Raw genomic sequence first — 59,609 nt, 5'->3', positions numbered from 1 at the left:
AAAATTGCTTGCCGTAGAACCGGGATAGGGTTTCTATTACGTAATGCGTGAGCAGCGTGACCGACGGACAGATTATTGCGTGACCGACATGACCGACAAAAATTCCTGTTATCCTGAACATAGAGGACCTTCGCTTCGCTTCGGTCGATCAAAATCATTCGAAAACCGATCGCAGACCACAAGAAATGCGAAGCCGTAATATAATAAGCCATCATCGTCGTCTCTAAACTTCCGTGCCAAGTGGCACGTTCTCCGCACTGGGACGCCAACAGCCGCGCCATATGCATGCCGCATGCACCGGTTCCCACCGAATGATTACCTGCTTCTTTATCCAGATTCCCAATTACTGTAACGGCATCCCAATAACAGACTTCTCAGCTAGTCGGTCCTCCAGGATGTCGGTCTCATCGCGTGCCTTCGCGGCTGCTGATGGTGGGCGTATGTCCTCCATGGGAGATGGGTGCATCCAGGCGCAAAAAGCTCTACGACCATATTCCTCAAATCAAGCAACGGCACCTACACGCGGTAAATGTCTTTCCAAGATGCTGGAGAACTTCCTGCAGGTGTTTGTAGTCCTTCTTCGCCATCTTTGTCGGACCATCTACTACGTACGTAATGACCTGCTCCCAACGTAATGGTCCGAAAAGGTCATGCTGGTCTCCGCTTGAAGTTGTACCGCATTTAAACCATATCCAATAATTATGTGGCAATATACAGCGCGTAGCCGGACATGGTCACATGCCCCGTCCCCCATAACCATTCTACGTTTCTTCAAGTCGTAAAATATAGCAGTAACCGGAAGTAATCGTAAACAGAACTAGATCGAAGGCAGTTGGGTGAAACATGTGGGTACAGTACTTTAAATATTAGCAAGTTTTTGAGTGTGGTTGAATTGTTAAAGTACAGCTTTACACTTGCACATCTGTGGTTTCTCTGAATTCTATAATATTCTGAGTAAGTTTTATTGTAGTTTTATTAAACAGAACGAACAGGTGAGGAATTTGTGTTTCAGTATTAATTTGGCTGTACTACGAAGTACGATTCGCCCGCAGGTACAGTCTGTACAGATATGCTGACCGTTTTAGTACCGAATTAAATGACCTAAAGAATAGGGATCTTCTGAAAGGCTTATCGGGTTGAGCGTTTTTATTAAAATCAAGTTATTTGTATGTTTATTATATGTCTATGGGAGATGTAGGAAATTGTTCTCATTCGGTGTCCTATCTGTAACTGTACAGATCCTGGCACAAAATTATGTATATTAATACATTCTTACAAATAGCAGCAAATTGGTAAAGAAAGAAAGCTAAGCCTCCGAAGAAGACTGCACACAAGGGGACACAACGAATCCATTTTTTGGCCTTTCTTTTGAAATGCTATGAACAAATCCATGTGACTTTAAATTTGTAAAACGCCGAGGAGGAGAATTAAGTACTGCCGACAACAATAAACAGTGAAACGGCAAAACTCCAATCCCACGCAGCTATCGGCTTTGCTGGTACCTTTCAATTATCTGTAATAGGTATGTATATATGTACCGGAATAATTGCTACTGTTGCGTGGAGCACTGGTTTATTTTTGCCTTAGTAATATCTCCATTGGACATATTACGAAGACGAAACTAAACCAAATGTTGCAACATTTGGCGCTGATCATCACAATGGTGGATATCGCAACAGCTCGAGTTTACTTCTCCGGTCGCATCGGCCAGCCATCCGGACGTATACCAAGCAGTGTAACTGAACGATGGCCGACATGGAAAAGCCGCGCGAAATCACCGGGCGTCGGCATGCACCAAGGCCCGAAACCATGCTGCGGCTGGCTTCGGATAGCGGAGAGGGAGCTGAATATCACTGATCATGATCATCACCGACTGACACACCGCAGACGCTTCTAGGTTGCGTCCGTTCCCCGTGCGTCGGTGCCGCCACCGTCGCCGGAAGTCACTTGCGGCATCGCGTCCGGAAACCATCTTTTTTCCTTAGATTACCTGGTGAAAATGTCCCCGCCGTGCATGCAGTGCGAGCACGTCTGGACACCAGGCAAATCATAAGACGAGGAGAATAAAAAACGAATGGAATGGGTACAATATTGGGTAGATCCTGTTTGTAACTTTGTATTCATTGGCCACCAACACGTTGACGACGTAAATAAGCTAGAACCAACACGCGGATCGTTTCCACTTCCGGAGGATTCTCCGTTTGATCCGCAACATTATTATAAGTTGTAGCTCAGTCTAGTCCTGTACAGAAAAAATATAAAAACACACAAGTTACCTAGATGCTTGCAAATATTACGTGTACCATGCAGCCGAATAGTTAGTTACATATGGGCCTAAGGTTTCCTCACAGCAAAATCTGTGATATTTTGCAGCGGTTGCAATTAATTTTTATAGTACACAAAACTAACGTAATCGCTACAATTGCAGTAACTGCTAACAGGCAAATAAATTTTAAATAGTTGAATAGAATAAACACTGAAACACACGTCCACAGCGGCACAGTCCACACTGGTATGAAACAAAAACAAAAATTAATAACAAAAAACCGATTCGTATTAATTAGATAAACAGTATAACACACGCTTTATGCTAAATTAATTACAGTCTTTAAATCCAGCAGTCCAAATCTACGGCAGTTACAATTCAGGGTAATATGTACGACTCGGACAGTGTAAGTAGTACCTGTACAACCGGAATCAAACTCCAAGTTCCAACCAAACTGTACAGCCGTAATCAGTCACAACTGACACACAATCAGTCACACAGTAATATCCTGCTGTGATCGGAACGCGCAGGTTACGAGTGCGCAACGTTGGGTATCTGGGTTCACCATTTACCCAGTCTCGCTCTAGCATGGCTCCCAGCCTCCCACCATCGCCTGGAACTGTGAAAAGCTCATAACAATTATCTCGTAATTTTCAGTTTTCTTCACGCAGCACAATAAACAGGTCTTGCCTGTAATTACATTACACAATTTACACTGGACCTTGGGGCATAAAAATATTATTATTTGCCATGCTTGTACACTTACAGTACCTGTAGCTCCTCGTCGATCGGATCGTTCTCCAATCCATCAGTCACTCCGATCCCGCTTCTGAACAGCTCCAAGGAAATGATGAAGGCGCTACGAATCCATAGTGGCGCTAGCGTTTAACGAATATCAGAAACAGGCAATGAGATTTAGATATGTACAAATCCAGCAAAATACGTATTGTATTTTCTAAAGTTTAAGCAATAATTTTAGCATTTTAGGTAAAGTTGTACAGTGAGTAAGCACTGCTGTACTGTACATTACGCCTTTGGGGATGTCGTTGCGTCCAGCCGCTTCGGGGCGCGGCTGCAAAACAATTGCACGGAAGTGCGCAGTGCACAGTCACGTATCTCTATGGCTGCATCTAGTCTGACTGCAGCTTGCAAATACTTTCTGACGTACTTGCTTTACCGTCGAAGGAAGGTCTTGATAAATTTTCTTACCTTTTTCCTTTTTATCAGAGTTTAGTCATACAGATTACAGAAACTGGGATAGTGTTTTACTGATTTTCAAGATCGATCGGTTCTATTCCAGTGTATTACTCCTCGGGTTTTCACAAGTTAAGCCGTTAAGGGTAATTTTGTATTAACTAAGTGCTCGATGTCTGATGAGCGACTGAGCGTGGGCAGAGTTGTTGTGGAGAGACGTCAGCAGCGCTCATTGTCAGCCAATATGCAGTCTATGCGTACTCTATCCTATTGCAGCGTTCCTGGCTCTGTATCGTGAGCTGTTGAGTGTTGCTTTATTATTCACCGAGCTTTATCCCATTGCTATACCAGAACGGCATGTGATCTTGCTGCCGTGTTGACCTAATTATCTGAGCGAGCGGGAAACCTAGTGTTGCATTCAGTGATTGCTGCTCTAGCCTCCGCTGCGTGCTCTCCCTTCGTCTCGCCAGTGGGCCAATGCCGAGCAAATCCCACCCCAGCCACAAGGGGGGCTCCAGTCCCTTCGCGCAGATGCACCTGCGCGAAGTCCCCGCCGCCTCAGTGTCCAGCGAACGCATGCTGGCCACGCGCGGCAGCAGCGCAACGACGGCCTTCATGGTGTCCGCGGGCTACGACGGCGTCAGCAGCGGCCACGTGCAGGCCCCCCACGGGGGTCCCCTCAGTCAGGCGCACCATGGCCACGCGCACGCCTCCCCCGCGCAGCACCACCCCTTCCAGCCCCAGCACGCCCCGCCGCACTCCGGCTTCCAGTACGCCGTGGACGGCTACGGCGTGCTCCAGGGGGGCCCTGGCAGCCACCCCCTGAACCCCATGCTGCAGCTGGAGCAGCGCGGCGCCCCCCACGACGCCGGCGCCAAGGGCAACGGCTACTACGCGCACTACAGCGACGCGCACGACCACGCCATCGCCTCCGTGTCCGACATCGAGGCCGAGATCATGAACGCCGCGCCCCTCACCGAGAAGGGCAACAGTCGGGGCGGCAGTCTCAACGGGGAGTCGGACAGCGTGATGGGCAAGAACCTCAAGGGCACTCCCCTGCGGAGGCCCACGACGGCGCTGCAGCACTCGCCGGCCGTCGGCGCTGACGACAAATCGCGGCAGGGCGCCGCCAACGGATGGGACGTCCTGGAAATAACTGGTCAGTCATTTCGCTTTCACACAGAGTTACCCTTGAATAATCACCACTTTTCAGCTGCTTTGCAATGACTTTTTAAGCGGAAAGCTATTCATATAATATTTTAGAAAACAATTTCGTTTTAGGCGCTCAAATGGTTTGAAAAATGGATCTTGAAAGCTTCGTTTAATTCCGTGATTTGTTTCGCTTGACATTATTTCAGTCAGCATTTATTATACTGTACATTTGTACTTATAAATTAAGTTAGAATGGATTTAACGCATGTATTGAATTATCAGCGTGTTTGAATTTGGCCTGATATGGATTTGATGTTTGAAATGGAAATCTAACCTTTTTTTAAAAATTTTAATTTTTTTGAGTGACGAAAATTTACGGTTTCTTTCGGTGGTGGGAACAGCAAGAGCTTTTGTTGTTTATTGTATTTATGGTCAGGTGTCATCCTTCATGATCTGTTTGATATGCGTCCTTAACTGCGTGGTCGTTAGGTGGCGTGAGGAACATGAGCGCCAATCTGTGCGCCATGAGCCACTTGGGCGCGCTGTACATGGCCAACAACCAGATCTCCCGCATTCCGCCCAACATCGTCAACCTCAAGAATCTGACCATTCTCGATCTCTCCGGCAACCGTCTGAGAATCATTCCGCCCGAGCTGGGCCTCCTCATGCAGCTGCGCCACCTGTACCTGCAGCAGAACTTCCTGCGGACGCTGCCCTTCGAACTGGGACGCCTGTACAAACTCAGCACACTTGGTCAGTGAATTCCACTTTACTGCCTACTGGTAACTCGATCATTAACGGTATCGAGTCTCGGCGTTATTATTTGTAATTAAAAACTAAATTGACTTTCAGTCAATGAGTTTGCGAGAATTTCTAGAAAAGGAAATGTTTGAGAATTATGCTGTCATTGCAGCGCTGGATGGGAATCCGCTGATGAACGAGATCTTCGAGGTGTACAACAACTACGGCGTGGAGAAGTTCCTGGCCTTCCTCCTCGACCAGCTGATGGACTCGCCCCCTCCGCCGCACCGCACGCGCGTCCCGGTCTTCCAGCCGCTGGCCGGGCCGGCGGTGGCGCCGCTGTCGCGCATCCCCGTCTCCGTCGTGTGCTACAACGTCCTCTGCGGGCAGTACTGCTCGCGGGCGCAGTACGGCTACTGCCCCACCTGGGCCCTCGACTGGGACTACCGCCGCAAGGGCATCATGGCCGAGATCCGCAAGCACCAGGCCGACCTGCTCTGTCTGCAGGAGGTCGAGACCGAGCAGTACTACTCCTTCTTCGTCCCGGAGCTGCGCACCGACGGCTTCGAGGGCTGCTTCGTGCCCAAGTCGCGCAGCAAGACCATGCACGGCCTGGAGCGCAGCCACGTCGACGGCTGCGCCATCTTCTACAACGTCAACAAGTTCGAGTTCGTCGAGGAGTACGCGGTGGAGTTCTCGCACCTGGCCATGTCCTACGCGCACAGCGACGGCTGCGTCACGGAAGGTGAGTCGCTGCCCGCTTCCCTCGGGGGTGTGTGTTGTGAACGCCTTGTCATTTGTCCCTTTTGCAGCGTCGGAGAACATGCTGAACCGAGTGATGCCCAAGGACAACGTCGGCCTGGTGGCGCTGCTGCGCTTCCACCCGACCGTGCTGCCCGCCCAGTTCGGCCGGCAGCCCTACCTGCTGGTCGTCAACGCGCACATGCACTGGGACCCCGAGTACTCGGACGTCAAGCTCATCCAGGCCATCATGCTGTCGTCGCGCCTGCGCGACATCGCCAACGACATCTCGGTGCGCTACTACGGCTGCAGCACGCCCGACCCGCAGGCCGTGCCCATCGTCTTCACCGGCGACATGAACTCGCTGCAGGACTCTGGGGTCTACGAGTTCTTCATGAAGGGCCGCGTGCCCTACGCGCACAAGGACTTCCGCGGCATCCGCTACAAGCAGTGCATCGCGCGCTACTCGGCGGCCGACAAGGAGAAGGAGTACCTGTCGCACGGCCTGGTGCTGGGCGACGCCTACGCCACGGTGCAGCTCAACTACACCAACTACACGCTGGACTTCAAGGGCGTCATCGACTACGTCATGTACAGCAAGAACCACTTCAACTGCCTGAACGTGCTGCGCCCGCTGGACAAGGAGTGGCTGGAGAGCAACCGCATCGTCGGCTTCCCGCACCCCCACATCCCCTCCGACCACATCCCGCTCTTCGCCGAGTTCGAGCTCTTCGGCCAGTCCGTGCTGGAGGTGGAGCGCGTGCCGGCCGTGGTCATGGGCGGCGACTACGCGGAGGCCGAGTACGCGGAGGCCCCGGCGGAGAGCAGCTACCAGAAGCGCTCCGGCTTCTGAGCGGCACTCACTGTCATTCATCCCGTCATCCATCTCCTGTCGCAGCTCAGTCGTGATGGCTGCGGCGCCCGGCCACCTGCGCGCCGCAGCGGATTGATTCTGTGGATTCTCATTGGACTAGTATTACACTATTCTGTTCGTCGGCCAGTTGACCTGTCGCGCATCCGGCTCATCTCTTGTGGCGCCCCTTCATTCCCGCCGGCCCCGCCCCGCCCCTCTCCGGGAATGGCCGACCGGGGCGTCTCTCAATATATTGCTTTTTGTTTTCGCCGGTATTTGCAGTTCTCTTCTTTGCAGTTTTTGTCTGTCGTTTGAAGCCTGCGCGTTTCCGCACAGCATGTGGGTGCAGAAACGAATGAAGTGCAATGCTAGTGTGCAACTGTAATTAATTTTGTGTAGGGCGCTCTGTGTTGGCGTTGTGGCCTGAGCGCCCGCTAATGAATGCCCGCGCGTGGGCGGTTTAATCTTCATTCGATTGGGTCTCGTCTGTTGAGTTTTTGCGTACTGTACTACTCTTGTTACAGCCACGCTAATTTTTTGTTATGGCTTTTATTTTCTTCCTCGCTGACTTGCCGTTGCCCGCCTGTATCATCATTCATACGAACTACAATAATTATCTAATAAATTTGACCAGTTTGACGCAGATGATGTCCCTACAGGTAACAGGAGGACTTACTAAGTTAATAGTTAAATCCACCATTTGATTGGTTATGATACTTCGATAGTTAAAGTACTTAAATAGCTAAATACACAACTTAATCGGTTATTATGCATGGTAAAAACTAAAATTCCGCGATCGACAAAGCAAGAGTAATGGTGTGGTGCTACAAAACTCAAGGCAAACATGAAAGAAATGAAAGTTTTCCCGGTGTTATGTACAGAGAAAAGAAATGTATGAAGAAATAGATACTTTTTTAGCCTGGTAATAAAAAGCGTTGCTTCGTCAAAGTCGACATCTCGTGAGGCTAAAGAAGAAAGCTGCAAATGATAAAAAATGGAAGAGCGGTAATCAGAAGAAAGCAACAGTTATCATATAATCATAATAACAACTAACAAATACAGTACATCTGGCATTATTATTAAAGATTTGATTAAACGAAAAGGTGCTGCTACTTCTAAAAATATTATTTTATTTCCGACTTCACAAAATTATAAGTCACAGTCGAGCGTAAACTCTTGGTCTAGAACAGAGACCATCTTATTTGATGGTGGTGAGTCTGCTGACAATGCGGCACATTAAAAAGCGGTTGCTACACAATCGCCACGCGCAGCGGAAACTGGACGTTCTTTGATACCGGCGCGTGCAGTGTTCGCAGCCGACGCCGAAGAATGTCGTCTTGAGATGCTGGTGAAAACGATCCGCTGATGGCAAACAATGCTGTGTCCGTTTGATGGCCACGTAATTGTCAATTATGTCAGTAATTAGCGTTAGTTAGATTTAGCCAGTCATATATAAGCCAGACTATCGCCGGTCCGTTAATCAGTACTATACCGATATATTCCTTCCTTATTTGCTGCCTTCACACGGAATACCAGCATCATCAATCATGTCCTCACTGCGCTATTTGCACATTTCCATGGCACTGTGGGCGTTACTGCTGATTGTGCCGCTGCCGACGGTGCTGGGCCAGTCCAACTCGACCTCGTCCGGAAGTAGCCTGAGTAAGAACGCACAGCTGCTGCATTGTGAGCTTGACGTGTGACCTTCTGTCTTTTGCAGGCGCCTTGTTGCCATGTAAGCCAACAGAATGACCAGTGCATCGGGATGTCATTAAGGATTAAACAGTACGTGATAAATAACCTGGTTGTTTTTCTCCCATAGTGCTCCTGCTGATGATGAGCCAGCAAGGCCAGGTGCCGTTGCCCACCGGCGGGGGCGGCGGCTTCATCCCGGTGGGCGGCGGTGGACGCGCCGGGTCATCCAGTGAAGAGGGCCGACGCGGCGGTGGCGGCGGCGGATTTGTGCCGATTCCCTCGGCGGGACTGCCGCCGGGCGGCGGTTTCGGAGGCGGAGGATTCGGAGGCGGAAGCGGTCTGGGCTTTGGGCTGGGCGCGCTGCTAGGTAGGCGAAAGCGTCAATTGGAGGAGCAGCTGGGACAGCTGACGCAACGACTGCCCACTGCTGCTGCTGCAGGCAGCCTCCTGGCGCCGGCCGCTCCCGTATCCGGCGGAAGTGGAGGAGGTCCGGCGGCGGCTGGTGACAACGCGGGAGAACTGCTGCCCGACTTCCTGGCGGTGCCGCGCCTCAGTCTGGAGCGGATGCGCTCCCTGCAGCTCAGTGCGGCGCCCGACAACTGGAGGGATCTGGCGGCGCTCCTGCAGAACGACGAGGACTTCCGCCGGCTACTGCGGGCGGCCACCAACGCCACTGACAAGGTGCCGGATTCCGCGGAAACCAGCACCGCGGCGGAACACACGACCGCCGCTGCCGGCGGCCACGACAGCGTCAACGGCACCATGGCAAGCAGCTGTCTTCCAAGCGACAACACGTGCTCGCCGTGAGCCTACTTCAGGCTTTTAATACATTTCTTTTTCTACTTAATTTTGTGCAATTTTATACGTCTGAATAATCTAGTTGTCAGATTGATAGCGTCCAATATCATAATTGCGTGGGGCACCAATGAATTGCGCACCTTGAGACAATTTTAACCCGGCCATAAACAACGTTCAACGCAATCATTTTATGAACTTCTGGAAGAAGAAACCTAATAATTATTGTGTTGCTGGTCTCAATGATGGTTAACCACTTCTCAAATATGCACATATTGATATCTGTAGTAGGTTCATTCAGTGGAACTGGGAGTTGGGAAATACGGCTCATATCTGCATAAACACAATATTTTTATGTGCTAAGCGGCAGTTGGTTAGTGTGATCTTTCCAGCAAACATCGACTCCGCGGTTTGTTAGTTACGCTGCCGATTTAGCGGGCGGAATTAGCAGGTTTACATGTCACGGCTGCTGGCTAAGCGCGTACAATCAGCATTGCCGGCAGCCGTAATCAGCCTGCGCCGTAGACAGGCGATATGTATAGAATGATATCCATGTCCAAATTGGGAAGTGCGTGCGTCAGCAGTCGGGTCGGACTGGTTTTTACTGGTTTGGCCGGGCCGGGCCTGCCATGACGGCCGACAGGCCACAGGCTGCCGCTGTCGCTTGTTGTCATCTACGCACGTATACGCGTAACGCTACAGTACACAGTCGCAGGCGAGGCAGCTGTTTTATATCGCCAAATTAGTGAATTTATTTTGGGCCGTACACTGTATCTTGGCGCAATGCCCTGCAGCTAATTAAATTAGCCTAGCTGTTTCCACAAGAAATACTCTGCAACGCCGCTAATTAGACACAACGGAGGTAGAAGGGAAAGTTCAGGTAGCCGGAAGTCTGCTGCTGTCATGCAGTGGACCATGAGTCAGCCTGTTGCTAATGAATGGAAGCTGCGACGCCAACCGGAAATCGAGCCGATTACATCTGCCGGTGCTGCAGTGGCAGTTAGCTGACTCTTGCGCCGATGAGTGAGTCTGCAACAAATACAACTGCGCCTGCCGGTGTGCGGATTATTTTGCCAAACCAAAATAATCTGTTGCCTTAGTGGCTTAGCGTTAGCTGGTTGGTTAGTTAACTAACGCAAGCGATGCCAGAATGAGAAACAGTGCCGCACCGTACGGAGATTCTCGTCATCGGGGATTCGCTGTACATGTTCATGATTCACTTGGCCTCTCCCTAATTTCTTCCGAACGTGAGTCGCTGCTGGCTGGCGTGGGGGCGGGCCGGAAATCAGCGTTGCCCGGTCGCGCTTATCGTTCACCGCTCCGCAGCAAAGACGCGCCGTGCCTGTGCAGCACCACAGCATCATACTCGCCACTCGAAGCCTCTGTAACCTTATCCACCTTTCCGGCAGTTGATCGCCGAACGTTGGATCTGCTGCACTTTCCGGGTCACAGTCGAAGTGAATTCCTTTGTATAAGGATTGCTGCTTATCTGCATTCTTTTACTTATCTGTCCGTCTTACGATGGCTAACAGCGGACCAACCTACGGGATGAGCGCGGCAGTGGCGCGAAAGGTCAGTCAGCGCTCAACCGGTCGGATACTATATCATATAGATATTCCTTTACTTAGGTGATCGATACGGGCTTATGATTTTCTACAAGTACTTGTACTATGCGTATTAATACGATATCTGCAGTATAACTAGATAGCGCGATTATAATGACCGAGTGAACTGCGGCGGTCCAGAGTCATTAAGTACTTATCGACATATTATAGGATCACGATGGTTGTACGGAGCGAAACACCACGTGGTACCGTTTGATTTATTTTCAATTTCATAAACATTAAGTACAAAATTAATTTTGCTTTAACAGATTTTTTTAATTTAGTTTTTGTTGTACCTATCATTATGGCTGTACAGCATAAATATTGTATATTGTGTATGCTTGGATTTATTTGCTCAAATGTTGCGCCTGCGCAGTTTTACACTAATTACAATTATAATTATAATTTAAGCATTGAGACATCGAACATCCCTTGCCTATAATTATATTTTCGTGTGAGAAGAGCACCTGGTGCTGTAATGCAGGCATAAGAATTATTTCATACGATATAGCAATTGCATCGTCTGAATACGCTAAATTTTTTACAGAACTGGTAAAAACACTGTATGTACCATTGTTTATCAGAGTTCGTGCTTTAATTAATCACGGCCAACCGCATTGGCGTGATATGAGGGGCTTAGCTGGGAGCGGAATAGCGTTTCGGCAAGTGTGGGAAGAAAAACAAGACGATCTTGCGAAGCTAGCGGGGAGACAGACAGTAAATAAAAAAACAGCAGAACGACTGAGATATCCACACACAACGCGGTCATTAAAGGAGGATGACGACGACGACCAGCGGCTAAAAATAGCTGACGTTGTGGCGATGATCGCGCACCCACTCGCAGTAATCGCGATGGCAGCTGCAAGCTGCATGATTTTGCATCTGACGACCGACTGTGTAGCGGTGCCGGCATTTGCCCAACCTTATCGTCGACCTTACTACGTCTTGGCGCTTCACTTAGACTGCGCTTGCTCCACTGTTCGACGTTTATACCAGCCGAAAGGTTCTTCCGGAGAGAATTATTAAAGACAGGAATGATACTCTCTATGTTGCTCATAACTGCCTTCGAGATAAACTTTATGGCGATTGCAGTGGCTCCTACACTTTACGGTGGCATATCGTCACATCGTATCTTCCGTTGGCATGATACGTTTTTCCGGCTTTTTATATTACAGGCTGTATATTTGTACGTACAAGCAGCGCAAACCGCGCACCCTAATACTGATAGGAAAACCAAAGGATCACCGCAGTGCGGCCATGGGAAACCCCTAAAAACAAAAACCTCTAACAAACCTCTAATAATTTTCTAGAACAAGGCGTCGGGTTTAATCTTTTCCCTAATTACTATCCTAGCTGCGTTTATTACAAGCTGCAGTTCATATGAATTAGTATTCACTCAGCCAAGCTGCTCCGAGTTGTAGAATACGGCACTACCCAGTAGTACTTACTTTTTCACTACAGTACTTCGTATACATAAATAGAACGTGGTGAAACGCAGACGAGAGCCGATTGCCGGATCAGTAGTTTTTCGTAATTAATAAAACGTGAATCAAATTGTAATCTCCTCCAATGTTAATTTGTGCCGGGATTGCTCATATCTGCAAAATTGTAACGCGCTGGAGGCCTGTATTATTAAGTAGTAACGTAATATTAATTCTGATTTCTGAACAATAAAGCCAGGTCTGATAGGGGAAGTGCAAAAGCCAGATGTGCAAGAGTATTGTGCCGGTGTGGATGCAGAGTAGAGTTACAGTGTCTGCAGGAAGTACGTACACAATACCTAAAATTAAATTAATGATACTTAGTAAGTGCGTATGTATATGTTGTTATATCTATATATATTCACATAATTATACTGTACTTACGCACGTACTGACGCACACTACGATATGTTGAGACTTGAGAGCATAATAATAAACTGTAGCAGTTGAAGTTGATTGGTTTGTTGGTGCATCCGTAGCTGCAAGGGAAGCGCGACACGGACCAGGAGGCGGCGGCGCTGCAGTGGATCTACGCCATTCTGGGCGAGCGCCCGCCCAACACGCCCTACGAGGACCTGCTGCGCGACGGACAGGTGCTGTGCAGGTACGCTGACCAGCTGCACTGTAGCACTTTATGTCATTCGAAATATATACCGCCGTGACCTTACCAGCATATATATCAATCGGCCGTGTTCACTCCGTTACAACTAACAGGTTCGCCAACAAGATCCAGCCGGGCGTGGTGCCGCGCATCAACAGCGGGCCGGGCCAGTTCAAGCTGATGGAGAACATTGCCGCCTTCCAGCAGGCATGCAAGGCGCTGGGCGTGCGCGAGAGCGACGTCTTCCAGACTGTGGACTTGTGGGAGCGCCGCAATCTCAGCCAGGTCACCAACTGTCTCTCGGCGCTGGGCAGCGTGGTAAGTGAAGTAGCGTGTCACGTGTGTAAATATCCGGTAGTCTCAGACGTTGGGGCCTTTTTGATTTAACACGCTCTCTCTGGCGCTACCCTGCAGCTGCAGAAGACGCACCCCCATCTGCCCATGTTCGGACCACGCATTTCCGAGGCGGCGCCGCGCGAGTTCACCGATGAGCAAATGCGCGCCGGCGACAGTTACATTAGCCTCCAGTATGGCACAAACCAGGGTACGTGTTACTGCACCCAGTAATTCCCCTTGTATTGTTTAGTATCGTGAAATTCCTTTTTATTCGGCTTTCGGCATCGCAAAATATGCAGGCTTACCTTTTCGCATTTCTGTCGTAGGAGCCAACCAGAGCGGTCAGAACTTTGGCAACACTCGCCACATGTAAGATAGGGCAGAAAGATCCATGCAGTTCAACGCCCGCTTCAGTCACCTGCATTAAGCACGGGCCGGGTGCTTTGCCTGTACACGGCACTACAACTGCCGCCGTTGTGAGCTCCTCTTCCGTCGTGCTCTTTATCGACTGCTTGCTTTACTGTGCTTTTTCATAGCCTATCTACGTGTTTACTTCTTCTGGTTACAGTCTTCTATTTTCCTGTATCACAGAGCATGTTTCGTCTAGAATTTCTTGTTTGCGACCTGGTTGATATTATTGTGAAGTGTGCGGCCGGTCCCTTTCTGCCGCCGCCGCTTTTCTGTAAGCACTACATCCAGTTGCGTCATTATACTCAGTTTGTGCAGCTACATATCTACGCCAACGGCAGCTGCATTCGTGGATCTGTTGGTTTTTTATGTGTCTAATTACTTGTTGCATTTAGTATCGGGATTCGCATATAAAATCACAAACTGCAGTGCTGACCTTTCACAGCTTAACCCTCCGTACTAGTGCGGCAATACCTACTGGGCGCTGCTCCAAAGTGCTCCGAATACACTTCAAATACCAAGCATGCAGTCTGTCTGGGAAGGCTAGTTCTCGGGTAACAAGCGAAGCGTAAGCAGTGTAAAGGCAGACCGGAAGTGCAACCAAAATAGTGATCGTCGAATACCTGACGATATTAATTTTTATACACGGGAACTGAAGGTCCCCGGCCTTCTGCCTGTATGTTAGCAGACTTCTCCAATTTACCAGGTCGACATTTAAATATCGGACCGTCACCATTCTTCGTTGTGCTTGTTTTCTGTTCTTATGTCAATTTAATTTCCGGCCCTCACTAGGCTGAGATACATGAAACGGTGATGGCTAACGTGCGCGCGGGTTCACCATGATCATTGGGAAGCTACAGGTAGTGCGGTACTTACCGGTACTGTGTACAATACAGCTGTAACACACGCAGCTGCTGTAAATTACAGTAAGTACTTAATTATTGCAAAACTAAGGGTGGATAGAATACTGAAAACCGAATACTTACAATGAAAAGTCCTGGAGCAAGATCAATAAGAAAGCAAGGTCAGAGAAAGGTCACCATGCTGCGCGTCATAGTTTGCGCCGGGTTCTATATGAATTGGAAACCAATTAGGGAGTCGCTGCTTCAACACACCAGTTCCTGCTGTGGCTAACTCAAGCGCAAAAATGATTAACACAATGAAGCAATTAATAACGCAGGAGTTACAAGGAATGTCGCACACCGCAAGAAGTTTCTGCGCCATTTATCTGTAATAAAATACCGGGGACCAAAAGAGTTGGCTTTGGGCCACACCAATTGCCATTCCGGCAGGAGTATCCTGTACGCGTACGGGAAGGAATCCCGGTCGTGGGAGTGAAGAAAAAGCCGTTGTGTAAATTGCTGGCGAGAAAGTCGACGACGCACAATGGTTGCAAAAGCCTTTCTATACGGGCATCAGCGTAGGCATATTTACCAGTACGTAGCTGCATATCAATGGAATTATGCGGGAAGATGCAGGTGGACATGCATCATTGGCAACAGGCTACGGCATTAGCGCCGGAAATGCTACAAATCCCGGTTCTCGAAGGAGGCGATTCCATATACTCTGCAGATAATATATTACAGTAATAAAGTGTCAAGTATTTAATTTCCAGCTTATTAAGCACGAGTAAATGGACCAGCTTTGATTCCTTTTGCCCCAGCGAATCCGCAAGTTGCTCACTTGTTCTTCCGAAGACCAAAATAATATGCTCGGAACAATAAACGATATGACTACATCGACGAGAATCAATGTTCTTACGGTCAACCGGTGGTTTCTCTTATATACACGGAGGAGGGCGCACCTGAAAGTTATACTTATTCACAACAAAATCTATTTCTCTCAGTTACATGAACTTAAAATTACTTGCGCACATCAGCGTCTGCCTGCAATGCAAGTTATTATAAAACTTATTTATAATTGTGGTTTCCAACATTTTCGGAAAGACCGTATTTTGCCAGTAATTTAGAGCTATCTAACAATGTAAATTATCAAACTAGAATTATTTTCCTGATTCACACAGCAAATATGCAATGCCTTAGACTGGGTCCTAATAATCGAATGCAAGGCTAGGCTGGCTATCTTATACTCTTGAAAATTTGCAGCTGTTGCGTTAAGTACGAGTTTCAGTTCAGTTTTAGTGCCGGTGATTATGAGTTAGTTTATTTTAGCGTTTTCAGCACAAGCAATCGCTGCCCATCGAAAACTACAGACAGCTCAATACTGAAAAATAGAAATTAATAAAATAGTAGAAACATATGACGCAAAGAGCGTATAGAGGCTGTATCTGGTAGGAACGGTTGGTAAAATGGTGATAAATGACTGTAAATATACGGTAAATGACTGGTAAAATGTTCTAATGTTTTACAACAGTTCTTGAGGCAACGTGCAACTGCTCCCTGATTCACGGAGGTTCCGGTTGCACAAGATAATAAAATTTACCTAAATTTGCTTTGTATTCCGGTATCACGGGAACGTATATCTATAGAAGTACAGACATAGTATTGACTGATGACTGTTGTGTCGCGATGAAAATTTAATAAAGAAGATTAATATATTCCACTGGAATATATATACTTATACATACTCGAACATCTGTAAATATGTGCCTATATTGTCCGGTATCACTGGAACTTAAGGCTTGTAAATAAGGGCTTACAATTCTTACTTACATGATAAATTACTGTATTATTATGTAGTAATTGTATCGCCGGTTAGGAAATGCGATGTTTTTTTTATTTTGAGAGAATTTGCACATCGATGATTCGTTGATACCTAAGGATGCCAGCCGGAGGAGGCAGGCAGCACCGCGGAGAGAAGCAACTGTCGGTCCACCACCGTCTAGAGGACTCTCCAGTACACTAACGGAACTCAAAATCAGCCGGGCGAGTCGGAATCAGAGTGCATATTCAAGAGCAAGGTGTGCCCGGGGGACTTTGCAGTCATATTCACGCTTGTTGCGCAGCCATATTGCACCGGCCCACTTACACAAATACACATACAATCGCGTTCGCATTGATTTTGACGATAGATATACGGCCGAATATCGATTGGCAGCCCATATCTGTACAGCACTCACAATCTCACATACCTCCGTATCTCGGCATACCTACGCGACTGCACTATATCGACTATACGAGCACCGTAATGCTGATTATTATTATTGATGTTTAATGGCATCGTGTTAGTAGCCGCTTGACTACTGCCGGTGTACATGTACTGTACAATACCAACCGGAATTTAATGCATGTCCCAAGCCGGTCTCGTACAGCACCTACGCTGGAGGCTTGGACGGTGTCGGCTCGGCTGTACATTCTCACGCATGCGATACTAGTAATAACAATGTCATAGCGCAGTACTAGTACGTACTACTTTAAAGTTGAATATTTAACCACGAAGAGGTGGTACTGTATATTAAGCCATAAGCAACACGTAAGTACTACATAGCATTTGCCGAATGTTAAAATTGTAATGGCATTGCGTCTGCTCGTATATACGTGTACGGTACATAAATATGTACACGTAGTGGATACATAGAGTAGCTACAGCACGTTGGTTAAGCTTAACTGCGTAATTGCGCCAAATATAGGTAAGCAGTACTGGCAGCACATGTTTGACTGCTCCGCCACTTCAACTCACGTTATGTTAGGTATCCGATGCGGTCCGATCCGAATCGCATCTGGACAACAACAGCAGCATTGCACAATTTATCACAAGTACTTACACGAATGCCAGCATGTGCAGCACTGCACGCCACCATATCTGCAGCGACATTTTGAATCTGTAACAACTATTCGGCTGTTTTCACGTAAGATTCCGGTGGCAGATTGACGATAACGGAGGCGCACTGACATTTTTTAACTAACTGTCATTGGCCTGATTACTTCCGCTCGGCACTTGTGCTCTTATTTACCACTGCGCTTCCGTGGTGACAGGATATACGCCGTCTAAATCTGCCCTCATCCAGGCTTTTTTTATTATTTTGCACCAAAACTGGATTAAGAGAACGTGTATAGCCATCCCGTGCACTTCAAGGTATGTCCCTGCAATTTCCTTCGTTTATTTAACTGAGGAATACGCGTTTTCTATCGGGCATCTCAGAACAGACATTAATTTTAACACCACTAGCTGGGCTTGATGGGCTCGTGTATGTAGGGCGTATACTATATAGGTGCTTGGGGTAATTGGCTGCGGTAGTATAATACATCGTTGTATACTGCAGCGGGCGTCAATTATTTTATTTTCTGCTGTTGTTGATGTGATAAATCAAAATGATATCTGCACAAATAGTCGTAGTATCAAACGCACGATTTCCGTCGGCTGCGTTGATATTGGCCACCGCCCAGTGATGCAGCAGGCCAACGCCTTCCTGTGGCGGCTGGTGTAGCGGCCAGGGTTGGCCAGAGTGACTCACGTGCATTTGAAGGTGGGCAGTGTGCACATCAGTTCACCCGGTTTACCGCGATAGGATTGCGATGGGAAAACCTATCAGTATTAACCTGATGTTCTGCAATGTCCGACTCGGACACTTCCCGCTGCGCCACAGCAACAGTGAGTCAGACTAGCGACAAGGTTTAATTTACCGCTGACGAGCAAAGTGCTGGCTGGTTAGAGCCGGCGTGATGTGTATTACGTCGGCGACCACAGCATCCGTACCTGGAGTGGACTACATAAGTTGCGGTTGGCGTTGCGTGTGTGAAACCATCATTATTCTGTTCTGCCGAGTCGGCAGTTTGAGTCAGCTCAGCCGGGCGCGTTATTGCACTGAAGGCGCCGCAGTAATCGCTGCATTCCGCTCTTGCAGTCAGTAATCAATCTTCCGGCGTTTTACGACCCGATATAGAAGCATCGCGTAATATACAGTACGACAGGGACAAGAAACGACCGGCTGCGTTGTTGCGCTCACTCTCACGACCCACATCGTCTTCCATTGTTCTGCTCGAGTTACTCAGGCGACGTGCTAACTCACTACTCCGCGAACAGCTGCATGGCGGCAGTTGGCTAGAATATGAAATACTCGTGATATCTGAGAAGTTTGACTGGACAATGTCCACCGGGCTGCCAGCAAAGGTCACGCTGCCGCTAGCTTCTCGGGTCTCTAACGACGGCCGGAAATTTGTACTGTATGTGTAGCGAAGGAAAGCAGTTAGGCTTTCGGCAGACCATTAAAAAGCCGGGACATTAACTAATGGCAAACTGTCGCCTCGGACGAACTGTTATGCTTGGCAGATTGACACTGCGTAGGAAAACAGATTATCCTGGCAAAACACTAATCAAGCACAGTCCGCGTTCAGCAGTGGAAGCGGTTAGCGGGCGGACCGAAATTAAACAGGCAGTGCCAGCTGAATGAAGTCTTCACGTGGCGCCCCGTTATAATGCGCTAATCGCTTGAGTGATTTTCTTCCAGCTCCTTTAGGCTCGACGAGCGTTTCCAGCGGGCTGAGGGTATGTCTGGATCGGTACTGGATCCATACTCCATGCAATTCCTAATTCGAAGCGATGCAGCGTAGCAGAGCATTTTGTTATGGAAGCACCGGAAACACGGACTGGAGTGACCATTCCGTAGTTGCGTTGAAAATGAAGAAACAAGGCTTCGCGGCGGGACTGCCGGCAGTGTGGCGTAACCGGAAGCTGCAGAGTTTTCAAGCGGAATAGTTGGGTCTGTGATGACTGATGCGCTTTTGCTCCCTGTCAGCTCCCTCCCGGCAAACTGGCATCTGCATTCTGCCTGGTGCTTGCCGGGCCAACTCCCCGGCGCTGATGATGATGATGATTTTATCTGCGGCTTCTGTAAACACTGTCGGTTGCAGTGCGCCGCCTGCCAGTTGAGTTGCCGCTGCAATATTAATGCCGGCCAAAAATAGACCGTCGTCCGTCGTTGCTGGCTGCTGCAGCGCCAGCGCTGACGTAACCGCACAACACCAGTTTAATGCGGCAGTCCGCGTATTTTTAGACAACAAGCCCGCGTTGTGCCCGTGTTGTCGTGGTCATGCCGGGTTTACGCGGCACTAACGTTGGCCTGTGTACTTGTTTATGTGGCACCGGCAATCAGTCGGAAGCTGCGGAGATTGATCGTTTGAAAGCAAACCAACGCATTTTTGTCTAGCTGGCATAATGTAATTACAGTGCTTACAGAAAAATTAATCTGCGCACAAGAACTTAATTGGTCAGCTCACGGTCACTAGCTGATATATCTCTGTGTGAACTATGTACATTTGCAACTCTTGCAATTAACCCCGACTCGTCTGCGAGTATGCTGTTGTTTTAAAACGTTTCCACGGTTCTTTCATGCTCGGCGCAAGATTGCCGGCAGAATTTGTGAATTCTGGGACAAAATTCGGAGTGAAATTTAATGAAAGGTTATGTTAGGCTTCGGCCACAAATAACTATAGATATAAGTGCTGGCACCAACTGCCGGAATATAATCCCCAGTCTTTAAGAGCAGTTCAGTGCTGAATGGCAAATGAGTGTAGTGATTCGAAGTTACTAGTTGCACATCCGGGATTGGCGCTGTTTCACGTTGATTCAGTTGATTCAGTCGCGGCGGATGTACGTTCTCACGGTACACTGTGCGTGGGACGCTGCGCACAGCGTGCAGTATGAAGGTAGTACGCAGAAGAAAAACATTAGGCAGGGTCGGTGCTGATCGACTGCAGAAGGATGCGAATTCTCGGCCGCTATAGCTCGAGCACTCCGCTGCTCTTTGGGTGGCACGGGCATTCGGGCATGTAGCGCTAGCGTTATGTGTGTCGTAATGGCTGCAGCTGTTGACTGTTGTGGCGCTGCTGATGCCGGTTCCAGTGCTTTTGCCGTTGCCGATGCGGAATACGCGAGGCAGTGCAGTGTGTTGACAAGCCTGGCAGTGTTTTTCTTAACAACTGCGCCTTTATCCGTGTTCCGAGCGAGCAGCGCCTAACTTGGATGTGATGTAGGAAGCGCGAGACCTAGATTAGACGGATAGATAGATACATTGCTCACGAGAAGGACACATATTCTGCCAGCTATTAGATAAGACGTGTGGCCTCTCTTTTGCAGTTGTGACGAACTCCTCCGACATGTCCTGGATCGGCTGACCATGTCGGGACCCCGCCACCGCCGGCCTTTCCCTGACGACCAATAAACGACACGCGCTTCCCTGCTGTCTGCGCGGCCAGTATTCATCCTCTTCCTGCCGTTTGATTCCACTGAATTCTCCGGCGGACGTCTGCGTGTAGTGGAGACCAAGAACTGAATAATCGCCGCAACACTGAGACGATCCTCGTGCCATCGTCATCCATCGCAGCTAGAAGATGGCGGGCACACAACGCATCATGCAGTTGACGGTGAAGATGCGCCGACCCAACGACTCCGTCAAGTGGGGCTTCCGCATTTCCGGCGGCGTCGACTACAGCGAGCAGCTCAAAATCACCAAAATTGTAAGTCGCTCTCGCGGCACATATTTTATGTATAGACAGTAATCAAATGTTTGTATATGCCCAGCTGCTGCAATGTAATTATTATAACATATCCAACTGCCCGGTACACTGCATCGAGCGTACTTGTTCCCATCTCGCAGAAAGCGGCGCCAAGTAGAACAAAGAGCTTGGTTCGTGCTGAAAATAATACTCATAATTCGGTATTGTTCAATCCGTGCACGGGCGAGCATATAACACAGTTTTGCGAAAACCCCAATAGCCGATAAACTAACATAGACTGCTTATCCAAATTAAATAGGTTTTTAGTTTTTACTGTATCTGGCTACTACAGATATAACGCTACAGATATAACGCTAAATCCACGGCTGGCACACGCCGCCACACTCTCCCATTCTTCCATACAATTTACGTAGAAACAAAACTTTTCATGTTGCGCTCGTAGTTGCACGTACTGTATCTGTACATACGTAAGTAAGTGATTATTGATGCTGTTTGGTAGTTGCGGCGGAAGTATATTTGTCTAAATTGACGCAACGTCAAGTAAGATTTAGCGCTGCGCAAAGATTATTTTGTGTGACATCTCTCATTTCCGATGCCTACCCGTAGAGTAACAGTTAACTGCCAGTGCCGGCATCGGTCGCAGACGCAGCAGCGAGGCTGAGCAGACCAGCCTGCTAATTACTGAATAAATCATGCTAGCGGACTATTACGTATTACATAATGAAGCGCCACGTACGTAAGCGGCTTTCTTCCAATTAGTACTGTAACTCTGTACGTGATCAGTGCGAGAGAGGAAGCGTTCGTGGACGTCATGTTAGCATGCAATAAGCGATCGCCCGGCGCCGGTCCGTCAAGCGGCGGGATGAGCAGTGTGCAATCCGCACGTGGACCGCAGATTTTTACCGCCGGCAGGAAACAGGTCCCTGGCGGAAGCCAGAGCGGCATCGTAGTCGTACACGAACGCCGACTAGCGGTTGCCCGTTGCTTTACATGTATTTATCGCCTTAAATGCAATACGCGAAACACGAATGTGCTACTTGTACCATATCCCATAGTTTAATATGAAGAATCTGACACAGGTTGGCAAACGTATGCGCTAATTGTGGCTGTGACAAGACCAGTCATCGGCGGTCTGTTGGAGTTAAGGTCAACGAGAACTTGGGAGGCGATATCGCGCAGTTAGGGTAAAGAAGAGGGGAGCAATGCAAACGTTGCGGCGTATTAAACTTAGTGCCAGAAAAAAGCGAATCATAAAAGTGTATAATACCTCTTCTGACAGCACATACAGATAGATAATTATTAGTTAGGGTGTGGCACACTGTACAGCTGTCTGTGCGTCCACGCGGCAGAACGTAATAATGGCAACAGTGTTGAGCAACACGTACAGTAAGTATCTTGTTTGTCATATGAGAGAATGCTATGCAGTGACTAAGTTGGTGGCATTTGCAGACCCCTGGAAGTCTAGCGGAACAAGTGGGACTAATGGCCGGTACGTACAGCAGTGTATACAGTGTACGTAGTTACGTGCGCCTCACGCCTGCACTACATGCGCACTGCGGCACCAGTAAAACGTAGCTGCCGCTTCCGGTCCGCTGCCGAAGTGAAAGGACAGCCGCGGACACGTGCAGTTGTCACTATATAAGACGGCGCTGAGTGAACATGAGCGCGCATGTCAAGATGTTGTTGTGGACCTGTGGTTGCATTTGCAGGTGACTTCGTGACGTACATCGGGGATCCGCCGGCGGACGCCACCATCTGGACGCACGAGCAGGCGCAACAGGCCCTGGTCCGGCAGGGCAACGAGATCATCATGACTGTCCAAAGGTCAGTGCCAACGTCTCTTCACCACTCACTTCCCTTGACTTTCCACTGTAAGCATGCGCATGAACAGTTAAGGAGGTGGTGTGAGCGATAACCATGAAGATTGTACATAATGGGCTTGGATGCATGGCACGGCCCTTTGCAATTTCCACTTCCGTCAATGCACAAAATGTTGAAAAGGGAAGACAAAAAGATTCCTGTCGATCATATCAGCGACATTTCACATGCCGGTCGGCCGACGTCGGTTTATAGCTATAGTTGGTCGTAGTCCGTGCGACTGTGCCGTGCACAGCTATAGTGCTGCCTTCCACACCAGGCCAAGAGCAAGAGGATAGGATGCGGACCACACAGCTGATGCACTTGCCATTAGTGTCCTAAAGGTCTGCGGGCAGCGGGGTGACGCCGCGCCGTAAGGGTTTTGTAATTGCGCCCGTTGTATTTGACTGCAGCAGCAAGACTGGCAGATACGGTTGCGAGTCCAGCTGTGGGAGACAGGGGGCCGCAACCGCCGGTGTAAGGTTGCACAGAAGAGATCCATGTCAGTCGACAGTCGGCACTCTATGTAGCAGTTCCTTACGCGGTACCAACAACACACATCTTAGTCGCACGATAAGTGAACTGTGGCGCTAGGGGCTCGTTCGACTGGACTCGGGCGTCCATCTGTTAAGGAATTTCGTAGAAAGGACCGGAGTAGACGACCGGCTGGGGAAACAAACGCAGTCGGAGATGGAGCGCCGTTTATACTCCACTCGGTATATCGCTGACTCTTAGTCCCGTTCAACAGACATACATGTCTGAGGTAGCTGCCGCCGTGCCCCTGCCCTCCTTCGCCCGGGTCCCGGACATGCAGCCATCCGTAGTAGTTAAAAAAGGCTCGACAGGAGAACGAGATGCACTGCCTTGGAGACTCATGGAGAGCCACAGCCGACGGACGAAGCTCGATCCGCTCCGCGCAAGCTCGTAGAAGGCGCTCGCAGCTGTTGCGCTATCCGTTATGTCACATGTGCATGCCGGTACACAAGCTCTTGAGCAGAGTTTTCCAGTATGTCTCGTTGTGACGTGCAGTAGCACGAGTACTAGTTCTACCGAGGGTGTCCGGCAGGCCGGGAGATTACGGACTGTATTTATACGCCGCTATTCAGAACACGCGCAAGCCCGTTCTCATGGTTGTAGCCGTGGGAATGATGAACCGAAATGAATGACTAATCACTACGAGCACGAGGCAGTACAAATACAGCTGCCGTCTGCAGTGTGCACTGGCTCAGACTGGCTGCAGCAGAAAATCATGACGATCCGCAGCAGGCAGATTGTACAGAAACTGACGCCCGCGGCTCAGCCAATAAATCTGCCAGGACGCCGACTCATCCCGTCCCGTCCACTGCTCTGCCCCGCGTGTCTAGCTGGGGAATACTGCAAAGTTAACATTAGTACGTACGCTGTTGGTATATATTGGGCCCGTTGGCCTATTGGGTGCGCGTTGACGACGGGCTGAGAAATGCAGCGGGGAAGCGGATTTATCGCAGTATTAAACTGGCGGTTGATTACGTACGGCTAGTGTCTTCTCGGCACTGATACGGCACTTGTATACGTTAGCTTAATTAGCCAGCTAGCGAAATAGCTGCCGTTATAATCCGACTATCAGACTGTCTGCTCGTTTATCCAAGCGTGAAATTCGCTGTCTGTGCCTGAACATAGTGCGCCAGCCACACTGAGCAGAGCATTCCCAAGTGTCTTTCCTGTAGAGAGTTAGCTAGATACCTTCGCCTTCCCTGCCCGCATCCCTCTCGTTGCCCTTTGATCTTCTGCATCCTTCCGTTGCCCTTTTGCCATTCACTGATTCGCTGCACATGTACGTATGCGATGCCCTTTCGGCACTGATTGCCAATACGATAATTATAATTAGTGATGCGGACTGTGTCCTGCGCTCATTTGACTGCTTACTGTATAATTTAAATGCTTATTATGCACAGTCAAATACATCATGTATTTGTACGTGAAGGGGAAGAGTGCCCTTTGCCGTTGTGTCTAGTGCGGAATCGGTCGACCGGCATAGGAACGTGTGAGGATGTGTACAGGTGTCATGCAGAGCCGGAAGGCGATAGCTTCTCCTGATCATGTCCCATGCGTCGCATTCGTCTCGTACAATCATTCTCTCGTAGCAAATTAAGTCTTCTGCGGCAATGTTCCCGTTTAGGCAGATTGGCTACTGACTGCTAGTGCTGCATGCGCAGTCGTCCGTTCCGGAAGTAAGAAGTGCATGCAACGCCGCCCAGCAATGCAGGTCGATCAGCTGTGCGCCCGGAAGTACACCGCCTTACTGCTGGCCCGCCAACTGCCAACAAGGGCATATATCGTGGACATACGATCAGCATGATATAGACGGCCCATTTTGCCAATACCGTCCTTGCTTTCTGAGCAGCGATACTTCTCTGGAATGGCACTAGCGTGATTTCGTCCATAACGTTCAGTTACTGCTTTCGGGCGAACGGAAAGAGGCCGGTCCCAGGGCCCAGGCTATGCATGGCGCATTCGCGTGACGCGTCCACTTTGCGCAGGCGTGCAATCGGCAAACAGCTCGTTAAGCCTCGTTTCCGCCGGCACTCCCGTCTGTTCTGCCGTGCGCATCCATTCAGCACTTTGACAAATAGCCCATTTGTCTCGCTTCCGGCCGCCGCTGGACCGGCGCTGGATGACAAGGGGCGGGGACGTCTGGACGAGTGGCACTTCATTCGGCCTCTTCTCTCCAAACCTCGTCCCGGGAGCGGGATAGAGGCGCAGAAGAGTTTTGGTTCAGTGCTGGACGCCTTCGGGCATTTTAATTTTCCTTGCTCACTCCTGGAGCTGTCGAAACCGAAGCGCCGTAATATATTACAGTATTGCCGGCCGTTTTGCTCCCCTTCCTACTGAGTAGTAATGTGACGTGTGGCTAGTTATAGTGGCATATATATTGTACCTGCTGCACAAATTTCGTGCATGTATAGATAGTGTTATACACGTACAGCGAATAGCCAACACAGTGAACATTAAGCTGAGCGCGGTGTCTGTGCGTGAACAGAGGCGGCGACTACGCTATCCGCTCCCCTCCGCCCATCAGCTCCTCCGGCGCCGGCGGAGTGCAGACCATTAAAAGCCAAAGCCCCGTGCCTGCGCCCGCCCCCGCTCCCGGCCCCGGGCTAGGAGTAGGCCCCGCCCCCCTCCAGAACTACAACCAAACGCCGCCCTCCTTCGTAGGCAGCAACGCCAACAACTACCCTTCGTCCGCCAACAGCAACATGAACAACATGAGCATGGCGCGCCCGCCCCAGGAGATCATGCGCCTCACCGTCAAGATGCGCGCCGGCCAGGGCATGGCCATCGACTGGGGCTTCCGCACCGCCGGCGGCGACGGCGGTCCGCTCAGGATCATCTCTGTCCGGCCCGAGTCCATGGCGGAGGATGTCGGCCTGCAGGTCAGTCCCATTCAGCTCAAATTAAAACTAGCGATACCTTTATTCCATTTATTAAATTTCTTCAAATACAGTATCGGTATCTATAGAAGTACTTATATGGTTATATATACTGGCACTGCTGTATGTGCTGCTGGTAAGACAGTCTAAAAAACCACAACTACCAAATTTAATTCTGCCGGATGGTTTAATTTATATTTTACCGGCATGGCGTGCTGTGCTGTGTTAACGCGAGCGCGGCAGTGGTTTAAGCAAACCTCGGCGTGTCGCCAAACTGCCTCCATTACTGACGTCAAAAGCGATACAAATTGTATACAGCGCTCATAAATAACGCTCGCGCCGCTTATATGCAGTCGCCCGTCCAGTCTCCTGCGTCTGGGCTATGTATCAGAGGAAGAGGCAGATTACGCGCCGCTTACGCTGTGAATGTCTAAAATTGGAGTTGGTTTGTTTGTTGGCGACCGAAGACGGCTGCACAAACTGCTCCAACTGTAGCGACTTCCGGTGGCAGTTGCGCTGGCAGTGACGGCGTGACTATCAGCGCGTGTCTGTCAACAGCGCCCCCGCCAAGGCGTCAGCTATGGTGCAATATACATAGTCCTGGCTTGCCATTTAAAAAGGCAATAAAAATAAGAAAAACCAACAATTTAATTGAATCACCAGCAGTTTATAATCATTTAACTAATTACCGTTTATACGCCAAATTGTGTAGGCCGGCGACATGATCTACAGCGTGGGTGACCCGGCGACGAGCATCTACAACCTGCCGTACCACCAGGCCGTGCAGGCCGTCTCCAACCAGGGCAACAACCTCATCATGACGGTGCAGCGCGGCGGCGACGCCATCATCGAGAGCAGCGGCTTCCAGAAGGCCGCCAACCAGCCGAGCCAGAGCCCGGGGGCGGGCGCCGCGGGGGGCGGCGGCCAGCCCTCGGTCATCAAGCGGACGGTGCGCATGGAGCGGCCCAACCAGAACACGCCCTGGGGCTTCCAGGTCTTCGGGGGGCGGGACTTTGGCCAGTCGCTGGTCATTTCCAAGGTCACGCCGGGCTCCATGGCGCAACAGGTCAGTGGGTGTCCGGCGCTGTTGCTGGCTGTCAGAACAAGCTAGGGTTACACTGTAGCGACCCAAAGGTCACTCATACCTGCGTCTTCATTGCCGACAGGTGGGCCTGGACGAGGGCGACCAGCTGTGCTTCATCGGCGAGAATCCCCGGCAGAACGTCAGCGGCTGGACGCACCAGCAGGCGCAGCAGGCGCTGATCAACCAGGGCAACAAGCTGGTCATGACCGTCGAGAAGAAGACCAACCAGAACTGGTGAACCGGTGACCCGACGGCCGCCACCTTCCACACCGCCGCATTTCGTTTAACTGACACACACAGACGTTAATTATTATTATCCTTCGACTATCCACATTATGCTAACCAGAAAAGCCAGACGGCGTTGCAGTCCATCTTATTCGCAAGCTATAATCACGCTGACCGGCGTCCTTGATCAACAACCGGCATGCATCCGCTCCCGCGTGGACACTGCCGTCGCTATAATTCTTCGTGCCTCCGCCTACTTTCTGACTCTGCTCTGCTCCGTGTATAATTCAGCCTTTTCTGCTAAAATAGACGCCTCTTGCTATATTTATTGCCTTCCCGCGACGACTCCGCGTCGTTCTTAGTTATTTATAGAAGCATCCGTCATTAATGTGCAGCTTATGCGTTATGTGTTTTTTTACACGGTGCTGTCTTTATGCGTAATTATCTGTAGTTGGCTACAGTAATGTTCTAGAATCTTCCGGCGGCGGAATAGCGCAACTACAGTCGTGTCGGTATTGGGAAGAATTGCTCTTATTCTTGCTTGTTAGTTGTTAAGCATTATTGCATTTTACTGCTGCTAAATGGACAGATATTTTGTACGCGACATTAGTATTATTAAAATTAATTTCGTCATGGATACAATAATTATTCAAAGCAGTTTCGCAGCCGTACTCGTCGTATCAATGTGTACACACTACACAGTACTACAAGTACATTATATAGATATTACATACGCTGTACGAACAGGGAGTACCGTCCAGGTACTCAAAGCGTTTTAATTTACCCAAATTAACTCGACTGGCAGCACTTGCTCTGTACAAGAATCGTAGCACTGCAGAAAATCCACCCGCTGATGAAGAATCAGCCGCAACTCCAAATAAGCACCATGCAAAGACAAACATCTAAAACAGTCATTTTCAGCGGCCGCGAATCATTGCCGGCCGCTCGCTTCGATCAACAGCTACAGTAAGAAAGCCCGGATTGTAATAAGGTCAACAGGTGTCGAGCACGTTCACTCCAACACCAACGCGACAGTAACAATAAACAACAACAAAGCAGTCATCGATGCAAAGGTCATCAAAGCCGGGTGTTCTCGCCGGCGCCCGCGTCCTCCTCCTCGGTGCCTTCCTGGACGTTGATGTCCCAGGTCACCACGGGATCCACATAGCCCCGCCCATCGCGCGTTACCCGCAGCTCCTGCAGCGGCACACCGCCGTCCGCCGAGGTCGACAGCGAGCGCGTCACCGGCATTTTCCCGGACGGCGATTGCAGGACCTTCTCCGACTGGATGCGGCTGAGCGTTCCGGCGGTCTCCGCCGCGAGGGAGGCTCCGGTGAAGGGCAGATTGGAGATGCGGTTGATCTCCTCGACGCTGCCCACCATGTAGGGCGCACTGTCCGTGCTGGCCTGACGCCGGTAGAGTGAGGTGCGGGGCGGTGGGTGCTGCGGGTCGGAGGTCCAGTTGACGGCCGAGAGGGAGTGCTGCTGCGCCAAGGGCAGGTCCTGGAACGGCCGGATCTGGATGGCGGCGGCCGGGGCGCTCTCCGACTTGTGGAGGTGGACGTTGGCGGACGCCGGACGCAGGCGGTGGTCGTGGCACAGGCTGTAAGGCTGCGGGAGGGGTGCCGGCATTCGCGTGGTGTAGCGCCAGCTGGAATGCACCTCCGTCAGCAGCTGCGGGAAGAAGTAGTCGACGATGAGGGTGCCCAGGCCGAAGACGACGCACAGGAGACCTGCAATAGACCTGCGAGTAAAGTGCCGCTTGGCAGTGACAGTGCAGCGTCAGTGGCGGCTCTTGAGAGGAGCGTTTGTCGAGTGACCTCTAGATATACTTGAGTGCCGTTAAATTCTCGGTCGCAGCTGACTTACCGGCGCTGAGGACCATCCAGAAGCACCAGCCGTACTGGAAGCGCAGCAGGCCCTGCTCGAAGCGCACGGTGAGCCCGGGCGCCGGAAGGAGGTTGGAGTAGAGCGTGTTGCAGGCCAGCAGGAGGCCGCCGGTCAGCAGCATGAAGTAGCCGCTGTAGCGCGGCACCAGGCAGAACAGCGCGTTCATCAGCGCCCACGACGCCAAGGCCGACCTGCAAGCGTGCACAGTTATACTGCCGTTTAAACGGCTGGATACTTTACTTCTCATCATGATGTAACCAGGTTCTTAAGCCGACACTTGCGTTCAGTCCAACTGCCATGCAGCCACGGTGCTGCCAAGTGGCGACGCATGCCAGCAGTACTGTCATGATCAGCCGCAGTTGACACTTGACACTGCAGTAGCTCCAGTAGCGATTAATGATTCCGCTGCCGGTGCTGATCAGAACTCACTGCAGCCCAGTTATCAACAGTAATATTAACACTGCACCCACCAGAGCACGATGCCCGCGTAGTAGCCGGCCAGCCGGTAACTGCGGCCCCAGGCGAAACTCCCGGCGTCCATCGACAGCACTTCCGCCACCGTCAGGATCGGGTAGGGCAGGCCGCGCTCCAGCGACTCCTGGTACTGCTTCCGCACCTCCTCCACTGCAACATGGAGCACAGCGTTTACATACTTGCCTACGTGCGTCGTGTACTACACTTTATAAAATATGCTCAAGATTTCTTAATTTAGTGCTTCGCGATCGTAGTACGCAGTACTATGTTCGAACGATCCGGCATTATTACAGACATAAACAAATCATCATGGAGGTCAGTTTAATTACGCATCGAAATAAAGATTGGACAGCTAATTACATTACTACTCAGTAGTATATCCGCATTGGCCATTAACTAGCTCTAACCTTCGTGCCAGGAGTAGCGCTCGTTAAACTGGAGATCACTGGCGGAGGAGTAGTCGCTGCCGGCAGCGCTCTCGTAACTCCGATTGCCCTCCGTTACTGCAATGCATTAATTGTAATTAACCGGCATTATGCAACTGCTAACTAGCAGCGTATGCAATCGCGGTAGGACTTTATTCGTGAGATAAAAATGTTGAAATAACGAGAATTATAATAATATTGTAAAGTGTTATTACGAATATAGTGTATGTACTGCAGTGTCCACGTACTCTGCAGGGTAACGTTAAAGAACTCCAGGCCGATCTGGACGCCGATGATGCCGGGGAGCTTTTGTGGCGTAGTGCGCTTGTAAGAAGCCAGAATGCTGGAAGAGGCCACGTGCCAGTTGGGCGAGAACCGGCAGATGATGATGCTGGCCAGGACGAACATGCTGGCCGTCAACAGGACCAGCGTCGGTACCTTCTGCAAAGTACGCAACCCGGCTCAGGTTTATCGACCGCCTTCCGACAGCCAACTACGTGTTATTACTGCTTCTTTAACTACTCTACTCACTATGTAATTAATATTCGGTTCCGGGGAAATTTAATCGCTCGATTCGACGTACAATTTTTTTCAAGAAAAACCATTCTATATACAGAATAACTATACAGTATACAGTATACATGTCACTTGTTTTTTAGCACAAGTTTGAAGTGGATTCAAACTGTTAGTTTCTTGTCTAATTTAGCGCTTGCTGATCAGTACACTAAGCAGCAAAAATTATAAAATTAATCAGTACTTTATATCATGGCTGCATTATACAGATACGAAGCGGAAACTGTTATATTATGTGGAATTATTACCTATATACAGTAGTACAGAAATACATATATCAATGACGGTGCAGCTGTTTACGTCAGAAGAAATAAATGGCTGAGAAATGTATCGCCGGCTAATTGCAGGCCGGTTAATTACCGACATAATCAGTAAGACTAAGCAGTAAGCATACAACTACATACATATAAGCAGCGATGCATGTATAATGCGGCGGTAATTGGTCTTACATAAGGTAAGCCCATTACTCAGCTCCAATGCCAGCATACACTTGAGGCGCAAAAGCACCAACGCAGCAGCTGCTACTGCACATACACTGTACAGTACACGATCCGGCATTCCAGCCACTGCCACCTTTCGGCACTATTAGCTCCTAATGACTGCACCAATTTGGAGAAAACAATGTCATACCCACTTTATGATTGAAAACGGATCGGCGAATCCGTGACATATTTGATTATTATGCAACAATAACGTACCTTGTTAATTAAAGTCGCGAAATCGACAATAAAATTTATTAAGGTAAATGCAGGGTTGTGCCACTTGTGTAACCATAAGCGTAATAACGACTTACATTGCGGCGAATTCCGGGGATAATGAGGAGGAAGGCGAGGAAGAGCGCGGCGAAGGTGGCGTACAGGCCGATGAGGATGTTGTCGTGGGTGGCGGCGATGCGCTGGGAGGCGTACAGGGTTGGCCCGCCCCCCTCCCGAAAGGCGTCAAACCAGCCGCGCATCCTGCAACGCACAAAGATAATTATTATAAGGTGTTACAGTGACATCGGTTTGGTTAAGAAGTACTCTTGCTTGCCCAGCCGGAAGTTAAATTGCCTTCACTACGACACACTCTACCGCTCATGAATCATGATCAGCGCGTCAATTAACGAATCAGGACGTACACGACGGAGTTGTCCAGGATGAACTAGGAGGCCGTTAACGTATATGTCTGTATGCCGAAAGGATGCACTGGCTAACTGACCTCAAGCTGACCACAAAATTAATTATAACCACAACCTGCTGTTGATGGATAAATAGATACACATATATAATTATAAGCTAACGCTAATAAAGATGAACGAATTCAAGTCACCGGAAGTGGCGCGTATGTGAACGTGGGAAGGCAGATGACGGAAAGAGAACAGCGACGCCCGCACTGACCTAGTGCCAATGCCAACGCCAACGCCACTGCACTAAGGCTAGTGTATCGCGACTGCCGACTGGGACGACACAATCCCGCTCACGCAACTGCCAACAAATGCCCGGCCACCGCGCGTTAACGCTAACGCTGCACTTGCTACCTGTTCATATCCTGCAGCCAGCGTGTTGACGATGACTGGTTGGTCTGTCATGTTAAGTTATCAGGTATAAACAGCGCGTGTATAATACACATCCGCAAATGTTTATGCTGATTAGCCACAAACACCTCCGCAGATCCCTTAAACCGCTGAACATCGCTTTCCGGCAGGCAGCGGCTAATCGCCGCAGTTGGTCAGCGCGGTGCGGACGCAGCGTTTTGCGGCACACTACCGTGCTGTGTACACTGTGCAGTGTATACTGTGTACAGAAGAAAAGAATATAATTCCAATGGTGTATGCGCGTGAAAAGAGACGCTGGTCTGGCTGCTGCGCTCGGCAGGAAATGAACAGATGCAGCCGCCACGCAACAAGTAGACCAGCGCTAACGCTGCTGCTGCCTAATCAGGATCAGATCAGCAGCTAACGCGGGCTCTTACGTTGCTTACATATTTATCAGCTATTATTTACATGCAAATTAATCCGCGTCATTGCAACACCAACATTCAACACCGACAACCGCCGCTTGCCACATGCCACGCCAGCATTAACACTACTAGTAATACTAGCCACGCCGCTTCGCTGCCGGCTTCCGGTGCGGCCCGTGTACATTCCCTCTCGCACTGCGCCAAACCCTCTTTAATTATACACAACCCCTTTAGTTTTCAAGCCGCTTCCTGACCGGCTGCGCCTCCTCACTTTTCACTTCTGTTGGCCGGCTACACTTTTCACAAAATTTAAAGATTCCGATACGATGAAAGGTCATCGTCGCCGAACTTGGCAAAGGCACTCGCCAAATGAAAGCCTGGGTGTTCTTTACAGGTGTTTGAGGGTCATTCAGTGAACCGGTGCGTGAGTGCCGTTATGCAATCCCGGCATGCATGCAGCACACAGCGAGCGCTTCTTCGCGGTCGACTGTCGATGCACCGTTGATTCTTAGTAGGGAGCACGACCACCTACTTCGACCCCGTCTCGTTTTATTTTAAGCCTCCACGTCAGTTTTGCTCCTGGCTACGTTCCCGGGCTTTTGAAAGGTCATGCCCCATTCCATCTGACCGCTATTTTTCTTTGCCGCCAGCTAGAAGCCAGCGGTCGGCATTTCGTGGCAAATCTTTACGGGATTCACAAGTTGTTAGGTTTTTATGCTGAATTCTTGAGCACCGCTGGTTTAATAACAGGCTGACGCAAGAAAGTAAGCTAACAATCACTTATTCTCGCACGCACGGTACTCCGTCTCAAAGCAACGCAGGCAGGGATGTTGTTTTCGCTGTGCGAGCGGAAGAGTGTTATTGTGTGCTGAGCGACCAAACATGCACATTAGCATTACTGTGTACCTGCAGTGTGGTATAATCAGCTCAGTCAACAAGTGACTGTGGCGTTGCTGTCTGTCGGTGTGGTCACGACAAACACGACTCGCTCGCGACCCCGACCCGGCGCGGAATGGCTCGCAACTATTGCATTATACAGGCGTTACGATGCGCCAGTGGTCAGCATCCGGCGCCGGACACTGGGTCATGCGTATGCGCAAATTAACTTTCGGCTCCGGGACGCTCCGAGGTACAACGTGTTGCCATTCGACACTGTACCTAAGAAAGTTACAGTACGGATACGATTAACGACATGTGTCCGTTGGTTATGCTGGGTCAACAATGGCGGAAACGCTTGATCATGACGGGCACTCGCTCTCACTCAACTACAGCTACGCTGGCCGCGACGACACGCGATCTTGTGACTTGCTCCAGCTGTTCCGCTCTCGCACACCGCCACACCGACTGCGGCGCTCTTAGTTCATTTGTTTTTATGACGCATTTCCTTCCGCAGTCAGTCGTGCATGCCGGCCGGGCCAGCGAGCCTCCGCACTATGTCCGCGCAGCCATCTCTTTCCGGCTTAAAAGTTAAGATCTCATCTGTAACGCTGATCCGCTTCGGCGCAAATACCAAATGCCACTACGTCGCCGGCAACGAATTAGCTAGCTAGTGTACACAGGGCAAATAAAATCAGCTTTAAATACTGTCAACAAATACTGCATAACTGAATCGATGCGTCTGTCATGACAATTGCAATCAGGATTCCATTCATAGCGAGAAACGATAATCGCGCTACAAGTAGACTAAGATACCCTGTGCGTTAATTTACTTATTAGCACAAATGGGTAAAGTACGGTTTTTGCCCATCACGTGAGCGATCGTGGTTTACATAGGTATGTCTAATTTCATAATTCCTTAACCTTTACTGTTAGGTATATGCAGGCATACTTCTATCGCTGTCGCGCAGTTCAAACTAAGGCGGGAAATTAAACAGCAGACAAACAAGCGGCAGTTAAGAATGTGTACTTGTAGTGTACTCGTATAATGTATGCTGCATAAATAAATCAAATGGCTGAAGGCCGAACGATTCGCATTCGGCTGCGACTCGCCACTGCCGCAGTCGACGATTAGCTCAAGTATTTCGTAAGCCGATCAGAAGAGCGCCCAAGTGCTTGCATTCTGATGTAATGTTATGTAAGCGCAGAGCGTATCATGCAGCGATACAGCTAATTAGCGAAATATCCGCTATTCATCACCGCTACTGCCACGACTGACATCTTCCTGCGTACGAGTACTACGCACAATTAATACGTAGCGTTGTTGGCCTTGCATTTCCTTCCCTACCCTACTTCCGGTCAAGAGCGGCCTGTTCCCCTCCCGTCATTGCACGAGCTCGCAGGACACACCTGCCAATATTGTTACGTACACACTGCACCGGTGGTGGTGCTCTTGTAATTAGAGCAAGTCTCACAACAGCAAATAACGTCAGATGCGTAAACGTTAATCGACGTAGCGGGAATTGGAACCCGGGCAGACGTACCTTATGGACGCTCATCGTGGCTGACCAGTGAAGTGGACCGGCGCGTCGGCACTATACGCGCATTGCATCAGCCTTCGTTCAGTAATAATTCACCAGATTAATATTATTATATCCACACAATTCCCTGGTTGCAGTTGCAAAATGCTGGTTCAGATTCAAATTAACCTAGTCAGCCCTTGGATGGGTTAAGAATACAACGAAATTAAGATGTCAAGTTGCCTGATTGATGTCAGCTAATTAAAGCAGCGGTACGATGGATGAGTTGCAGATGAATCCCAGCGAGACGCGGGACGGGGAACAACAAAAGCGTTGGATCAGAACCACTTTACGCACCAAAGTGACCACTGCCAAACACAGGCCGCTGCTAACCAAGCCGAAGTGGTAATTGTTTCCCCCGCTATCGATAGATGGATAAATTAAACGATACTTTCGGATGATCGGCATGCAGTGAATGCCGGTAGAACAAAACAACCATATAGAATAGCACTGCAGCGGCTGCCAAAGTTATTGCCGGAGATTAAGAAAGAAACGTCTGCGGCTATGATATTCTATGCCGACGCGGACACCTGCATGTACAATACAGATCTGCACTCACTGCAACATCTGTAAACATGTACAGTGCAGTATCATGAGCGGCCTGTAGGAAGCAATACGACAGCACTGGCCGGAAACGCTAGCGGTGTGCGGTACTGAATGTACTGCATTAAACGAGCGTGAGCAAGAATGGCGGATTGGATTAAAGGTTGTGTAATGGACAAGAAGAAAATTATTACCTGCCCGCTAGCCAACGTAATTCCTACTCGACTCCATCTGTATTGTACAATACACACACAAACATTACAGTACCTTATACCACAATACTTTCTCAGTGCGTCACATGCAGTTCAGGTACTGTAATTATTAGCCGGCACGTCACAGCGCCACAACAATGCTAATGTCCCACTCCGGCAACGAGTGTCAACAAGAGCGCTGCGCGTACAGCACCGTGCAACTGCAGACCAGAGAAACAATGGCCGACTCCATTAAAACAGTAGCAGGTTAAGTGTTCTGCACAGAATGATGCGCTATGCTTACTATTTAATTAGTGCGTTGACCAAAATCATCTTTCCCAAATTACCACCGTCGCAAAATACGCAATTGCTCTGCTGCGCAGCGATGGGCACTTGACCGGACCGGATGTATCCGACTAACCATAGTATTATTTATTTTTCCAGTCAGGCAATGGTGACACGAAACAGATCTGTGTTAACGTTAACAATAATGCCGCGTTGGCCAATGCAAGCCGGTAATTACGCTTACGTAAGGGTTAAGACAGAGCCGAAAACAGAACAATCCCAAAAGGCATTGAAATGTAACAACATAATTGCCGGCGCATGCATGATCACGATGCGGCGCAGATTACAATATTATATAGTCTATATCTATATGAATGCGCGCTGACGACGGATGACTCGCTGCGTTTCGCCTAACCGCAGTGATTCGGAGCCGACAAAATGCCGTCGCAGCCAGCTTGACCGTGATCATGAAACAGCGTATGATGTACAATAAGCGCCGATGCGGAGACCTTAACCGCGCCACAAAGGAACGCCAAGCGCCAACACTCACCATGAATATGATTCCCACGCTACAATGTATCACACAGTGCCGGAAGTACTCACTGACCTGTCCCTTACAATTTCCCATTGCTTGTGTGATTCAGGGATTTCATTTCCGACAACCAGGCAAAAGTTTTAATGTGCGCAAATAATTCGGCAGTTTTTAGAAAAAAAACACGTCGCTTAAACATGATATTATTGTGTCGGATATCCATATCGATATGGATATCCGACACCTTCTATATTTCACATATAGTAATACACATAATTTAAAATTACGTACATCATAAACATATAACCGGCTCGGGCGGACAACGATTAATCAGCATTTATAACTTCTTCCTCGTTTTCTGTCGCGTATTAATAACCGTGTATTAAATTATTTCGTTTTCACATGTACGAACAAGGTCGTCAATTGCACGCGATCGATAAGCGATGCCGAGATTAATGCGAATTAACGGTCTTACCTGGAAAATTAGTTAGCTTAATCCGTTGAGAAATGCTGACTCCTTGAGCCTGATACAAGCAATCCCTTTAATTGTAGGGATACAGGACTCCAGTGGCTGTAGCACAATTAGTTCAGCGGAGGCACACCGGTGTATCTGGCGAGTGGCGACACGTTCAGATGCAAGCGAGGCTACCCACAGTACCGACTCCGGCCGACGCCGGTTCCGCCCAGGAATTCCGTGCAGAAGAATATGGACCAACAAATAGACAGTGGATAACACATCCGGGAAGTACACCTCCCAAGCAGGCAGTTCGCACGTCGCAGTGATGCGAGCAAGCCAGAGAGAAGCTAAGCAGGTACTGCAGTGTTGTAATGAAATTAATTTTACGTGCACATGTATTAAGTGACCATGTCGATAATATTATATAGACGACAACCCATAAAGGCCATAATACGAGTATGATACAGATACACTGGCGTACAAGTACCGTGTATTGTATATGAACAAGCGGCCGAGGAAGGAAGTTTCACGGTGAGAATTAAATAGTCTTTTGTGAGAAAGATGGCTCACCGAGCCATGGGTGACGTTGTGCCACTAACATTATGGTTGTGGTGGGGAAAGTGAAATGACACTTGCGAGTTTGTAGATCTGGGTGGAAAAGTGAAAGTCAAGGTAACTTGGCATCACTTCTGAGTTCTGACTACTGAGTACGCTTCACAAGTACTAGGCGCATTGTTCAGAATGAGAACGTCAGCTACAGAAAGAAGTACTGCGCGTTAACGTTGCCGGACCGCAGCGTTTCTTTGCATTTCGTTCCTGCCTCGCTGGGATTAATTACAATGACGGTGTCATTCAGGTAGGCCGGCTGCGGTAGTAGGTAGTAGGTAAGTACATGCCGGGCTGCCTGCCAACTGCCTCTTGCCACTGCCAACTGACCACAAAACAATTCAATCAGCTGCAACGTATTGTACAGCTATCCGTACATTACAATAGCCCGGCCGTCTTTTGTTCCGCCAACTGCAGTTGGTAGAGTACTTGTCCGACCCGGTATACGTACATTTCAGCACTCCACGAGGCACGACTTAATAATCTCCTCCTTGGTCTATCAACATAATTGCATTTTGCAGCCGCTTCTGAAATTTGCGCAATCTACGATCAGGAAACCGGCAAAAAACGGGCCAGGCAATATCCTCGATCGCCAGTTGATCAGCATCGAAATCCAGTTGCAACGACGGGATGCAGCGTCGATCGTGCCGTCTGCCAGGGGATTGGGGACCGCGCCGATAGGAGTAAATTAATTTATATAGAATTTCTCTGTGATAATAATGAGGGATCATTGTCGATTGATGATAGTGAAAGTGATGGTTTCCGAAGTAATTGTGAAAGTTTTGGTTTTATGGTGCTGTTTATGGTATAGGTATAGTTTTAACCAAAGTATGGATACTATAACTTTCTATTTTATGTTAACTTTATACTTTTATTCTTGTCTAACTTTTATAGTGAAACGGTAATTAAAACCGGCGCGTCTTGCGGAATTTCTTGCAGTATTAGTTGTACGGGGATCATGCGTAGTAAATACTTTCTCTGGCTCGTACTGCCATGTACTTTCATTGCAATTGTACCTGCAAGTGCTGCGGAGTCAGTACGAGCTGCGTCAATGCAACTCGAAGGTACTCGGCAGTTTTGGCGGAAGTCAGCTTATTGCTCACAATTACAGAACTGATACTTATCCACACACACACTAATCTTCAATGCCGATTACGTGAGCATTTGGCATTGAACTACGCAAGCACCGTATCTTGCACCGACCGCTCATGAGAATACGTTATATTAATACAGATATTAGGAAAATAATGGCTGTAAATTAGAATAATGTCAGTAGCGACTGCGCATGCTTATACAGATTCGTGCGGGAAAATGCGTTATACGAGTTCATAACACGCTGCACCTGAATTCGATGCAATGTCATCGCATGCTCAAAATTACTTTAATGACAGCGTTGATTTGTTTTGTTGAAGCATGCCGTCGTTGAAGCATTTAATTTTGTGGCGATGATTTGATTACTTCCGTCTCAAAGAACAGTCTTTCACTTCAGTACCGCAGAGCGAGGAAACTGCATACAGAATTGTACACGTGCGGTTTCTACGCACACGTAGCGCTGTTTTGTACTTTGTACAACTACAATCCATATTAAATTTTTTATACTAATTGTGTATAAGCAGGATGCAGTTCTAGCTTCCACGGTTCCTCGCCCGCCTTCCTTCCGCGTTTTTTCAGGCATTACGAATCATTCGACCATTTCTGTTAGGTTTCTTCCAACTTCCTAAACAGCTACGTATTGTACACGAGATAATTATCCTGATCAGTTAGAGCGCAGATAAGTTTCAGCGTGAAACCTGCGGCTCTGAATCTACATCTGACCATAATTAATAACTGAGATCGCAAAAGTCCTACCCTAGTTATTCATGGCAAAATCCCAAACAAACTTTCAAAACATTTTAATTGCCAGTTTAGAGACTGAACGTGTCGAATGCTAAGTCAAGACTCGAAAATTAGTTCGACTTGCGTACAAGGCACAACTTTGCGTGTATTAATCTCCTTATAAAAAGTCCGAAGTGCAGTACTTGTTACTTTGTAGTGCACCACTGCACCGGTAATTCGGTATAATATCGTGTGCCAGAGTACAGGACTTAACGGAATTATTGCCCTTAGAAATCGTTTGAAATTTGCATCGGAAGGAGCGTGTTATTGTAGATAATCGATTATTATGTGATACGCTTTTTTATTTTTTGTATAGAGTTTAATTATGGTTGATTTTTCTCAGGTTGGAGATCTGCTTCTGGATATCCTTTAATACATACCGCATTATTATTTTATTTGCCGACATACATATTAAATTTATATACATATTTACTTACTATTATATATTAACCGACAAAATTCTAGACAGAATTCTGTGGCGGCCTATACCAGTTATCATTAAGCATTAATGTAAAGTGACGAACAGCACCAGAAGTACTTAATCTCCGCTTGTACCGGGGCTGTACAATGTACATAATTACGGTGGATTACCAAAAAGTTAAAAACAACAATCAGCTGCTGGGCACAATAAATTCACCGGCCAACAATGATAACTGTACTACACGTAATCAGCATCTTTAGTTTAGAAATACTTACAAATTTGGTCAATATTTTGACTGAATCCTGAATATCGATTCAAAATAACTTAAATGTCACAAAACATTACAAACAAATAATTATCTTTAAGTCGGTAATTGAAATAGTGTTGTTACGGTTGTACAATGTAATGAATGTACAATGCCATTAATTTTATTTTCCGGTAGGATTGCGCAAATTGGTGTAGCTTCCGGCCTTCCATGCGAATTTGTGCCGTTCAGCTTACCAATCGTAAGCCTGCTGCAGCCAGACTGCCGGCTGTGGGATGCCAATGTTTCCCAGTTCGAATTAGTGCACATAGCTTGTACCGGTACAGGGCAGTGGTGATGCGCGCATAATTAAGCTCGAACATGCCAATCGCAGATGTTATGAGAATGACGGATGGAAATTTCGGTGGAATGAATGGCTGGATGTTACGGCATATTCTTTCGTAATCGACACCGTAATTATTATTGTGGTGAGTGATAGCGGCGTCTCTAAATTTCAGCCTGTTTGTTTTTCTCTCATTCAATGGAAACGAGATCTTCATCTGACAGTCGCTTTCTTCTTTTATCCTGAATTTGCAGACCGTCTCACCTGGATGAGGCTGTAGTCATTTTGCAACACCTGATCCATCTTGTTGAGAATGGGAAGTGCGGAGAGAATACGGCACTGAACGCGCTTTTCCCGAGTTCTTCCAAACCCGAACGCGTCTGCGCTGTTTGTACTGTGATTGCCCAGAAGCTGTCCGCTTTCCGGACCGTGAGATTTGTTTTTTCAGCATCGTGATTGACATTCTTTCGCTGCAATGGACGATATGTACGGCGTGAAAGTGGAGAACCGGTGAGCTTCGTCCTGTTGGCGCACAGCCTGGGATTTCTGTATTTACTCGTTTGGTTTGCGTGTGTCGGTACAGGGTAGTCGTGGGTACTGCTTGGGTTGCATTTGCGCATGGAGCTCTCCAGATTTTATGCAAAATATTTTGAATGTCTGCACTTCACAGCGAAAAGTTGCGCTGTTGAAATCTTTTCCTACTCTTTAAAGTTTGTTAAGAGTTCCTCAGAAGCATATCTGTGTCAGAGCGAAGCAATAAGTTGTTGGTAATCATTTGTAATTGCCTTTTGTTTACGAAGAACCAGTTTTTTTCTGCAATGACTGAATAATTAAAATTTAAAATAAAAATTAATTTCGTAGTAGCTAAATGATATTAGCATAAATTTCGTTAATTCTTTAGCAGGATATACGGAATGTTTTCTGTTTCATTGAAATCGTTCAGTGTTATTGACAGCTTTAATAAGGATTTCTAAAATTGGTGTTTATAATTTATTTATGTACGATATTAAATTCAGTTTAATTCAAAATTTGTGCTGACTGGGCATGTGTGTTTGGCAGGTACGCGTTGTTCTTCGACGAAGACGAGAACGAGAACAACGAGAACCTGGTGGAGCAAGCGGCGGCCAAGGGGAAGGCGGGGAAGGCCGCGAGCGGCGCCGCCGGCGAGAAGGGAGGGAAGGCGGCCGCATCGGCCGGCAAGAGCCAGCAGGCGGGCGCCGGGAAGGGCCCCGCGACGGGCGGCCAAGGGGTCAGTGGCGGCAGTCAGGCCAAGAAGGCCGGGAGCGCGGCGGTGGGCGGCGCCGGCAAGGGCCCGGTGGCGGCGGGAGCGGGCGGCCCGGGACAGGGGCAGGGACAGCGCGCCGGCGGACCCGGTGGACCGCGCGTCAACAACAACAACCAGGGACAGGGCCAGGGCGGCGTCCTGCAGGACCAGCAGCGACACCCCGCCGGTAAGTGCCGTTGTGGCTGGATAAAATTAGAGAGGCCTTTTACCCAGGCAGGTGGTGCGCGTGACAAATTGCGGCTTATTGTGAATATTGTCGTGGTTTAATCTGCATCTGAATGCACACACCGGGCTGTGCATGTAGGCTTCGTGCTGCGCGCAGCCGCAGGCTTTGCATCACCTCCGTGTTCTTCGTTGTGTAATTTTAACGCGCAGTAGTGCTGCTGTTGAGATTGAGATCTTGTAATTATTGCCAGTAGTCAGTAGAAGGCTGACCGTGTTAATTTAATTATTGGTTATTATTTTATTCTGAATAGATTTTTCTCTAGCCTTATTTAGATTTATTCCGAGTTTTTTTTTCCCGAATCGATGGGTTTATTCAGCATTAGCAAAGACAAGCACCGTTTAATAAAAACTCTATAAAATTAAAAATAATCCATTCTGCCTTGTGGACAATTTCAAGGCAGTGTTTGGGGAAAAGCAGTGGGCGACATTTCCTTATTAAAATCTTGAATTCACACCATCTTCTATTATAATGCTATAATTCGCTGCGCAAGATGAATGGAGGTATTCATGTCGGAAAAAATGACTTGGGCATGATATTGCCGTGGTTTTTTCAGGTTCGATAGGATATTGTATCCCTTATTTTGTGCATAAATTGAAATTTATTTTTTTAATATTATTGCTGTATTGCAGAGCGTCAGCAGCGCGGCGATCGTGAGCGCCAGGGAGGCGGCGGGGAACGAGCGCCTTTCGGGGGCGGTCGCAACTTTGGCGGGGAGCGGGCGGAACGCGGCAACGAAGGAGGCCAGCGCGAGGGCGGCGAACGCGGCTTCGGCAAACGCGACTTCGGCGGACCCCGCAGCGGCGGCGAAGAGCGAGGACCGCGTCCGCCGCGTGGGCCGCGTCAGGAGCGCCAGGGAGAGTTCGGTGGCAACGGCGGCTACGATCAGCAGAACCAGGAGCGCTCCGATCGACCGCCGCGACAGTTCGGCCGACCCGGCTACGGACGCCGCGACTACGAGCAGCAGGAGGGTGGCGAGCAGCAGGGTGAAAACGCTGCCGGTTACACGTAAGCACACAGACTTTATTGTAGTTTCTTCATCTTCGTCAACGCGTCCTGATGTTGTTTTATTTGAACAGTCCACGGGACACCGGCGACCAGAGTGGGCGTGTCAGCGCCGGTGAGGGCGGCGACAGCAGCCGCTCCTTCAGTCGGGGCGGCGGTCGCGGGGGTTACCGCGGCGGCTACCGAGGAGGACCGCGCGAGGACCGTTTCAGCCACGAAGGAACAGGCACTGGCCAGGCCTACGACAACCGCGGCAAGCGTCTGTACGACCGCCATTCGGGCACCGAGAAGGCGTAAGTATTCATCATTTTAGCATTAGAACTGTACTATTAATTTATTTTTTGTTTTATTAGTAACTCTACTTAGGTAAATTTTAAGATATTTTTTTAATTTTAAAATTAGTAGTTGTTACATTGTGTTGCGCATACCACGGCCTGTTAACTGTCATAGTAAAGGGCCTGTTACGGAAATAATTCATTTCATTATTTTGTTCATTATTATGTGTTTGTTGCATTGCGTAGTGGCGTGAAGGCGGTGGAGAAGCGCGAAGGCGCCGGCAGTCACAACTGGGGCACGCAGCTGGACGGCTACGAGCCCAACGCGGAGGAGACCGCGGCTCCCGAGGAGCTCGAAGGCGAAGGTGGGGGAATGGGCATGATTGGCTGTGCAGAGTGCTGTAGCGGCTGTCTATAAAAACTGTTTAATTAATTAGCGGAAGGCGGCGAGCAGGAGGCGTACGAGCCGAAGCGCAGCGCGGAGGAGGAGGAGGCCTACCAGCGCCAGCAGGAGGAGCGGCGCCGCGAGGAGGCGCAGATGACGCTGGAGGAGTACCGGCGCCAGCAGGAGGCGGAGCGCAAGAGCAAGCCGCAGTACAACATTCGCAAGCCGGGCGAGGGCGAGGACTCCTCCTGGGTCAAGAGCGCCACCGTGCTGCACGAGGCCCACAAGCACGACGCCGCCGAGGTGAGTAAGACCACAGTGCACTGACACTTCTTGGCTTTTCACACCCGATAGAAGTGCATGTAGTACCATGTAATATTATTGTATTTTGCACATGGTGTTATAATAAATAATTGTAAAGTTGCTTGTAGATGTCAAATAACAAATAGTATATTGATAAAGCTGGCTTTCGTGACGGACTTGGTTGTATTCTTAGTTGAACCGCATTTTATTGTGTAGTGTCTAGTACGCTATGCAGGGATGGGTGGTGACAGAGAATGCTTGTCTGTTTGCAGGAGGAAGAGCGCGGCAAGGAGCGCGGTAACCGCGCGGAGGAGAGCAGTCTGGAGCAGGAGCTGCTCAGCGGCATCTACTCGGGAATGCACGTGTCGGACGCCAACACCAAGGCCTTCCGCGGCAGCAGCGAGCGCGGGGGCGCCGGACGCGGCTTCGGACGGGGCGGCGGCGGTCGCGGGTGAGTGTCCTTGAGCGGAGGAAGGCTTTGTGTTTATTTACACGCTCTTTATGTTTCACACAGGCGCGGCGGTCGTGGTGGCTACGAAGGCGGCCGGGGCGGCTACGAGGGCCGCGGAGGCTACGAAGGCGGTCGCGGCGGGTACGAAGGAGGCCGCGGAGGGTACGAGGGCCGCGGGGGCTACGAGGGGGGCCGGGGCGGTTACGAGGGCGGCCGCGGAGGGTACCGCGGAGGGCGCGGCGGTCCGCAGTCGTCGGCGGCGGCGCCGCGCATCGAGGACCCGCTGGACTTCCCGGCGCTGGGCGGCAAGGGCGCCGGCGGGGGCGGGGGCGCGGCGGCAACCAAAGAATGAGCGAGCCTCGCCCCGTCCTGCCCCGCGGGTGGCTGTCCCTGTCCAGGGGGCTGGTGTTGTCTGTCCCGTTTGTCTGTCTGTTTCTGTCTGTTTGTCTGCATTGCGGGGCCAGCTGTGGTTCAACTTGGTTGGCTAATTGGCGGTCGCGTTGACTAATTCTTGTCTTCTCACTCTCCACATCACTCGTCTCTTTTCACGTCTTCATCGCATTTGTACTACTCGCCTCTTTTCTGCTTGCGTGTCCTATCGCATTCATTTTAATACGAGCATATTTTTGCAAGTGTTTTGTTTTATTCAGTAGCCGTAGCTTCCTTCTACCTGGAAAACAGGGTTAGTTGATTAGGTTATAACAGTATAATGGGTGTCTGTTCTGTGTGCGTTCTGTTTAATGTTGGATTGGCATTGGTAATTGTTGAATTAAGCTGCGAATAAATAAATCCGTCGTTCCAGTCCAGCATGCTCGCTGTGAGTACTGCGTATGCGCTCCGTCGCGATGATTGCAGTTGTGCAGCAGGCGGCACAGCGTGAAAATGGCTGTTATTGAGTCAACAATGTCGGCCATTGTAAGCTAAAGGAGGGAGTTATCGCAGCTGTGATAAGATAAGCCGGAGTGTTCGGCGCTGCGGCACTCACACCGAAATTATGAAATATTCACTCAAACAGCTCGCTCAGTCTTAACGGCCTCAAACGCCACTCCAACAACCCGCTCCAATCAATTACGACACAGTCCACTGCTACTTGCCCATCAATTTCACCCTGAATTTCCTGTTCTTCCTTGTCTTTAATGACAGCTGCAGTCGTTCCCGGATATTCAGATTGTTCATTTTTAACCTTACTGAAATGTACAACTGATTCTTATATATGTGACACGTCACAGTGCAGTATTAAGCGCAAAGAATGTGAGCCGAACAGCAGCTTTAGCGAGCGACCGGAAGCAGGATGTGGCGCTGGGTGTCGGGCGTGTCGTCCTGGCTGTGGGCGCGGCCCGGTGGGCGGGCCATCATAGCGCTGGTCAGCGTGCTGTCGCTGACCTTCGTGCTGCTGCTCTACCGCTACAACGCCGCGCCGACCACCGTCTACGCCGCGGATCTCCACGAAGCGGCCGCCCGGGTGGCTGCCCATGCGCCGGCACACTCCGGCCGCGTGGCACGAGCCGACGGGCCAGACTTGCGACCGTTGTACGTGCATTACGTGCGTTTCCGGCCGGACGACGGCAACCTGACGTTCCGCTTCCTGGATTATCTCAGTGTTATGTCGGCGGTGCAGCGCTTGCAGCCGGACGGGATTTTCGTCCACGGCGACTTTGAGCCAATAGGTCAGTCTAGCCAAATCCTTCGATACTTTACAGACACTTCTTATTATATAATTATTTTATTTTTATTTGACTTAATTTACTTTTATTTTATTACATTCTCAGTTTATTTACTTAATTTCCTTTGGATTCATCATCTTATTTAATTTCAGTAAATGTAACTGACGCGTTTAATTATTAGGTATGTACTGGGACATGTTGACAAAGAAAGGTCACATCCAGCACCGGCCGCGCTCGGCGCCGACGGCGGCCGGTCAGCGCATGGGGAAGCCGAAGGAGTTGGGCTGGAAGGAGCACGCCGCGGACATGGTCAAGCTGGACGTGTTGCTGGAGTACGGCGGCGTGGCCGTGGACTTCGACGTGTTCTTCGTGCGCGGCGGCCGCATCCGCGACATCCTGCGGCGCTGGCGCGCCATCACGTGCTACGGCGACGAGGACGGCTACAACATCGGCTTCATCGCGGGGTGGCCGGACGCCGCTCTGTTGTACGCCTGGCGCCGCAGCTACCAGGACATCTACGTGAAGGACTGGAACTTCAACCAGGCCTTCGTCAGCAAGTACCTCTCGGTGCTGTACCGCGAGGAGACCTACGTGGCCAACCACGTCTGCAACAACCCGCACCCCTACAACCTCGCCGTCTATTTCCACCAGCACCAGAAAATCAACTGGACCAACTCGCTGGCCATCCACTCCTACGAGCGCCACGGCGGCGTGCCGGTCCACTCCCCCGATGACCTTTACACGCCGGGCCAACGGCTGACCACGCACAAGGAGTTGCTGCTGTACATCCACGAGAACCGCACGCTGCCGCCCTACTGGGAGGCCTTCAACGACGAAATGGACCCGCTCACCGATAAACTCAAGCCACGCAACCGCCGTTGAAGGGAGGGCCAGTTTCCTACGGCCTAATACTGTGACTGTGATACTGCCGGAAGTTGAGTTAAAAAACCGGCACTGCCGGTGCCAGTCGGTGCTTTCCGTTTGATTTTGTTAATGTTGTTGAATACCACTGGTCCACTGCTTATATGCTCAATATTGTACAATGTTCGTTCTGATGTTTCGACTACTTTTATCCGAATTATTGCTGAACAGTAAATTTGTCATGAATAACGAATGATTAGGAAATTAATATTAATCTCCTGGAAACAATAGGGCACAGCGTGAACAACCGGTATAAACGCCGTATATACATGCGTTATAACTAGGCCGGACAGGACAGCAGATACTCATGCAACAGCAGCATTTCCGGCGCGTCCAGTTTCCCGCCGAACACCAGCGTATCGCGCTTCTCCCGGCACACTTCTTCCTTGACCTTTCGGGTATCCGGCTGGGTCAGCTGACCGCGGCCGAGGGCGTAGACGCGCTGTCCCTTCTGGAAGGCGTGCGGCGCGACCTTTAGCTTGTTGGCGAGGATGGCGCTGACGAGGAGGTCGTCGGTGCGCATCAGCGGGAAGTCCTTGGCCACGGCGACGGCTTGCTTGGCGAAGTCCCGGCTCAGCAGGTAGCCGAAGCCGCGCAGGTGGGTCGGGAGGCTGTCGAAGGGGTACTCGTCGTAGAAGAGGTGCTGCAGGAACAGCGGATTCCGCTCCACCGAGGCGTTCTTCACCAGGTTGCCCACGATCTGCACCGGCGCGTCCGCCGATTCCGCCGCACCGGCTTTTTTGGCGAAATCCACCTGCAAAGGCAGCGGTGTCAAATTGGGCACTATATAATATAAAAGCATCAGGAATACCTGCTCCCGCAGGAGGGTGGCGTTGAGATAGACCTGCTCGGTCGTTTTAAAGACATACGCCGCCGCCGCGCAGTAACGGCTGGCCCAGTCCAGCAGCGCCAGCACCCGCCGCGGGAGGTAGTCGTACGTCTCTGGGACATCCACCGTCACGATGTCGCGGAACTCTTCGCTCTCCTGTCGCAGCGCCGGCCGCTCCGTCTCGCGGTCACTCATCAGGAAGACCACCTTCAGACCGCCGCCCAGCGCGGTCGGCACCGCCCACGTCTGGCGGATGGCCCGCCGCAGCGCCGCGTTGCGCGAACGGGACAACACGGCCACCAGCGTCACTTCCGGTGGCCCGTCGCAGGCGCGCTCGTTGTTGAGCGGGTAGGCGAAGTCGATGATGTTGGAGAAGGGCACCTCGATGGCCTCCATGTAGTTGGCGAAGTCGGCCGGCGTGAAGGGCTTCGGCGCCAGTTTGCCGCGTTCGCGTCCGAAGCGCCGCATCGACTCGTACCAGCCCTGCAGGAAGACGCGCCCGGCCAGCTCCAGCTTGGCCGCGGTGGCGTTGCGGGTCTCGTCGTCGCGGAACATGCTGTCGTACAGCTCCATGATGCCCTCGAACTGCCACCGGAAACACGCGTCAGGTCAGTTGTTTTACTTAGTTATATTTTTATTATTCTCTACCTGTTCGTTAGAGACGAAGGCCGCCGAGTTATCCATTTCCTCCTCTTCGGCTTCCTGTTCGCCGGCCGCACTGACTGCCGTCGTGGTGGAGGTGGCTGACCGCAGCGCTGGCGCCGACAAGAACAGGTCGGCCAGTCCACCCAAGCCCACGGAACCGCCGTTTCCGGCGGCCGTCAGTTTGCCGGGAGCGAGCATTTGTTCGTAGAGATGCCCGCTTAGGAGATCTGTAAAATCAAAGCGTTGCTACGCAACCGGAAGCAGTGGATATTTTGTAACGACGAGAGCGCGACTGACCGGAAACGAGATTCGTCATGCCCATGACCTCCAGCAGCGCCCCGGCCTCGTCCAGCAGCTCGAGGAAGGTGTCCTGCGTGTCCTCCAGCGCGAAGATGCGGAAGAAGCTCTTCATGGCCACGGCACTGACGAAGGCCGGCTGCTGCGTCTTGGCCGGATACCTGCGCTTCATCTCGGCCACCGTGGCCGTGAACACGCCGCTGCAGAACTCGGCGAAGTGCTGCAGCCGCCCGAGGAGGGGCGCCTGTGCCGCCCAGTCGACGCGGGCCACACCGAATTAAAACGTCGGGCTTGGCTGCACCGGCGACTGAAGCACTCGGCTCCAGCCTAATTACTGATCAGCCACACCACAAAAGACTAAGCGACCGTTGATGTACGCGTCGTAGGCAGCCGCCGGCGTGGGCCAAGCAACATTAAGGTCATCTGGATACATATTTCAAAGTGCAGCGGCGCCGGCTTGCACAGTAACACCCTTTAAAATGACGAAGGTCGGCAGTTCGAACATGTCTCCTGTCCAGTAAGTACAGTCTTAAAGATGCTAGTTGATAAAATTAATTATATGTAAAAGGAAAAGAGTAGAAGTGTAAGAAAACCTGAAACAAATAAGACGTGTTTTCTTATTAATATAGTCATTTTTTTATCATTTTAACTGTTTATTTTTTTTCTTCCATACATAATTTTCTTAAATAGGAATGGAAACTAAAATTCTTCGCGGTATCATATCTGTGGAGATGCAGATGCATATTTTTGCCGGAAACAGAATCAATCACACATATACAGCACATCCGTACATCATTCAACATAGCAGGTTTATAACTTTATTGGTACAGTAATTAATCGTTATTTATTATGGCAATAAAGGCACTTGAGGCGCATTAGTGAAAAGCAGAGCGAAACAAACACAATTATGGACCACAACAGCATCTGCAGCGTCTATCTATCAAAGTACTGTACTGTAATCAAACAATCTATCGTTCCGACACAGTCTACAATCATCACCTAAGACAACACAATCCAACTGACGATTAGTCAATCGGCGCTGCTATACCAGTATCTGTACGACAACTGCAATGGCAACACAACAACAAAGCAACACGTACAACATCTATCTGATCTGTTCTGTTTAGTCTGTTCAGCGCCGTCAAGGCACAACTACGATTAACACGCGACGCGGCTGATTCTGTTTCTGACGGTGAGCGAGGTTAGAAAGGGGCTTGTAAGGTTCGTCGAGGGAAGGGATCCCTCGTCGCACGCCTGAGGCGGATCATGAGGACGGCAAGCGGGACGAAGGCGGGCCGGGCCGGTCCGCTCAGCCTCAGGCTCAGCGCGGGGCGCCCCAGCGCGAGTTGCTGACGGCGGCGGAGGCGGCCGGGACGGAGTTGCCGCTGCCCGCGTCGCTGCTCTGGCGGTTCAGCGTGGGGAACTCCTCCAGGTTCTGCTCCCAGGGCGCGCCCTTCACCACGAACCCGGAGCCGGACTGTCCGGCGGCCGTCGCCGCGCCGTTGTGGTTCTGGCGGGCGTCCTGGCGGCCGGCGGCCGTGGCCGGGGAGTGGTAGGCGCGCAGGGTCTCGTTCTCCACCACATCGTCCAGCTGTAACGACATAAACACGAATTAGCCACGTTCTCAACGAAAACAAGCCAGGGGACTCACGTAGATGTCCTCCAGGCGCTTCAGCTCCGCCTCGCAGTCGTACACGTTCTCCTCGTCGCCCACCACCGTCACCACGTTGGCGTCCTCGTCGTCGCGGCGCGGGAAGTTGATCTTGACCTTGAAGCGGTCCTCCAGGCGCTTCAGCGCGGCGCCCTTGCCGCCGATGATGCGGGCGTGGATGCGGCTGTCCAGCGGCACCTCCACGCGCGACTTGCTCTTCTACACGACCACAACCAACGCCATTACAGTCTACCTCTGCGCCAGCAATCAACAACGCCTCCCTCACCTCGGCCTCGATGATGGCCTGGATCTTGTCGCGCGCCGCCTGCGCCTGCGACTCCAGGCCGACGATGACGATCTTGTCGGCGTCCTCGGCGGCCGCGTCACTGCGCGGGAACTGCAGCTCCACCTGGAACTCGTTGCGCAGCTTGTTCACCTCCACGCCGCGCTGGCCGATCAGCTGGAAGTGGTACTTGGGCTCCACGCGCATCTCCACGCGGAAGTTGCGCAGCGCCTGCAACACAACCAACTAGAATTAATCCTCTGCATCGACATTACAACAAGCACCGCTTCACACCCGCTCCTCCTTGAGCTTGTCCAGCTCCTTGACGCGCGCCGCCAGCCCTTCCTTGGCTTCATCCACGTTACGGCGCAGTCCGCGGATCTTGATGACGTCGCTCTGCTCGGCCGAGTTGGGGATGTTGATGTTGACCTTGAACTCGTCCATCAGCTTGCGGATGCTGGCGCCCGCCTTCCCGATGATGCTGCTGTGGTACTCGAAGGGGACGGGCATCTCCTCCACCACCGGCACCAGATCCTGTCCAACCAGACACAATGTTATTCGCATCCTTCAACACCATCCCGCGTTGAAATAAGCAAAGACTGCTTACCAGGAGCGCCTGTTTGGCGGCCTCGCAGTCCTCCGGACGGCCCGTGACGGTGATGACCTCCTTGGGCGCTTCCCCGTTGGTGCCCTCGGCAGGCGCCGGCTGCTCGCCGTTGACGTGGGCGGCGTTGTTATTGTTGTTGGCGCGGTTGTCCTTGCGCTCGGGGAACTTGATGTGCACGTCGAACTCGTCGGACACGTCCATGACGCGCGCGCCCTTGGGGCCCATGATGTTGCCGTAGTACTGCGGGGGAATGTCCACCTCGATGGTGATGTAGGACTCCTGTGGACGACCAGTAGGTATCAGTCAATGCGCAACAGACATTAACAACGGAAGCAACTCACCCAGTCGGCGACGCGCTGCAGCAGCATCCGCTTGGCCGCGTCCACCGCCTCCTGGGGCCCGCGCAGCAGCACCTTCTCGTTCTCCTCGCCCATGCGCGGGAACGTGATGCTCACGTTGCCCGTCTCCTCCTGGATGTGCCGGATCTCTTCGGCGCGCCGCGCGGTGAAGTTCTTGTGGTACTTCACCGGGATATCCACCGAGTCGTCCACAGTGTTGTGCTGCAAACAAATCATTCCATCAGCAATTTAGATTTAGGAGCATTAAAAGTAATAATTACAACCGTTCATTCAAATCCCTTCTATTAAAAATAAGGAAATTCAATTCTGGAAAACTAATATTCAGAAACCAGTAATTAATGTACTAATCAACAGAACCAAAACAATCAAGAAAAAAACGTAAACAGCAAAAATGGCCCGGCTTTTCTCACCAATTCCTGCAGCGTGCGTTCAATGTCCACCTTGGCCTTCTCAACATCTTCCTTACGCCCAATAACGACAATGGTATCCTTCTCCTCCTGGACGGAACTCGGGATGGCGATGCGCACGTTGTAGCGCTCGCGTAACTGAACGAAAGAAAAGAAATCAGGACGGAAGAACGTGCAAAACAAGGCCGAAAATACCAGGCAAAATAAATCCAAAATCATTAAACAACCAAGAAATCAATAGCTTCACACTTTGACTGCAGTCAATTCTTACGCGGTTGATATTGCCGCGGTTGGCGCCGACAATGTACTTGTGGTACTCCTGCTTGGCGGGGATCTCGGCCGTGAAGCTGGACAGTTCGCGGTCGTGCGCGATCTTCTCCAGCAGCTGTTTGGCCTTCTCGGCGTCGGCCTTGGGGCCGCGGATCGTGATCTCGTCCAGGCCGGAGCCGGACTGCGGCAGCGTGATCTGCACGTTGCCGCACTCCTGGATGACGCCGCTGATGGTGCGGCCCTTGGCGCCGATGAGGTTGGGGTGCAGCTTGCTGGGGATGCTCACCTTCACCTCCACGGCGTTGGCCTGTCCCACGCAATCACAGTCATCACCACCCACGCCTCGACAATCAGACGCCACCCACTCACCAGTTCGTTCTGGATCTTGAGGATCATCTCCTTGGCCTTCTCGGCGTTCTCCTTCTTGCCGGTGATGGTGATCACGTCCGAGTCGGCGTTCTCCGCCGGCAGGTCGATCTTGGTGTCGGTCTCGTCGCGGATCTTGCGGATGGTGGCGCCGCCCTTGCCGATGATGGTGCGGTGCATGTCCTTGAAGATGGGCACCTCCAGCCGGAAGTTGCTGGCCGCCTGGATAACCCAACACCGTCATTACAACCAAACCACGCCGCCGTCTTCCCTGACCCTTACCAGGTCTTTAACCAGCTTCTCCAGGTGCTTGTAGCACTTGTCCACCTCCTCCTTCGGCCCGCGGATCGTCACCACGTCGCTGTTCTCCTTGGACTCGGGGAAGGCCACGTTGGTCTCCTTGAACTTGTCGCGGATCTCGCGGATGCGCTCGCCCTTCTGCCCGATGATCAGTTTGTGCAGCGCGCGGTCGATGATGATGTCCTTGGAGCGCTCGTTCTCCATCTTGCTCAGCCGCTCCTGCAGCGCCTTCACCGCCTCCGCCACCGAGTTCTTGGGGCCCTCGATCACCAGCACGTTGGGCCGGTTGGCGTCCGATGAGCGGATCTGCACGCCCAGCTCGTCCTTCAGGCGGGACACTGCCGACAACGCTCCCTTCAGCAAACGTGTTAAGCAAAACAAGAAAAACGCTGCTTACCGTTGCTGCCGCTCTTGCCGATGATGTGCTTCATGTACTTGTCGTCCACCTTCACCTCGCTGACGGCCAGCGTGCTGACCAGGGTCTTGGACTCGGCCTCCAGGATCTTGCGCACCTCCTCGACGTCGCGCGGCGGCCCCTCGATGACGATCTTGTCCTCCTCGACGACGAAGTTGACGTGCACCTCGGGGAAGCGGTTGCCCAGTTCGCGCACCTTCTCGCCGCCCTTGCCGATCATGTACTTGTGGATCCAGCTGGGCGCCTTCAGCTCCACCTTCACCACGCTGTTAGCCTGTACACGGACACTCCCATTCAACGCAATTCCTTAGCAAGCACGAATTTAAGCTCACCTTGTTGAAGACCATCTTCAGCGCCTCCCCGAAGTTGGCGGGATTGCCGCGCAAATGCACCGAGTCGCTGTCGGTGTCCTGGAAAGGCAGCTCCACCCAGACGCCGGTCTTCTCCAGGATCTCGTGCAGGTGGTTGCCGCGGGGTCCCTGGACGTAGCGGTGTTGGGCGCGCGGCACCTCCACCGTGATCTCCTTCGTGGTGTTAGACTATATAGACAGGCAGCGGTTAGAATCCAGCCCGAGAAATGACGCCAACCGCGGACAGTCTTACCAGTTCGCTGGTCATCCGCAGCAGTTCGTTCTTGACGAAGGCCACGGGTTCGCGCTCGCCGCTGATGCTGATCTCGTCCTTCATGGCGCTGGGCGGCGGCACGTTGATGCTGACGCCGGACTTTTGGCGCAGCCGGTCCAGGTAGGCGTTGTTGGGGCCGCAGATGAAGGGGTGGAAGATGCGCGGGATGTTCAATCGCTCGGCGGCGCGCTTGGACTGCTCCTCGTAGATCTGCATGATCTTCTCGCGGGCGATGACGATTCCCTGTTTATAACAAAGCATCGTGCCAACAAGTTGATTTAAGACAGTTCAACCGTTTTACCTCCTTGGGACCGGTGATCTTGACGAAGTTGTTGGCGTCGTCCATGCGCGGCACGGTGATCTTGGTGGCGGTGGAGACCTCGAGGTCCTCCTTGGTCTTGCCCTTGGCGCCCAGGATGAAGCGGTGGTACTCCTTGGGGATGTCCAGCGAGTCGCTGGCCTGCGTCTGCAGGCGCTGCAGCGCGGCGTTGCGGGCGCGCTTCACGTCCTCGCGCTTGCCGCTGATGAGCAGCGTCAGACTGCGGTCCTTGCTCTGCGTCAGGACGATCTGGGCGCCTATTAACACACACACTGTCAGCCTCTTCCACAACACCAACACCCGACAGCAGTCTCACCTGTGTCCTGACTGATGGCGTAGCAGACGCTCTTCTCGCTCTCCCCGTCCTTGCCGAAGCGCACCTCCTCTCCTCCTTTGAAGCGTCGCTCCTCGTACGGGATGGTCAGTCTCTGCGAATAAACAGACCGCGTCAGTCGTCAACACAAGCAAAGAGATCCCCAATCAGCGCTCACCTCCGACGTCTGACTGCTCTGCGTCATGGCCATGCGGGCGCTGTGCGAGGTGCTCCGCGCGCCCCACGGCGAGGGCGCCACGCTCTTGGGCCCCTCGGGCACCTTGTCGGGCAGCGCCGGGAAGGCCTCGCTGTAGTTGAGACCGCTCTCCTGCGCCTGCGGCGGCTGGCCGTTGCCGCTTCCGCTGGCCTGCATCGCGCTGTCGCCGTTGTACATCGTTCAGCACGGATTAAAATTAATCGAGCTCAACACGCAGTAATCTCTCGTCTAATCCAATCGACTGACTGACTGCTCGCAAGTAGCAACAGGTGCACACGTTTCCAAGTCTGTTCCAAACTCAATCCAATCGACAGAGCGGCCAACCCAGTACTCTGCCAAACACACGCCACATTATCAATAACAGAATATTCCCCATTAAAAATGACGAAATTATGCGATACAGCGCTCAGCATGCACTTATGCTGCACAGACCAATGTGTTTATTTAATTACGGTAAATGTTCAGCTAGCGCGGCTAATAACCTTCCTTCCCATCTGACTGCCGATCATCGCCTCGTTCACGATCGCTTGGTCGCTCGCGCTGACTCTTCCTTGACAAGTGTACACTGCAGTCGGCAGTTATCGCTCAAGGCCACTCGCCAAACCGGCTCGGCTAACTGCAGATGCACTGCCGCACTGCTGCGCTGCTTCTTTGCCGGCCTGCTGCTTAAAGCGCCGATCGTCAACACTGTGCCCTACTTTTTCTCTGCGGCCTTTTTTTGCAGCCGATTTACCGCATTGCACGCCGACTATTCAGCCTTTCACAAGAACCAGCCAACCCGAAAATTAATCAGGATTCAGTGGAATAAAATTCACATTGCAATCACAGATTTTTAAGAAATGATGTCCACATAAAGCCAGAAAGCTGGAATTATTTATTTATTTTTTCCTTGGCTGCTCACCATGAGCGTGACAACAAAAGTCAACTTTTTACAATTAAAAAAGCCGGACTGAACTTTAAACAGTCACCGGAAATATGAGCTACCGTTCCGCGAGAAAGCGGCAAAACAGCCAATAACGGCGTGGCTGGCCTATCTATCGGCATCCATCGGCGCATTTTGCTGAATTGCTACACGCTTATCCTTATCAGATATCAGTTATCTCGCTGATTGTTCAATGTTACTGTACAATTACGACTGAAGCGCGCTGCCAGCGGGAAAACGACAGGGAAAACGCTTATCTTTTCTCAAGGAATAATTACGAAACTATGTCGGTGGTGAAATCTGAACGACAGGATTAATGCATACAAATAAAAGTCAATTACGGAAAATCGAAAACTGAAAAAACCGCTCTTTCTTAAAATTAGATCACGAACCATTTTTAAATTTAAATCCGCATTTCATTTCGAATCAGACTTAATTACTCTTGCTTTATTTAGTTCAGTTTATTAAACAGAAAACTTTTAACCGGCCCGGACTACAAAACGTCACTAAACCGATAAGAACCGCCAAAAAGTGCGGAAACGAATGCGCAGAAATCATCACAGAATAGTCAAAACTGGGCAGAATTTGGAACACATCGCCAGCTGAAAATCCCGATATTAGCTCAATATTATTAATAATAATTAACTTTAGCAAATATCTGCGCTGCTTTCCTCAAAAAATCCAGAAAACATGGAAGTAAAACTGCGCCGCAATTGCAAACATTATGCCAATATTTAAAAACGTTGAAAAACCACCCGAAAATCGCCAAGAGTAATAATTACAATTTGAAAAGCCAAAGAGGCCCAAAGTATCAATAAAAAAAGAGAAAAATGATGATAGAAGGGGGACTTACTAGAGTACTGTTTCCAGGGAGTCCAGTGGGGGAGAACAGGGCTCGTCAAGGTCCAGGGTGAGGCGATGGGGGCTCAGTGGGGGCAGAAGGGTCCCGAGAACCACTGATTAGTCGGAACGAACACGGAAAGGAAGAATAAGACGGCCTGCAACGCAGTCAACACGCTCAACAATGATCTGCGCCAAGTTGCCAACACACGCGTTGGCCGCGACGTGGCAGGGCAGCAACACCAGCTGCAAGCTGCAGTTCGTCACTCGTACACCACACAGTGGCTGCTGCGGGTCGCCACGTCGTTAGCGCCGTCAGCGAATCAGCTCGTCGTTGGCTGTTGAGTGGCGGCGGACGCTGCACTCACCTGCCCAGAAGACACTTCACCAGGCCGTACGCGGCATGTCTGTATTCATACGGCCAACACTAGTCAGCGGATAAATATCAAAACACATCACTCCATTTCCACACTGTTCTTCTCCATACGCGCCAACAAATCTAATCAGGTTTTACCAGAAATGAAAAATCGCTATCGCCGTGTCGCCGACGCGCCGTACACCGCAATGCGCATCAATACACGGCAGTGTAGGTGCACTGCAGTCACTCTGCCGATGGTGAGCCGCACTGTGCAGTGCTGAGTGCGCTGACGCATCGCTTGTCAATATGGACTGGGTGGCAGCTGCGTGAACACCGAACACTTTCCAAAATAACAGCAAGTGCAATAATATTCGCAATTTCACGGTGAAATATGGATAACATATTTTATCATCTACGTGCTATCCAATGCAGACAAAAAAATTGCAGTATGTAAAATTGTAAATATCACAAATGTTGTAGGATCGTGCGTGCATGCCAGTGCATTAATGCAGCAGTAAGGAAAACGATTTATGGAAACCTGCCAGAAATTTTCCTAGTCAAGTCAAATAACGCTGCCACACCAGGAGGGTGCCATTTCTTTACCAACCGGAAACGGTGCGAAATCATCGTTTTAAAAGTTTCACTTTGTTTGTTTCTACCAAATGTTTGATGAAATAAAAAGCAAACAAATTTTTGAAGGAGCTTTTACTAGGTAGGAAGAACTCAACTGCCATTATGACGTTTCATGAGTTTGTGGATGATTAAATGCGCCACCGTCAAGCACAGAATGCGTATGCGAATGTGACGTAGTGTACTTATGTACTTTGTATGTACAGATACCTACCGATTTAATCATTACAGCAACTGATTACGCCATTGGCATTTTCTAATATCGTAGACTTGGTCATTACACAATTTAATTTTAATTTGTGTAATAATTTTGTATTTACAGCATCCGAAAACGGCTCCAAGTCCCAACTGTAAATAGTACAGGAAGTAACAGCTGTTGAGCGTTAAAGCTTTCATTAGACATTACTGTTGTCGATACATTACCGAGCTACATCAAAAGTGCAACTGACGTATAATTATATCACCAGTATCACAATGCATCAGTGTGGCAGCAAAGGTCACTCTGATAATGGTAATGAAAACCATCGCTCGCGATTGGGATTGGCAAAAAGCAAAAACGTCCGTGCCCTGCAGCTGCCAACTTGACCAAAAACGATAACCTTTTGACCACACTCGTATTAGTGACATGAAGTGGTTTCCTCACTGTGCATAGCTACTCGTATAATGTCATGTAGCGGGACTCGCTGCGTGAGTATACACGGCCACCGTGCATGTACATGTGTGCCTCCGGTAACAAACGTCACCGTGTATACTGTATGTGCATTTGGTGGCAGCGACCGACGTATACGTACATGTACAGCCAGTCAGACACCACATTTTTCATTAGCGCTGAACATAGAAGACCCTCGCTACGCTTCCGTCGATTCATGTTATCTGCAAAATGACTGGCCCAGGAAGTATTAGCGCATAAACTAGTACAGTACGAGTAGTTTATTATTGTAGCCAAAGTACACAATACTCGTACAGTACACTGAGTTTATCATAACTCGTTAGTACAACCGATTACAGAAAGGATAATAAAAATTTACTGAACAGATCCCACAAAATGTTCCAATAATCAGGTAAGAGATCTCCGTTAATGGAGTTTGGCTACAACACGTCAAACTCCAGATCCAGCGCAGCAATGCAAGGAAGGAAAACTAACAGATAAACTGAATGACGATAATTCCCAGGAAATGCAAAGCCGCTTTTGTCCTTAGGAAATTAAAGTTAGACCGTCGACAGCGATAAGCCCCGTCTAGTTGTTGTAATGCTTGCCGTCTCCCGTTATCTGCAATCTCTTGATCGATTGTGTCCCTGTCCAGCGGCAGCAACCAATAATAATCAGGAATTCC

At 50.3% G+C, this 59,609-nt stretch overlaps 9 protein-coding genes and 1 long non-coding RNA gene across 13 annotated transcripts; 6 read left to right on the top strand and 4 right to left on the bottom strand.

The window, feature by feature from the left end:
• Positions 1 to 1,203: 1,203 nt before the first annotated feature.
• On the bottom strand, positions 1,204 to 3,253 carry LOC129598302 (uncharacterized). The gene is made up of 3 exons (XR_008691681.1): positions 3,038 to 3,253; positions 2,684 to 2,885; positions 1,204 to 2,242 (listed from the first exon to the last, which is right to left on the bottom strand). It is a non-coding gene; the product is annotated as an uncharacterized LOC129598302 (long non-coding RNA).
• Positions 3,254 to 3,456: 203 nt separating this feature from the next.
• LOC129598283 (CCR4-NOT transcription complex subunit 6-like-B) lies at positions 3,457 to 7,584 on the top strand. Its single transcript, XM_055496105.1, has 4 exons — positions 3,457 to 4,619; positions 5,102 to 5,365; positions 5,526 to 6,098; positions 6,166 to 7,584. The coding sequence occupies exons 1-4, from the start codon at positions 3,938 to 3,940 to the stop codon at positions 6,945 to 6,947; spliced, it is 2,301 nt and encodes a 766-aa protein (XP_055352080.1). The 5' UTR covers positions 3,457 to 3,937; the 3' UTR covers positions 6,948 to 7,584.
• Positions 7,585 to 8,416: 832 nt separating this feature from the next.
• On the top strand, positions 8,417 to 9,774 carry LOC129598303 (translation initiation factor IF-2-like). The gene is made up of 3 exons (XM_055496140.1): positions 8,417 to 8,609; positions 8,668 to 8,682; positions 8,770 to 9,774. Exons 1-3 carry the CDS (start codon positions 8,495 to 8,497, stop codon positions 9,447 to 9,449), a joined length of 810 nt encoding a protein of 269 aa, XP_055352115.1. The 5' UTR covers positions 8,417 to 8,494; the 3' UTR covers positions 9,450 to 9,774.
• Positions 9,775 to 10,762: 988 nt separating this feature from the next.
• LOC129598287 (myophilin-like) lies at positions 10,763 to 14,295 on the top strand. The gene is made up of 5 exons (XM_055496109.1): positions 10,763 to 11,009; positions 13,002 to 13,126; positions 13,237 to 13,441; positions 13,538 to 13,667; positions 13,786 to 14,295. Exons 1-5 carry the CDS (start codon positions 10,959 to 10,961, stop codon positions 13,830 to 13,832), a joined length of 558 nt encoding a protein of 185 aa, XP_055352084.1. The 5' UTR covers positions 10,763 to 10,958; the 3' UTR covers positions 13,833 to 14,295.
• Positions 14,296 to 17,333: 3,038 nt separating this feature from the next.
• LOC129598326 (uncharacterized) lies at positions 17,334 to 28,493 on the top strand. Of its 2 annotated transcripts, XM_055496172.1 has the most exons (8): positions 17,334 to 17,456; positions 17,517 to 17,902; positions 20,903 to 21,282; positions 22,732 to 22,771; positions 22,992 to 23,106; positions 26,159 to 26,552; positions 27,262 to 27,615; positions 27,716 to 28,493. In XM_055496172.1, the coding sequence occupies exons 3-8, from the start codon at positions 21,157 to 21,159 to the stop codon at positions 27,869 to 27,871; spliced, it is 1,185 nt and encodes a 394-aa protein (XP_055352147.1). In that variant the 5' UTR covers positions 17,334 to 17,456; positions 17,517 to 17,902; positions 20,903 to 21,156; the 3' UTR covers positions 27,872 to 28,493. The 2 variants fall into 2 exon arrangements, with proteins under 2 accessions (XP_055352147.1, XP_055352149.1); XM_055496174.1 differs by lacking the exons at positions 17,334 to 17,456; positions 17,517 to 17,902 and adding an exon at positions 20,536 to 20,795.
• A 131-nt stretch (positions 28,494 to 28,624) lies between these two features.
• On the bottom strand, positions 28,625 to 38,150 carry LOC129598325 (dual oxidase maturation factor 1-like). Of its 3 annotated transcripts, none has more exons than XM_055496171.1 (7): positions 37,641 to 38,150; positions 32,014 to 32,176; positions 30,896 to 31,088; positions 30,630 to 30,725; positions 30,219 to 30,372; positions 29,728 to 29,939; positions 28,625 to 29,591 (listed from the first exon to the last, which is right to left on the bottom strand). In XM_055496171.1, the coding sequence occupies exons 2-7, from the start codon at positions 32,173 to 32,175 to the stop codon at positions 28,936 to 28,938; spliced, it is 1,473 nt and encodes a 490-aa protein (XP_055352146.1). In that variant the 5' UTR covers position 32,176; positions 37,641 to 38,150; the 3' UTR covers positions 28,625 to 28,935. The 3 variants fall into 3 exon arrangements, with proteins under 3 accessions (XP_055352146.1, XP_055352144.1, XP_055352145.1); XM_055496169.1 differs by lacking the exon at positions 37,641 to 38,150 and adding an exon at positions 35,579 to 36,267; XM_055496170.1 differs by lacking the exon at positions 37,641 to 38,150 and adding an exon at positions 32,338 to 32,724.
• A 3,056-nt stretch (positions 38,151 to 41,206) lies between these two features.
• LOC129598323 (TATA-binding protein-associated factor 2N-like) lies at positions 41,207 to 45,526 on the top strand. The gene is made up of 8 exons (XM_055496165.1): positions 41,207 to 41,621; positions 42,171 to 42,562; positions 43,252 to 43,627; positions 43,699 to 43,917; positions 44,146 to 44,264; positions 44,337 to 44,587; positions 44,860 to 45,038; positions 45,102 to 45,526. The coding sequence occupies exons 1-8, from the start codon at positions 41,587 to 41,589 to the stop codon at positions 45,388 to 45,390; spliced, it is 1,860 nt and encodes a 619-aa protein (XP_055352140.1). The 5' UTR covers positions 41,207 to 41,586; the 3' UTR covers positions 45,391 to 45,526.
• A 530-nt stretch (positions 45,527 to 46,056) lies between these two features.
• Positions 46,057 to 47,812, top strand: LOC129598327 (uncharacterized). The gene is made up of 2 exons (XM_055496175.1): positions 46,057 to 46,705; positions 46,884 to 47,812. The coding sequence occupies exons 1-2, from the start codon at positions 46,330 to 46,332 to the stop codon at positions 47,582 to 47,584; spliced, it is 1,077 nt and encodes a 358-aa protein (XP_055352150.1). The 5' UTR covers positions 46,057 to 46,329; the 3' UTR covers positions 47,585 to 47,812.
• LOC129598311 (uncharacterized) lies at positions 47,782 to 49,668 on the bottom strand (the record flags this gene model as incomplete). Its single annotated transcript, XM_055496150.1, has 4 exons — positions 47,782 to 48,377; positions 48,435 to 49,037; positions 49,101 to 49,324; positions 49,395 to 49,668. Coding segments are annotated over 4 exons (1,575 nt in total), but the record flags the coding sequence as incomplete, so codon positions are not given.
• A 531-nt stretch (positions 49,669 to 50,199) lies between these two features.
• Positions 50,200 to 57,803, bottom strand: LOC129598322 (vigilin-like). The gene is made up of 18 exons (XM_055496163.1): positions 57,656 to 57,803; positions 57,301 to 57,445; positions 55,487 to 55,857; positions 55,312 to 55,423; positions 54,978 to 55,252; positions 54,656 to 54,919; positions 54,385 to 54,591; positions 54,035 to 54,326; positions 53,620 to 53,975; positions 53,341 to 53,559; positions 52,973 to 53,278; positions 52,705 to 52,839; positions 52,277 to 52,495; positions 51,936 to 52,214; positions 51,623 to 51,862; positions 51,332 to 51,559; positions 51,046 to 51,264; positions 50,200 to 50,985 (listed from the first exon to the last, which is right to left on the bottom strand). Exons 3-18 carry the CDS (start codon positions 55,700 to 55,702, stop codon positions 50,716 to 50,718), a joined length of 3,837 nt encoding a protein of 1,278 aa, XP_055352138.1. The 5' UTR covers positions 55,703 to 55,857; positions 57,301 to 57,445; positions 57,656 to 57,803; the 3' UTR covers positions 50,200 to 50,715.
• Between the last annotated feature and the right edge of the window lie 1,806 nt (positions 57,804 to 59,609).

Source organism: Paramacrobiotus metropolitanus, unplaced genomic scaffold (assembly GCF_019649055.1).
Source record: "Paramacrobiotus metropolitanus isolate TYO unplaced genomic scaffold, Prichtersi_v1.0 Parri_scaffold0000119, whole genome shotgun sequence".
In the NCBI taxonomy this organism is placed as follows: domain Eukaryota; kingdom Metazoa; phylum Tardigrada; class Eutardigrada; order Parachela; family Macrobiotidae; genus Paramacrobiotus; species Paramacrobiotus metropolitanus.
This window is presented reverse-complemented; position numbering and strand designations above follow the sequence as displayed.

Bases quoted from the DNA above. Each gene is read 5' to 3' on its own strand.
- LOC129598283 (XM_055496105.1), top strand. From the start codon at position 3,938: ATGCCGAGCAAATCCCACCCCAGCCACAAGGGGGGCTCCAGTCCCTTC. The intron at 4,620-5,101 runs GTCAGTCATTTC...CGTGGTCGTTAG, and splicing joins GGACGTCCTGGAAATAACTG to GTGGCGTGAGGAACATGAGC. The intron at 5,366-5,525 runs GTCAGTGAATTC...CTGTCATTGCAG, and splicing joins GTACAAACTCAGCACACTTG to CGCTGGATGGGAATCCGCTG.
- LOC129598303 (XM_055496140.1), top strand. From the start codon at position 8,495: ATGTCCTCACTGCGCTATTTGCACATTTCCATGGCACTGTGGGCGTTA.
- LOC129598287 (XM_055496109.1), top strand. From the start codon at position 10,959: ATGGCTAACAGCGGACCAACCTACGGGATGAGCGCGGCAGTGGCGCGA. The intron at 13,442-13,537 runs GTAAGTGAAGTA...GCTACCCTGCAG, and splicing joins TCTCGGCGCTGGGCAGCGTG to CTGCAGAAGACGCACCCCCA. The intron at 13,668-13,785 runs GTACGTGTTACT...TTTCTGTCGTAG, and splicing joins CCAGTATGGCACAAACCAGG to GAGCCAACCAGAGCGGTCAG.
- LOC129598326 (XM_055496172.1), top strand. From the start codon at position 21,157: ATGGCGGGCACACAACGCATCATGCAGTTGACGGTGAAGATGCGCCGA. The intron at 23,107-26,158 runs GTCAGTGCCAAC...GTGCGTGAACAG, and splicing joins ATCATCATGACTGTCCAAAG to AGGCGGCGACTACGCTATCC. The intron at 27,616-27,715 runs GTCAGTGGGTGT...CATTGCCGACAG, and splicing joins CGGGCTCCATGGCGCAACAG to GTGGGCCTGGACGAGGGCGA.
- LOC129598325 (XM_055496171.1), bottom strand. From the start codon at position 32,175: ATGCGCGGCTGGTTTGACGCCTTTCGGGAGGGGGGCGGGCCAACCCTG. The intron at 31,089-32,013 runs GTAAGTCGTTAT...CGTACTTTGCAG, and splicing joins TCCCCGGAATTCGCCGCAAT to AAGGTACCGACGCTGGTCCT. The intron at 29,940-30,218 runs GTGGGTGCAGTG...GCACGCTTGCAG, and splicing joins TACGCGGGCATCGTGCTCTG to GTCGGCCTTGGCGTCGTGGG.
- LOC129598323 (XM_055496165.1), top strand. From the start codon at position 41,587: ATGGACGATATGTACGGCGTGAAAGTGGAGAACCG. The intron at 42,563-43,251 runs GTAAGTGCCGTT...GCTGTATTGCAG, and splicing joins CCAGCAGCGACACCCCGCCG to AGCGTCAGCAGCGCGGCGAT. The intron at 44,588-44,859 runs GTGAGTAAGACC...GTCTGTTTGCAG, and splicing joins ACAAGCACGACGCCGCCGAG to GAGGAAGAGCGCGGCAAGGA.
- LOC129598327 (XM_055496175.1), top strand. From the start codon at position 46,330: ATGTGGCGCTGGGTGTCGGGCGTGTCGTCCTGGCTGTGGGCGCGGCCC. The intron at 46,706-46,883 runs GTCAGTCTAGCC...TTTAATTATTAG, and splicing joins CGGCGACTTTGAGCCAATAG to GTATGTACTGGGACATGTTG.
- LOC129598322 (XM_055496163.1), bottom strand. From the start codon at position 55,702: ATGTACAACGGCGACAGCGCGATGCAGGCCAGCGGAAGCGGCAACGGC. The intron at 55,424-55,486 runs GTGAGCGCTGAT...GTTTATTCGCAG, and splicing joins AGAGCAGTCAGACGTCGGAG to AGACTGACCATCCCGTACGA. The intron at 54,327-54,384 runs GTGAGCTTAAAT...GTCCGTGTACAG, and splicing joins TGAAGATGGTCTTCAACAAG to GCTAACAGCGTGGTGAAGGT.